The 71343-nt window shown below is 43.0% G+C and overlaps 4 protein-coding genes, 1 long non-coding RNA gene and 4 pseudogenes across 6 annotated transcripts; 6 read left to right on the top strand and 3 right to left on the bottom strand.

Annotated features, from left to right (window-relative positions):
- The first annotated feature begins 3328 nt into the window (after nt 1-3328).
- LOC130191036 (E3 ubiquitin-protein ligase TRIM39-like) lies at nt 3329-5792 on the top strand (annotated as a pseudogene).
- Nucleotides 5793-7276: 1484 nt separating this feature from the next.
- Nucleotides 7277-9639, bottom strand: LOC130191048 (BTB/POZ domain-containing protein 3-like; annotated as a pseudogene).
- Nucleotides 9640-10909: 1270 nt separating this feature from the next.
- LOC130191063 (3-ketoacyl-CoA thiolase, peroxisomal-like) lies at nt 10910-16596 on the bottom strand. 2 transcript variants are annotated; one of them, XM_056410730.1, is made up of 10 exons: nt 16559-16596; nt 16313-16370; nt 16132-16211; nt 15110-15152; nt 14913-15011; nt 14661-14735; nt 13470-13660; nt 13207-13386; nt 12713-12768; nt 10910-12288 (listed from the first exon to the last, which is right to left on the bottom strand). In XM_056410730.1, the coding sequence occupies exons 2-10, from the start codon at nt 16336-16338 to the stop codon at nt 12268-12270; spliced, it is 771 nt and encodes a 256-aa protein (XP_056266705.1). In that variant the 5' UTR covers nt 16339-16370; nt 16559-16596; the 3' UTR covers nt 10910-12267. The 2 variants fall into 2 exon arrangements, with proteins under 2 accessions (XP_056266705.1, XP_056266704.1); XM_056410729.1 differs by lacking the exon at nt 10910-12288 and having other exon boundaries at nt 12634-12768.
- Nucleotides 16597-34009: 17413 nt separating this feature from the next.
- On the top strand, nt 34010-34701 carry LOC130191017 (E3 ubiquitin-protein ligase TRIM69-like). Its single transcript, XM_056410687.1, is given in 2 exon segments — nt 34010-34197; nt 34199-34701. Coding segments are annotated over 2 exon segments (597 nt in total). The 3' UTR covers nt 34608-34701.
- A 1192-nt stretch (nt 34702-35893) lies between these two features.
- On the top strand, nt 35894-37783 carry LOC130191045 (E3 ubiquitin-protein ligase TRIM39-like). Its single transcript, XM_056410707.1, has one exon. The coding sequence runs from the start codon at nt 36030-36032 to the stop codon at nt 37671-37673; it is 1644 nt and encodes a 547-aa protein (XP_056266682.1). The 5' UTR covers nt 35894-36029; the 3' UTR covers nt 37674-37783.
- Nucleotides 37784-39488: 1705 nt separating this feature from the next.
- Nucleotides 39489-42084, bottom strand: LOC130191072 (BTB/POZ domain-containing protein 3-like). The gene is made up of 3 exons (XM_056410743.1): nt 41536-42084; nt 40761-40851; nt 39489-40358 (listed from the first exon to the last, which is right to left on the bottom strand). Exons 1-3 carry the CDS (start codon nt 41727-41729, stop codon nt 40251-40253), a joined length of 393 nt encoding a protein of 130 aa, XP_056266718.1. The 5' UTR covers nt 41730-42084; the 3' UTR covers nt 39489-40250.
- Nucleotides 42085-42561: 477 nt separating this feature from the next.
- On the top strand, nt 42562-44033 carry LOC130191088 (uncharacterized). Its single transcript, XR_008831110.1, has 3 exons — nt 42562-42643; nt 42946-43097; nt 43941-44033. It is a non-coding gene; the product is annotated as an uncharacterized LOC130191088 (long non-coding RNA).
- Nucleotides 44034-50940: 6907 nt separating this feature from the next.
- Nucleotides 50941-52671, top strand: LOC130191055 (E3 ubiquitin-protein ligase TRIM39-like; annotated as a pseudogene).
- Nucleotides 52672-53711: 1040 nt separating this feature from the next.
- LOC130191043 (E3 ubiquitin-protein ligase TRIM39-like) lies at nt 53712-55811 on the top strand (annotated as a pseudogene).
- Nucleotides 55812-71343: the final 15532 nt, after the last annotated feature.

Raw genomic sequence — 71343 nt, 5'->3', positions numbered from 1 at the left:
ACACAGTCTAAAACTAGGGTGCTTGGCACTTTTTCAGCATTATGAATACATTTCTATAATATGTTAGTATATATCTATTTATTTATATACACACAAACCCTGAAAAGCAGGTTGTTTTATATTTACTTGATCTGTAAAAATAATTGACAGTGAAAAATTGAGAACTCATGAGCAAGAACAGCCGATGTGGTGACGCTATCACAGGCTAGCTGTCTCCAATCGCAGAAAGACCAGCCCTGCTGGTTCCTCGGAGTCTGACTCTCAAGACCAGACTCCAAAAGAACACAAGTCTGTACTCTGTGTACTTTGAATTGAGAAACGGCTATTGTCACTGTAAATAACCGTTAAAAGGTAATTGTTTCGTGTTGATTGCCTTTCTTTTGTATCTGCTTTTGCCTTGGTTTATGTATGCCTTTGTTATTGTTTGAATGATTTTGTATAGCATGTTTTAACTTACTCTCCTCTCAGAGCTTAAATCGCACTTTTTATTTTGACCTGAACTCATCCTGTCTGATGATGGGAAGCAAGTGACATGGTGATGTGACGAGAATCTCCCAGACAACCCAGAGAGATTTTCTCATTATAATTTGTCTTCGCGGCGTCTCCTCGGGCAGATTTTACTTTAAGGTTGAGGTTAGAGGGAAGCCTAAATGGAATTTAGGAGTGGCCAGAGAGTCGGTCAACAGGAAGGGACCAATCAAAATGACACCCGAATATGGCTACTGGAGCATATGGCTGAGAAATGGAAACGAGTACAAAGCTCTTGACTCACCGTCAGTCCGTCTCTTTCTGAAGTCTGTCCCTCAGAAGGTGGGGGTGTTTGTGGACTATGAAGAGGGTCGTGTCTCCTTCTATGACGTAGAAGCTGCAGCTCTCATCCACTCCTTTGCCGGCTGCTCCTTCAAGGAGAAACTCCTCCCATTCTTCAGCCCCTGTCGGAATGATGGCGGTCACAACTCCTCCCCTCTGATCATCCGTCCCGTCACTCAAACTGCCTGATCTTTTTTTCATGATCAGTGAAGAGGCGTCAGCGTAAACATAAACATATTAAATTGATCTCATAGGCACACAAAGTATATATATAGATATACATATATATCTATATATATACATATGTATGTATGTGTATATGTATGTATATATATATTAGTGCTGTGAAAAATAACGCGTTAACTCAGTTAATTCAATTACAGGTTTAACTAGTTTTGTTTTTTTTACGCATTTAACGCATGCGCAGAATGAGCTTCCAATCCGTCTGTTGTTGGTCGTCGGGACGAAAAAAAAGTCACTTGCAAAATGAGCTTCCAATCCACCACTTCAATCTGAACTCTGTCCGCTCTCATGCAGACGGTCTGTTCATCGGTAATGATCCTTCCGCAGGTTCACCTCGAAACCTTGTGACGACTTTTACTTCCTGTAGATCAGGGTCTCAACACGTCGATCGCGACCTGCCAGTCGATCTAGTGTTGGTAGATCGCATGACATTAAAGAGATTGGCCCGCCCCTGGCATGTTCTCTATAGCACGCCTTTGTTCTTTTATTAAACTAAACGTCTGTTGTTGATCGATCTCCACAGCAGCATGTCATTTTCTTCGCGTTGCGTTAACACTTATCGATCTCCGTCTCGCGCCACAGAGCTCCGTGCGCGCGCATCGAGACCGCAAAAAAAGTCACTTGTCAATCTGTCCACCTGTCCGTGTCCGGGCGGTGAGGTTTCAGCTTTGCAGCGGTGTCCCTGTCCCTTTCATCACGGCCCAGTTCATGAAGAAAACCCACAGTCAGTTTGCCTCAGCAGCTGCTAGAGGAAGACTAGAGGCCTTTAGATTGTATCATGGTGGGAGTTCATGGTTGACAAACAAGAGAAACATGTTCTGTTTAGCCCTCCTGTTACCTTTTACATTTACTAACATATTTTACCTCGGGGTCAATTTGACCCAGCAATTAAAACCTCAGAAAATTATTAGAATTAATATTGCTTCCCAAGTTTAAGTGTGAGGTACTTTATGTTTGTTTGTTGACTACCTAAATAGCCCTTTAAATAAATAAAAAAGTTGATATTTCTGATATGTTTGATACAGTGAAAAACAGCCTGGGGTCAAATTGACCCCAAAGAACACCGACATTAAATATTGAATGGGGTCAAATTGACCCGAAGGTAACAGGAGGGTTAAACATTCTGTTTAGGATGAAGATGTATTAATGTTCCATATGGAAGAAAACTGCGAAATAACTGCTGAGTTGCAGCACCATTGTATAGAAGAATGTATAAATGTATATATCCGTCTTTTGTCATAAATCTCTATGTTCTCACAAAATATACCGAGAATATCGGTAATATGTGATTAATCATGATTAATCCACAAAAACCTATGATTAATCCGATTAAAAATGTTAATCGTTTCACAGCCCTAATATATATGTATGTGTATATATATATATGTATAAATATATATATGTATAAATATGTATGTGTATATACATATATATATTTGCTTACCGGTGTTTACTCAACTGTGCAGTGATGAATAATGTTGCCTGTCGAATGTATATTACTGGGCTTTGGATATAATTGCACTGATTTATTTGGGTTTGCATTTTGTTGGCTTTCTCTTTTTCTTTCATTATTTTCTTGTGAATGTTTTCATGAAGCACTGTGGATGGCGGTTCAGTCCGTGTTTGAGGACTATAATTACCAGATTACGTTGGTTTTAAAAGGTTTCCGAACAAGTCCATGACAGATTGTTTTATACAAGCGACTCAGTCCTCAGCCTCATTCCTAAAACACAGAACACGTTGATATTCATGTCTGTGACTAAATCAGGTCCTTCAAAGTGAATGAAAACATATTTTGTAATGAATGCAATGACTGTAAAGTATCACTGCAGTAAAATCATGTGCAGAGGAAGAAACTGTTTGTTGAAGTGTTTATTTTATAGCTGGAGTCTTGTCCATTAAATCCCCAAAGGTGTGTTTCCCTCCTGTGACCACTAGGTGTCAGCAGAGCACACCTCAGAGTGAGGAGCGTTTGTGAAAGGCTTTAACAGACTGCACATATTCAACTTCCTCTGATTCAGCAACACGTAGAGATAAGAAGTAACGTTACATGAGGAGGTTAGAGCTTCACAGAGAGCTGAGCTGTGGACTCAGTGAGATTGTTGCAGAGCTGCATTGGACCGGAAAGTGACACAAACTTATTTATTGTTTGCGTGTGGGACTGACTTATTTAGGTGAAAAGGGTTCCGGTGGCTGCAGGAAAAGGAAGATTAAAAACACACAATAGTTTCCCAACAGAGATTAAACTGCCACATGTCTGTAACTCCAGTCAAGTCTCAACCTGGAGGAGGAAACACCACCTCCCAAACAGAGCTGCTGGAGGAGGCGGGGCTTCTACGTCACACTCCTGAAGTGAAACTTACTGTTTGTCGGAGCGACAGTGAGACACGTCTCTGTGTTTCTGTCCAGATAAATATTAAATATTACACTTTGCTCGTCTTCTCAACAGCTGACCCACAAACTGGTGAGTGACAGCTGATGATGTTTACTGTGTTTCACTAACTGGTGTTAAAACTCAACTCTAATCAAACAGGAAGTTAAACTCTTCATTTCCTCATGGTCAGATTGCCTTAAGTGAAGTCTGACAAGGAGTAAAGTCAAATTAAACCAAATCTCTATGAATAATGATGTATTTAAATCGTTTTTAGTGACACTTTGACTTGTGTTCTCTGTGTGTAGAGATGGCTGCTGCCAGCAATCAGCTGTCTGAAGATCAGTTCCTGTGCTCCGTCTGTCTGGATGTGTTCACTGATCCAGTCACAACACCATGTGGACACAACTTCTGCAAAAAGTGCATCACTGAACACTGGAATGTGAGTGACCGGTGCCAGTGTCCCATGTGCCAAGAGGTTTTCACCACCAGACCAGATCTGAGGGTCAACACCTTCATCTGTGAGATGGTTTCTCAGTTCAGACAGTCGACTCAGCAGGAAGCCAGCAGCAGCAGCAGCTCAGAGCAACAAGAGTCCAGACCAGGAGAAGTTCCCTGTGACGTCTGCACTGGAACCAAACTGAAGGCCCTGAAGTCCTGCCTGGTGTGTCTGGCCTCCTACTGTGAGACTCACCTGGAGCCTCACCTGACAATGTCAGGCCTGAAGAGACATCAGCTGATGGACCCTGTGGAGAACCTGGAAGACAGGATGTGTCTGAAGCACGATAAACCTCTGGAGCTGTTCTGTAGGACCGACCAGACGTGTCTGCATGCTCTGCACTGTGTTGGACCACAAGATGCACAATGTTGTTCCTCTGAAACAAGAATGTGAAGGAAAGAAGGTGGAGCTGCAGAAGACAGAGGCTGAAACTCAGGAGATGATCCAGAAGAGACGCCTGAAGATTCAGGAGGTCCAACACAACGTGAAGCTCAGTGAGGAAGATGCAGACCGAGAGAAAGCAGAAGGTGTTCAGGTCTTCACTGGTCTGAAGGAGTCTGTGGAGAGGAAACTGAACGAGCTCATCAATACAATAGAAGAGAAGCAGAGAAGCACCAAGAAACAGGCTGAAGACGCCATCAGAGAGATGAAACAGGAGATCTCTGATCTGATGAAGAGGAGCACTGAGGTGGAGAAGCTCTCCCTCTCTGAAGACCACCTCCACCTCCTCCAGAGTGTCCAGTCCCTCAACATCCACCATCCACCACCCACCAAGGACTGGTCTCAGGTCAGTGTCCCTCGAGCATCACATGAGGGGACTGTGAGGAGAGCTGTGTCTCAGCTGGAGGAGACGCTCAGGAACATGATGAAGACGCTGGTTGAAGTGAAGATGAAGAAGCTGGTTCCTGAAACTGAGCTGAAGAGGGTCCAGAAGTTTGCAGTGGACGTGACTCTTGATCCTGAAACAGCTCATCATGACCTCATCCTGTCTGATGACGGGAAACAAGTGAAACTTGCTCAGGTACAGCAGCCACGTCTCCCCGACAATCCACAGAGGTTCTCTCTGTCTCTGTGTTTTAGGAACACAGAAGTTCTCTTCAGGAAAACTTTATTATGAGGTTCAAGTTAAACAAAAGACTGACTGGTTTTTAGGAGTGGTCAGAGAGTCGGTCAACAGGAAGGGAGTCATCTCACTGAGTCCTCAGAACGGTTACTGGACTATATGGTTGAGAAATGGAAACGAGTATATAGCTCTTGATGATCCTCCAGTTGTTCTCCCCCTGAGGTCTGTCCCTCAGAAGGTGGGGGTGTTTGTGGACTATGAGGAGGGTCTGGTCTCCTTCTATGACGTAGAAGCTGCAGCTCTCATCTACTCCTTTACTGGCTGCTCCTTCAAGGAGAAACTCCTCCCATTCTTCTTTCCTGGTAGTTATAATGGTGGTAAAAACTCTGCTCCTCTGATCATCTCTCCTGTTGGAGTAAACTAATCACTCTCTTTGGTTATCGTAATGATTTTCTTCATTGAAGAGAATAAATGTACATATCTTGTCTTAATATCATGCAGTTGAACTTGACATCTTACTGTTTACTGTGGTGATTGATTTACACGTCATTATTAAATGTATCCCGTTACATATAAACACATTAATCTCTTAAACTCTGCATCATGACACATTATATGTAGAATTTCAATTCAAATCTTTGTTAAATCTAAGACATTTATTTATTATTTTATCTCTCCTGTTGGAGTAAACTAATCATTTCCCTCACTTCCTTCAAGGGAAACTATTTAGACTCAACCCTGTGTGGGTTAATGGAATTTTAAATCTGGATGAATACATCGTGCTTATTAATAAAATGTACATGATGTATGCTTTTTTTATCGGTACATTTGATTTTCTGATTAATATGAATATCAAACAATTATTATTATTTAATAGTATTATAAATACTGTATAAAACTCAACCTCTAATTTCCAAACGTCATCCTCAATAATCACCGACTCAATCCTGGATCAGGAAACGGAGACATCCAAAAATATGCTTCTTCAATATAGAATCATATAAAAACTGTTTATTTAATTCTTCCCCTCCACTTTGAAAGAGAAGAAGAAGAGATCACAGAACTATTTACACGTCTGCAACATGGAGGAGACAAGAACAAGGATGTGGTACAAGCACCAGGTCACGTCTTTCACAATAAAAGCACAGGAATCCTTGACCATTCTTTAAATACACACTAAAAAATAAAAATAATAAAGTGTAGAGTTATGAATGAAATCCTTCAGACAGAAAACGGAAGAAGTCGGGAGTGAGATTAAGTTCTCGTGTTACAAATATTTTAAAAAAAGGTTATTTATTCGTTTTATAATCCGGAATTCAGAGCTCGTCCGTTGCCTCATGCGCTCTCAACATGGCGGCGCGTTGTCGTCTGCTCAGGTAGACGTCGCCCCACGGGGTCTTTACGGTGATGCTCCGAGTGTCACGGAGGAACAACAACAACAGTAAACACCTGCACAGGTGAAAACAGAAGCAGTGCTTCGTTTTGCGTCAGTTTTTTAAAAAGTTGACGTCTCGGTAACGTTCTCAAAGTCGGATCGTCGTGAGAGAAAAAGTCAGATGAGCGACATTTAAACGTTTTTAACGTGAAACTGACGGAGCCAGAACAACCTGCCCCGCGCCGCGCATCGGAAAACACCGAGAAGTGTTTTTTAAGTGTCGTCGGGGTCAAGCAGGAAAGTGAGGAAGAGACTCGTCTTCTTCAACTCCCGTACGAACCGTTTGAACACGCTCTGACCTCTGGGATTAATAATAATAATATCAACAAAGTAAACAGATTAATCATTCGGAACATTGAGCGTGACAAAAGGACAGACAGTGACAGATTCAGACCCCGCCTCCTCACACGAGGTCAGCCAATCAGCACAAAGCAATGCAGAGATTGGTGTGTGTGTGTGTGTGTGTGTGTGTGTGTGTCTTTGTGGGATTATGATCATAATGTACCATCACACCATGAATAAATGTGCAGTTACACGTGACTCTCCCTTCCTTCTCTGGGCGTCTTCGGTCAGGAATGCTTTGTTCCAATATGACATTTTCACTTTGAGTTCTCGGGTATCTGACACACGGCTTTAGCCGAGACACGGAGCGTCCTGCCCGGGCGTCTCATCCAATCACCGCCGTGTTGACCCGACCTCGACAACCGCTGTAAACAAACAACAACAGAGGCGTGAAGGAACGGGAGCTTCCAGACTTCTTCACGCTCCCATCAAACCGTCTCCAGAGGCTCAGCGGGGCAAAGTCGCGAGTCCCTCCCTCCTCGGAGAATCGTCGCCTTCAAAATAAAAGCCCGCTCAGGCGTAGAAGACCAGCTCGGGGATCTGGCCCCCCTGCACCCCGGTGCCGTTGGTGCTGTCCGAGGAGCACTGGAACTGGAAGGTCACCTTGCCGCACTGCACCTCCGTCACGCCCTCCTGGCCGAAGTAGCTCAGCTCGTTGCGTCCAGCACCGCTGGCGGTGTAGAAGGTGTCGGGCTCGATCTGCACCGGGTAGTCGAACGACACCGCGAAGGTGCTGCTGGAGCCGTCCGAGAAGTACTCGATGACCCGCTGGGCCACGGACACGCCCTGGCGCTTCAGCTCGATCTCGGCGCCGTACTCGGCCGAGCCGCAGCTGGAGCCGTGGAGGCCGAAGCCGGCTACGAAGACGCGCCGGTCCGCCGCGAACTGGATGCTGTCGCAGCGGCCGCGGTACCGCCACTGGTTGCTGCGGTAGGCGCAGGACTGGAAGCGGCGCCAGGCCCCGGCGCGGCTCGGTGCCGAACAGCAGCGCGGGCTTGTTGGCGGCGGCGTGCCACAGGAAGATGGCGTTGGTCTCGGCGAGCGTGAGCACGCCGGACTGCGCCGCCCCGTCGGCGAAGTCCTCCAGCGCCATGGCGGGCACGCGGATCGGGTAGACGGCCTTCCCCAGCGCCAGGCGCCGGTTCTCCACGGTCGGCGCCAGGTCCCGCCGCTGGCACTCGGCCTCGGCCCAGCTCAGCGCCGCCTCCAACACCGCCGTCTCCTTGGCGTTGAGCGTCTCGCGCCGCAGGATGCTCTCCAGCGTCTGCGCGTCGATGTCGCAGAAGCCCTCGGAGCGCAGCGCCAGCTCGGCCTGCGCGTCGATCACCTCCCAGCAGCGCTGCGTCAGGTCGGGCTCCTCCAACAGGCAGCTCTGGGACAGCAGCACGCAGGCGTTCCTGGCGCTCAGGCTGGTCTCCAGGAAGCCGACGCAGGCCCGGGCCAGGTGGGGCACCGTGTACTTTGTGGCGGCGTAGAGGGTGGCGAGCACGGTGTCGGCGCACAGGTCGATCTCGTCGCAGTAGATGTACCTGAGGGGGGGGGAGGACGCACACCGACTGACCCAGAGGGCGGACCTACTTCAGCATGGCCAGGAACGAGGGGGCTCCACGTCGGGGATCCGGATCTCCTCCTGATCCTCCGCCAGCTCGCCATAAAACATGGCGTGGAACACGGAGCTGCCGACGGCCAGGACGTACTGACGGAGCAGAGCAACGACACCAGATCACCTCGGACTCACACACAGGGCGGGATTATCAAAGGTGACGAGTTCATCAGGTTGTAACCGTCTAAAGTCGGGATGTTGTCCAGTGTTCAGCGGTTCCAGTCAAACGTAAATAGACATGATTCTCTTCTTCTTCTCGAGGGTCTCACCTTGTGCCCCGGGACCCGCTCCGTGCCGGGCGGCCCGACCACAAAGTGAACGTCTGCCATCGTCTCGTTGTTGAACATGACTGAATTCCTACAGGAAACACAACATGTTGTCTTAAAATATGAAAACTAAGAAGTTATATTGAATATTCCATGTGATGGGAGACGGTCAGATCCTTTACTCGAGTCTAGAAATCCACCATTCCAAGCTACAAGTATTATCAGAGAAATGTACAGGGTTCTGACACATTGTGACCGATGGATTTCCAGGACTTTAAACCAAATGTCCATGACTGAACTAAAATCTCAGTATAAACATGAAAACTGTTGAAAATGTTGCGTATTGAGAGCTATCGCCGGCTTATATTTTGAGCGTCTTTCTTTAAAAAATATATTAATTATTTCAAACGCGGCGTAAATGAACACGTGATTATAACAAATTTCCATGACTTTTCCAAAACTTTTGTGATTTAATTTTTTTCCAGGACTTTTCCAGGCCTGGAAATGACCATTTTAAAACTCCATGACTTTTCCAGGTTTTCCATGACCGTACGAACCCTGAATGTACTTAAAGTATTGGAAGTAAAAGTTGCATTATTGTGTTTTATCTAGGAGGAAAAAAGTATCTTCAGTTAAAACATTTAAATAAAAAGATGGAATATCCACAACTCCTCATGAAATGAACTCAAAGTGATGCTCTGCATATGTAATCCTCGCTTCCGGTGTCAGACCCACCTCTCCCGGATGGTGGGGAACAGGCCCTGCCAGCTGCTGCCGCCCTGCGCCGCGGTGCTCGTGTTGTTCGTGAGGTTCTGCTGCTGGTGCTGCTGGATGGAGGAGGAGGAGGAGGAGGAGGAAGAGGAGGTGCTGCTGCTCGCTGAGGCGGAGGTGACCAGCTTCTTGGTGGGAAACAGCTCTGCAGCCATTATCTTCCAGTCAGACTGCCGGCCGGGTCATGGCAGCTCCGGGTCCCGGACTCACCTGCCGCCGCTGCCGGTACCGGTCGAGTCTGGAGGGAACACCCGAGAAACGCGCTTTGAATTCGGACACCGAGAAGAGCCACACGGCGGCGGGCTCAGCTCACTCTGACGTGCACGCCAACGCTCGTGCAAACTATCAACGTTTTATTAAAAACAAAGAGACAGTTGAAGCACACAAGTCCACTTAAAAGACACACTTTGTTTTCTTTATAAAGTTTGTCACTATTCCTTTACAGTAACTTTGGTTTAAGCGGTTCAATCTGACAGCTGACACGTCTCTATTGTCTCTGTGTCCTGCAGAGAGGACATTAATCAGCTTTAATACATTACATAACTATTCCTGCCGGCTGTACATGAAACATGGTTTGTCTTCATGAACATCTTCAGGGTTCTACTGTTTCACTTCCGCTTCCTGCAGCTTTACTGTGTTTCATAAGAGCTGCAGGTAAGAGGCGGAGCCACCCTGAAGAGGAGAGCTGCTGCGTCACACTCAGGAAACGAGAGTTAAAGTAACATTATGTAACAATTGTACCTTAAAATAACAGCTTGAAAAAAATTGTGCCGCTACAATGACTTTTAAGATGGCGATTTGCGGCTCCGCCATCGGGGGTCTGTGGGGAAATAACTCCGCTATGTAGGATTCTGGAGCCGCCCGCTCCGGGGCGGATGTACTTCGACCTGCTTTCTGGCAGTGATTACGCAATGTCAATCACAGTGTGGCACCGTGCTGCTGGTCGAGGGGGCGTGCCTGTGATTGGCGGAGTAGAGGGGAGGCGGGGTTAAGCTGTCGGAAAAGGGGAGTTAAGGGTGGTTGACGGGAACCGTTGTTGTTGACGTTCGAGCTGCTGAGAGGAGCAGCTGTCTGTGTCGGTGGATGCCCAATAAAGGAGGATTAATAACGTCGTCCCGTCTCCGTGTCATCAGTGCCATAACGTCCGAGACGTTACAGTATATAGGCTGAAAACGCAATCGGTATTAATAATAAAATAACTATATAAGAATAAAACTATGCAGTCATATTTATGTAAAATCTTTGAATATTCTTAGCTTATCGGTTGACATCATTTCTTGGTTTCTGACTTCGTCTGGTCATCAATACAAGTGTATGCGAGGCTGCATCTATCGTAACTGGGTATTTACGACACTGAAGTAAACGTTACATACAGTGCATCCGGAAAGTATTCACAGCGCTTCATTTTTTCCACATTTTGTTTTGTTACAGCCTTATTCCAAAATGGATTAAATTCATTATTTTCCTCAACATTCTACACACAAAAACCCAGAATGACAAAGTGAAAACAGTTTTTTGCAAATTTATTAAAAATAAAGAAGGAAAACATAACATGTACATAAGTATTCACAGCCTTTGCTCAATACTTTGTTGAAGCACCTTTGGCAGCAATTACAGCCTCAAGTCTTCTTGGGTCTGATTCCACAAGCGTGGCACACCTGTTTCTGGGCAGTTTCTCCCATTCTTCTTTGCAGAACCTCTCAAGTTCCATCAGGTTGGATGGGGAGCGTCGGTGCACAGCCATTTTCAGATCTCTCCAGAGATGTTCAATCGGGTTCAAGTCGGGGCTCTGGCTGGGCCACTCCAGGACCTTCACAGAGTCGTCCCAAAGCCACTCCTTTGTTATCATGGCTGTGTGCTTCGGGTCGTTGTCCTGTTGGAAGATGAACCGTCGCCCCTGAGGTCCAGAGCGCTTTGGAGCATGTTTTCATCCAGGATGTCTCTGTACGTTGCTGCATTCATCTTTCCCTCAATCCTGACTCGTCTCCCAGTTCCTCCCGCTGAAAAACATCCCCACAGCATGATGCTGCCACCACCGTGCTTCACTGTAGGGATGGTGTTGGCCAGGTGATGAGCAGTGCCTGGTTTCCTCCAGACATGACGCTTGGCATTCAGGCCAAAGAGTTCAATCTTTGTTTCATCAGACCAGAGAATTTGGTTTCCATGGTCTGAGAGTCCTTCAGGTGCTTTTTACTGAGGAGTGGCTTCCGTCTGGCCACTCGACCAAACAGGCCTGATTTGTGGAGTGCTGCAGAGATGGTTGTCCTTCTGGAAGGTTCTCCTCTCTTCATAGAACAACGCTGGAGCTCTGTCAGAGTGACCATCGGGTTCCTGGTCACCTCCCTGACTAAGGCCCTTCTCCCCCGATCGCTCAGTCTGGCTGGGCGGCTCTAGGAAGAGTCCTGGTGGTTCCAAACTTCTTCCATGTCCGGATGATGGAGGCCACTGGGCTCATTGGGACTTTCAATGCTGCAGAAATCTTTCTGTACCCTTCGCCAGATCTGTGCCTCGATACAATTCTGTCTCGGAGGTCGATAGATAATTCCTTGAACTTCATGGCTTGGTTTATGCTCTGATATGCACTGTCAACTGTGATGCCTTATATAGACAGGTGTGTGCCTTTCTCAATCATGTCCAATCAACTGAATTTAGCACAAGTGGACTCCAATCAAACATCTCAAGGATGATCGGTGGAAACAGGACCTGAGCTACATGTTGAGTGTCATGGCAAAGGCTGTGAATACTTATGTACATGTTATGTTTTCGTTCTTTATTTTTAACAGACTTGCAAAAATTTGCAAAAAACAGGTTTCACTTTGTCATTATGGGTTGTTGTGTGTAGAATGTTGAGGAAAATAATGAATTTAATCCATTTTGGAATAAGGCTGTAACATAACAAAATGTGGAAAAAGTGAAGCGCTGTGAATACTTTCCGGATGCACTGTATATACATTTAATAATTTCATATTACATAATGTATATATATATATATAGAAACATATTAATTTATGTATACATATATCAGTGAGCAAATTATCCTTTTTCCCAATTAATTAATTAACTATTTGTGACAGTCATGCCAAGTTACAAAAGTTCAGATTTTTACAGATTATGTCATTTCTAAGTTTCTTTTCCATCTTCACTTACAGGGAGTTTAAACTTGGCTTTACAGATCCACTAAGTGGGTTTAGGGTTAAGTTGACCCTTAAAAAGAAGCAAGTGTCGCGATATATATTATAAATATACTTTATTCATAAAAGTGACGGATCTCCTTCAAGCAGCAGCGTCGGCGTGGAGGCGTGAACTCACCTGGCTGGCGAAGGCCTCGTTGATTTCAAACACGTCGATATCGGCCACCGTGAGTCCTGGAGGAGGAACGCGTCTCCATCAGCTTTCACAAGCATTAAATACTCATCACTATATTTACTAGCGTTACAACAGAACATCCACTTGGAGAACTTCTGATTTCAGACCTTTTAAATATAACATAGCGGTGGAAGAAGTCAGATCTATTTCTTGAATAAAAGTAAAACTACTTCCTACATTTAAAATGTACCAAAAGTACTGGTGTGGAATGACCTGCTTTAGAATATATTATGTATTTATATATATATATATATATACACACACACACATTAAAACATTTTTTTAATCTAATGACAATATTTTTTATTATTGTCCAATTGTCAAAAATCGAGTGATTTAAGTATCAAATAAATCAAGTGCAGTAAAAAAATACAATATTTCCCTCTGAGAAATATAAAGTAGTATAAAAGTACTGAAGACGAGTACTTCAGTCTTACCCGCTTGCTCCAGAGCTGCAGGGATGGCGACCGCCGGTCCGATCCCCATCAGGTCCGGGGGGACCCCCACCACCGCGCTGGCCCTCAGGACTCCCAGGACCGGCAGACCCAGAGCCTCGACCGCAGCCCGGCGTCCAATCAGCACGGCCGCTGCCCCGTCGCTCACCTGGCTGGAGTTACCTGAGACAGAACCGTGGGGCGGGTTTGAGTCACGGCAGCTGAGAGGGGGAATCGGACTCACTCAGACCCGACGGCCGACCGACCTGCCGTGGTGGTGCCGTCCGGTTTGAAGGCCGGCCTCAGCTTGCTCAGTCCCGCCACAGTCGTCCCCGCCCGGACCCCCTCGTCCCTGGAGACCGTCACCACGCGCTCGCTGCCCTCGGCGTCCTGGACCCGCGTGGTGACCGGAACGATCTCCCGCTCGAACAGACCCAAGCTCTGCGCACGGGCCGCTCTGTGGGGGGGGGGGCGTTTAGAAATATCCACCATAATATTTATATATTATTCATTTATATATATTTATTATATAAATATTTTATATATAATATATACACATATATAATATATATATATATATAATTTAAATTATAAATATGTATATAAATATATAAATAAAATAATCTATTCATAAATACATATATAAATACATATAAATATATTTAAATATAGTTATATATTAATTAATTTATATATATACACTACCGTTCAAAAGTTTGGGATCACCCAGACAATTTCGTGTCTTCCATGAAAAATCACACTTTTATTTATCAAATGAATATAAAATATATTCAAGACATTGACAAGGTTAGAAATAATGATTAATATTTGAAATATTAATTTTGTTCTACAAACTTCAAGCTCAAAGGAAGGCCAGTTGTATAGCTTATATCACCAGCATAACTGTTTTCAGCTGTGCTAACATAATTGCACGGGTTTTCTAATCAGACATTAGTCTTCTAAGGCGATTAGCAAACACAATGTACCATTAGAACACTGGAGTGATAGTTGCTGTAAATGGGCCTCTATACACCTCTGGAGATATTTCATTAGAAACCAGACGTTTCCACCTAGAATAGTCATTTACCACATTAACAATGTAGAGAGTGTATTTCTGATTAATTTAATGTTATCTTTATTGAAAAAACAGTGCTTTTCTTTGAAAAATAAAGTCATTTCTAAGTGATCCCAAACTTTTGAACGGTAGTGCATCTCATTTTTATATAATATAAATAAGATATATACATTATATAAATAAATACAATATATATATACACAGACAAATATATATATATATACATTAAATATATATATATATAAATAACAAAAAATATATATATACAAATATAATCTATAAATACTTACTAAAAAGAATATATATATAAAAATTGTTTTACTTTTGCTACATTTTCCTGATACTACTGTTAGTTGTAAAAAAATAACGTTCTCTTGCTCACTTTTGCTGCGAGCTGACGGCGTCCTGCTTTTCTCTGGAGACCCCGAATCTCTCTGCGATGTTCTCTGAGGTGATGCTGCACAAACAAACAAACAACATGAGGAGCGTACATATTGTTGTTTTATCTATTTAAATAAAACGGGAACTCTGCACTTTAACTGCTTCACTTCAAATTTTAAATTGGCATCACAGTCCGAATGTTAATGGTGCTCAGCTGGAGCCTTCAGGGGGGGGGGGGGGTCTGAGGCCTCACCCCATCGGGATCATGCAGTCTCTGGCTCTGTCGACCTCCGTCAGCCTGGAGCTCAAATCTCCTGGATTCCCCATCTCACCCAGAGACATGCTCTCCACACTGAGAGGGAGAGGGAGAGAGATATTCTGGTAAAGAGAAGAAAAAACCACATGCTTTGATTTGAATCATTCTGTATTTCACCGACAAATGAAACGTACCCACAGGCGAGGCCGAGGTCAATGGATCCGCTCCTGATGGCTCCTACACACACACACACGTATGTATGTATATATATTCAAATATATATATATATAAACATATTGATATATATATATATTCAAATATATGAATAATATATATATATAATAAATAATATATATAATGAATTAATATATCTAATATATATACACATATATACAGGACTGTCTCAGAAAATTAGAATATTGTGATGAAGTTCTTTATTTTCTGTAATGCAATTCAAAAAACAAAAATGTCATGCATTCTGGATTCATTACAAATCAACTGAAATATTGCAAGCCTTTTATTCTTTTAATATTGCTGATTATGGCTTACAGCTTAAGAAAACTCAAATATCCTATCTCTAAATATTAGAATATCATGAAAAAGTATACTAGTAGGGTATTAAACAAATCACTTGAATTGTCTAATTAACTCGAAACACCTGCAAGGGTTTCCTGAGCCTTGACAAACACTCAGCTGTTATAAATCTTTTTTTTTACTTGGTCTGAGGAAATATTAAAATTTTATGAGATAGGATTTTAGAGTTTTCTTAAGCTGTAAAAAATAATCAGCAATATTAAAAGAATAAAAGGCTTGCAATATTTCAGTTGATTTGTAATGAATGCATGACATTTTTGTTTTTTTAATTGCATTACAGAAAATAAAGAACTTCATCACAATATTCTAATTTTCTGAGACAGTCCTGTATATATACACACACACACACATATATATATAAATTCTATATAAATAATATATATAATGAATTAATATATCTAATATATATACACATATATATATATACACACACACACACATATATATATATATATAAATTCTATATAAATAATATATATATGTTTACATATATATTAATACATAAAAAATATGTATAAACATATATATATATATAATGTATATATAATAAATATTTATAAATAATATATATACAATAAATAAATGATATATATATATATATCTGTGATGTGAGAGCTTGTACCTGCGATGTTGAACACAGCCTGCAGGCCGGAGGAACATTGCCGGTTGACGGTGTAACACGGCACCGTGTCCGGAAACCCGCTGAAACGAAGACAGAGCTGTGAGACACGCCGGGACGGAGGAGGACGAGCGCGTGAGTCAGTGATGATGATGAAGAAGAGGAGGAGGAGGAGGAGTCTGACCTGAGGAAGTGAGCCACCCTGGCCATCACAGCACCGGCTCCGGGCTGCAGCACGTTACCTGCAGACAGCAATACACAACCAAAATATCAAAAACACACCAGCAATAACAAGTACACAAAAGTACACAAGAGTACACGCAAGTACACAAGAGTACACATAAGTAAACAAGAGTACACGCAAATACACGCAAGTACACTAGAGTACACACAAGTACATCAAATATTAAAATAGTATTTCGGTTTCCACCGACACAAACGTCTCCCAGCCGGTCGGGAGGAAGGCTAACGTCCATGAGCACGCGCGCATCACGGCGCTCAGCAGCTCGTCAGGCGTCGTGTCCTGCAGACAAGCAGCAGGGCTCGTTAACCCCAAAGTCAGAGGTCAGAGGTCAGGGGAGGAGTTAGAGTACAGGGAGTATTCGTAGCTTCATGGAGTTAAAGTACAATAAGTATTCTCAGCATTTAAAGTACAATAAGTTTTCTCAGCTTCATGTAGTTAAGTACAATAAGTATTTTCAGATGTATGAAGTTAAAGTACATTACGTATTCGTAACTTCATGACGTGAATCCACTAATAATGAAATGTAAATATGATCACTGTGAAACCAAAATGAGAAAAAGGACAATTATGATCATTATAAATGAGAAAAAAAGGAAAATACGCATGTCATTATTATCCCTTTCACAATGAATCGGACCAGAGTCACGGCGACCAGACGCTGAGGGTGGGAAACGGCTCATCAGTTGGTTTTGTGAACGCATGAAATATGAAATATGGACTTCATAAACATCTCGGCGTGTTTGCGTGCGATGAACCGAAGACGAGGTCGGACTCACCGAGAGTCCTGGCTGCCCGATGACACCTTGAGTGCCGGTGGGGCCTTGCGGGCCCTGAGAGTGGAGAGAGAGAGAGAAACAATCAGACGAGGTCAGGTCGGCTGTGGTTACCGTGGCGACCGGGCCGCCTCGGCTCCAGACTCACCCCTTCCCCTTTGTCTCCTTTGCTGCCCTTCTGCCCGGACTCGCCTTGCTCGCCCTGTGGAGAGAGGACGCTGGATGATTCACCGCAGCACAAACACACTCCAACACACACACACACACACAAACACACACTCTCTCTGTCGCAGCCAGCTCACCTTATCCCCGTCGTCTCCTGGAGGGCCTGTGGGGCCCGACGCCCCGAGCAGCCCCACGGGACCCTGTTCTCCATCGTGACCCGCTGGTCCCACCGGACCCTTATCTCCCTGGACACACACACACACACACACACATTAAACTGGTGTTTATTCTGCATTAGAGCTGAATACACACATACACACACATGCATGCACACATACACACATTGAACTGGTGTTTATTCTGCATTAGAGCTGAATACACACACACAGACGCACACACACAAACACACACATACACACACACAGACACACACACACAAACACACACATACACACACACACAGTCTAAACCAGGGGTGCTCACACTTTTTCAGCATGCGAGCTACTTATAATATGTTATATATATATCTATTTATATTTATTTATTTATATACACACAAACCCTGAAAAAGCAGGGTTGTCATATTTTGTTTGACTGTAAAAAATAATTGACAGTGAAAAATTGGAGTAAACTCATGAGCAAGAACAGCTGATGTGGTGACGTCATCAAGTTAGCTGCTGTTCCAATCGCAGAAAGACGTCCTCCCGTCCTCCCGTCCTCCCGTCCTTCGGAGTCTGGACTCCCAAGACCAGACTCCAAAAGAACACAAGTCTGTACTCTGTGTACTTTGAATTGAGAAACGGCTATTGTCACTGTAAATAACCCTTAAAAGGTGCATTGTTTCGTGTTGATTGCCTTCTTTTGTATCTGCTTTATTGGTTTTGATGTATGCCTTTTATATTGTTTGAATGATTTTGTATATGTTTTAATCTACTTCCTCTTAGAGCTAAATCGCACTTTTATTTTGATATTCAACTTCTCTGATTCAGCAACACGTAGAGATAAGAAGTACGTTACATGAGGAGGTTCTTCACACTGAGCTGTGGACACAGTGAGATTGTTGCAGAGCTGCATTGGACTAAAGTGACACAAACTTATTCTTTGCGTGTGGGACTGACTTATTTAGGTGAAAAGGGTTCCTGGCTGCAGGAAAGGAAGATTAAAAACACACAATAGTTTCCCAACAGAGATTAAACTGTCATGTCTAACTCCAGTCAAGTCTCAACCTGGAGGAAACACCACCTCCCAAACAGAGCTGCTGGAGGAGGCGCTCTACGTCATCCTGGAGTGACTTACTGTTGTCAGCGACAGTGAACACGTCTCTGTCCAGATAAATATTAAATATTACACTTTGCTCGTCTTCTCAACAGCTGATGATGTTTACTGTGTTTCACTAACTGGTGTTAAAACTCCACTCTAATCAAACAGGAAGTTAAACTCTTCATTTCCTCATGGTCAGATTGCCTTAAGTGAAGTCTGACAAGGAGTAAAGTCAAATTAAACCAAATCTCTATGAATAATGATGTATTTAAATCGTTTTTAGTGACACTTTGACTTGTGTTCTCTGTGAGATGGCTGCTGCCAGCAATCAGCTGTCTGAAGATCAGTTCCTGTGCTCCGTCTGTCTGGATGTGTTCACTGATCCAGTCAGCACGTCATGTGGACACAACTACTGCAAAATCTGCATCACTAAACACTGGAATGTGAGTGACAGGTGCCAGTGTCCCATGTGCCAAGGTTTTCACCACCAGACCAGATCTGAGGTCAACACCTTCATCCGTGAGATGGTTTCTCAGTTCAGACAGTCGACTCAGCAGAAAGCCAGAAGCAAACGCTCAAAGCAACAAGAGTCCAGACCAGGAGAAGTTCCCTGTGACGTCTGCACTGGAACCAAACTGAAGGCCCTGAAGTCCTGCCTGGTGTGTCTGGCCTCCTGTGAGACTCACCTGGAGCCTCACCTGACAGCTTCAGGCCTAAAGAGACATCAGCTGATGGACCCTGTGGAGAACCTGGAAGACAGGATGTGTCTGAAGCGATAAACCTCTGGAGCTGTTCTGTAGGACCGACCAGGCGTGTGTCTGCATGCTCTGCACTGTGTTGGACCACAAGATGCACAATGTTGTTCCTCTGAAACAAGAATGTGAAGGAAAGAAGGTGGAGCTGCAGAAGACAGAGGCTGAAACTCAGGAGATGATCCAGAAGAGCCTGAAGATTCAGGAGGTCCAACACAACGTGAAGCTCAGTGAGGAAGATGCAGACCGAGAGAAAGCAGAAGGTGTTCAGGTCTTCACTGGTCTGAAGGAGTCTGTGGAGAGAAACTGAAGGAGCTCATCACTACGATAGAAGAGAAGCAGAGAAGCACCAAGAAACAGGCTGAAGACGCCATCAGAGAGATGGAACAGGAGATCTCTGATCTGATGAAGAGGAGCACTGAGGTGGAAGCTCCCTCTCTGAAGACCACCTCCACCTCCTCCAGAGTGTCCAGTCCCTCAACATCCACCATCCACCACCCACCAAGGACTGGTCTCAGGTCAGTGTTCCTCCAGCATCACATGAGGGGACTGTGAGGAGAGCTGTGTCTCAGCTGGAGGAGACGCTCAGTAACATGATGAAGACGCTGGTTGAAGTGAAGATGAAGAGGGTCCAGAAGTTTGCAGTGGACGTGACTCTTGATCCTGAAACAGCTCATCATGACCTCATCCTGTCTGATGACGGGAAACAAGTGAAACCTGCTCAGGTACAGCAGCCACGTCTCCCCGACAATCCACAGAGGTTCTCTCAGTCTCTGTGTTTTAGGAACACAGAAGTTCTCTTCAGAAAAACTTTATTAGGTTCAAGTTAAAACAAAAGACTGAATGGATTTAGGAGTGACCAGAGAGTCGGTCAACAGGAAGGACATCTCACAGTCCTCAGAACGGTTACTGGACTATATGGTTGAAATGGAAAGAGTACAAACTGGTGATGGTCCTTCAGTTGTTCTCTCCCAGTCTGGGCCTCAGAAGGTGGGGTGTTTGTGGACTATGAGGAGGGTCTGGTCTCCTGCTCTGACGTAGAAGCTGCAGCTCGCATCTACTCCGTGACTGGCTGCGCCTCCAAGGAGAAACTCCTCCCATTCTTCATCCTGGTCGTTATCTTGATGGTATAAACTCTGCTCCTCTGATCATCTCTCCTGTTGGAGTAAACTAATCACTCTCACGTCCTTCAAGGAAAATATTTCTCAACCCTGTGTGGTCTATGTTCTCACCTCATCTCCACCTCATCTTCTCCTCCTCCTGTCTTCCACCTCATCTCTCCACCTCGTCTCCTTGTCTTCTCCACCTCATCTCCTTCTCGTCTTCTCCATGTCTCCTCATGTCTTCTCCACCTCATCTTCTCCACTTCATCTTCTCCACCTCATCTCCTCCACCTGTCTTCCACCTCATCTCCTCCATGTTTATGTTTCTATAAGTCTTACCTCATCTTACCTCATCTCCTTCATCTCTCCATGTCTCCTCCAGTTTTCATCAACTTCATCTCCTATCATCTTATCATCTTATATCTTTATTCTCATGTTTTGTTTTTCATCTTTTCATCTTCTATATCTTATATCTTATTCATCTTTTCATCTTATGTCTCCTCAGTCCTCCATATTCATCTTAGTTCTAACTGTAATACAGATATTACATGTGTTTAGGTCTCCATCAATAATTGTCGTCTGTCTGGAATGATCTCCAGGGTTTCAGCAAACTAAATCAGAAATACAACAAAGGAAATATCTTTCGATGTGCTTTGTGTTTGTTTTCTATCTGATGGCAGTGTAGACAACATATTCATTCAGAGTCCTCAAGTTCATTGGGAGTAATACATATTACATGCTATAGTGTCTCCAGAATGAGTTGTATATGATACTGAACATATCACGTTAAACAAAAGGAAAAAATGTCAACAGGTTAAAACTTCAAAATAAAGTTGTTGATAACCATAAACGTGTAATTCGGTGATGCAGAAACTTGAATTGTTAGATGTCTTCCCCACTGATTCTTAACTTTTTGTTCACCGTTATTTGGCCTGAAACGCTGCGCCAAGCGCCCCGACAGTGACCCGTGGCGAGCAGCGACAATGGATGACGGATATTTGTATTGACATCGACCTCGGGAAAACTTTAGTTTGACTGAACTTTGTAAAATGTTCAACTGCAAAGTTTTGACAATCATCAAACTTATTAAACACCAATAAAAGTTCCAAGTAAACGTAGTACGTCTGACTTCTTGTAACATGTATTGTTAAATATGGTTGTTAATGTGTGAATGGAATTTTAAAATCTGGATGAATACATCGTGCTTCTTAATAAAAATGTGAAATAATGTATAACTTTTTTATAGGTACATTTGATTTTCTTGGATTAATATGAATATAAAACTATTATTAAATAGTTTTATAAATACTGTATAAAACTCAACCTTTAATTTCCAAACGTCATCCCTCAATAATCACCCCGACTCAATCTGGGATCTAGGGAAACGGAGACATCCAATGATATGCTTCTTCAATATAGAATCATAAAAACTGTTTATTTAATTCTTCCCTTCCACTTTGAAGAGAAGAAGAAGAAATCACAGAGACTATTTACACGTCTGCAACATGGAGGAGACAAGAACAGGAGTGTGGTACAAGAAAGCACCAGGTCACGTCTTTCACAATAAAAGCACAGGAATCCTGACCATTCTTTAAATACACATTAAAAAATAAAACACAATAAAGTGTAGAGTTATGAATGAAATCCTTCAGACAAAAAGACGGAAGAAGTCGGGAGTGGGACGGAAGTTCTCGTGTTACATATAAAATAAAAAGGTTATTTATTCGTCTTATAATCCGAATTCCAGAGCTCAAATCCGTTGCTCTCATGTGACGTCTCAACATGTTGACGCGTTGTGCGTCTGCTCAGGTAGAGCAAGTGCGCTTACAGGGGTCTTTACGGGTGATACTCCGAGTGTCACGGAGGAACAACAACAACAACAACAACAGTAAACACTCTGCACAGGTGAAAACAGAAGCAGGTAAAAGCCCGTTTTGGCGTCTGTTTAAAAAAAGTTGACGTCGGGGAACGTTTTCAAAGTCGGATCGTCGTGGAGAGAAAAAGTCAGATGAGCGACATTTAAAGCGTTTTTAAGCATTGCCAACTGACGGAGCTAGAACAACCTGCAGCACATGTGATCATGAAAACACAGTCGAAGTGTTTTTTAAACGTAGTCGAGGTCAAGCAGGGAACTGAGGAAGAGACTCGTGTTCTTCCAACTCCCCGTGACGCAACCCGTTTGAACACGCTCTGACCTCTTCTGGGATTAAATAATACTATTAATAATATCAACAAAGTAAACAGATTAATCTATTAGGGAACATTGAGCGTGACAAAGGGACAGACAGTGACAGATTCAGACCCCGCTGCTCCCTGGCACACGAGGTCGGATCAGCCAATCAGCACAAAGCAATGCAGAGATTGGTGTGTGTGTGTGTGTGTGTGTCTTTGTGGGATTATGATCATAATGTACCATCACACCATGAATAAATGTGCAGTTACGTGACTCTCCCTTCCTTCTCTAGGCGTCTCCGGTCCAGAATGCTTTGTTCAATATGACATTTCACTTTGAGTTCTCGGATATCGGCCTGCGGCTTTAGCGAGACAAGGAGGAGTCCTGCCTGGGCGTCTCATCCAATCACCGCCCGTGTTGACCCGACCTCGACAACGCTGTAAACAAACAACAACAGAGACGTGAAGGAGCAGGAGCTTCGAACTTCTTCACGCTCCCATCAAACCGTCTCCAGAGGCTCCGGCGGGCACTGCCGGCGGGAACCCAGCGGGCAAACCAGCGACACCAGATCACCGGACTCACACAGGCGGGATTATCAGGTGTGATTCATCAGGTTGTAACCGTCTAAAAGTCAGGATGTTGTCCAGTGTTTACAACGGTTCCAGTCAAGCGTAAATAGACATGATTCTCTTCTTCTTCTCGGGGTCTCACCTTGGCCGGGACCATCCGTGCCCATGGTGACCGACCTAAGTGAGCGTCTGCCAATACGTCTCGTTGTTGAACATGAGCTGAATTCCTACAGGAAACACAACATGTTGTCTTAAAATGTAAAACTAAGTTATATTGATGTTCCATGTGATGGGAGAGCGGTCAGATCCTTTACTCGAGTCTAAAATCCACCATTCAAGCTACAAGTATTATCAGAGAGAAATGTAGAGTTCCTGACACATTGTGACCGATGGATTTCAGGACTTTAAACCAAATGTCCAGCAGCTGGACAAAATCAGTATAAACATGAAAACTGTTGAAAATGTTGCGTATTGAGAGCTATAGCCGACTTATTAACTAAGGATGGTTAGTAGAATAATTCATAGGAATTAATAAAAGTGTATATTAAATTATATATTTGACGTCTTTCTTTAAAAAATATATTAATTATTTCAAGCAGTAAATGAACACGTAGTTATAATAAATTTCCATATTTTCCAAAACTTTTGTGATTTGAGCCTGGAAATGACCATTAAACTCATAACTTTTCAGGTTTTCCATGACGACACGAACCTGAATGTACTTTAAAGTATTGGAAGTAAAAGTTGCATTATTATGTTTTTGTCTCGGAGAAAAAAGTATCTTCAGTTAAATAAAGCAAAAGATGGAATATCACAACTCTCATGAAATGAACTCAAGTGATGTCTGTATAATCTCGCTTCGACTTTGGACACCTCTCTCCCGGATGGTGGGGAACAGGCCTACCAGCTGCTGCCGCCCTGCGCGCGGTGCTCGTGTTGTTGTTCGTGAGGTTCTGCTGCTGGTGCTGCGGATGGAGGAGGAGGAGGAGGAGGAAAAAGGAAGAGGAGGTGCTGCTGCTTCGCTGGTGGAGGTGACCAGCTTCTTGGAAGCAGCTCTGCAGCATTATCTTCCAGTCAGACTGCCGGCGGGTCGCAGCTCCGGGCCCCGGACTCACCTGCGCCCTTCCGGTACGGTGTTACCCCTACTGGTTTTCAACTGGTTTCCCTTGTCGCGTGTGTTGTATTCTCTTCACATCTGCAGGCTCTGTCGCTCACCAGATTCGTCACATTTCACAAACAACATATTGCTGATCTTTAAGCCTCCGTTCATATCCATTCAATTCCACGATTGTATAAGTGGTGCATCACAGCCAGTAGGAATACATTTAATAAAAAATAAATAAAAAGATACCTTGACCTGGTTCGATCTCTGTCACATAAATGAAACCTCTAGCCGCGCAGTCTGTCGCTGCGCCACCAGATATTAGTTTCAGCAAGTAATTGATATATTCAACCATTCGTCATCTTTTTTTTTTTTTTGTTTCATGGGAACAGTTTGGCGGAGGGATCTGAAACTGGTGACAACATTGGGATATTTACACTTTGAGCATGTTTGGCGATGCTTGTTGTAGCAACATACGTACCGACAACAGCAGGTGGCTTTGACGAGTATATAATGGCGATGGTACATGAACAGAGATTGAAACATTACGAACACTGAACAACAGGAAGAATGGAATACTAGTAATGTTCCATCGACAAAACTGTGGCTATTGCTATTGAGATCACATCTATTTAGATTGTCATGGCACCTCACACTCTGGTTCATGTTCTTCTGTGCTTCTTCTAACTGGCCTCCTTTGCCAACTTCCTCTGCACAGCATACAGATGTCTTCCTGTTTCTACATCACAACTGTGCTGCCATTCCTTCATAATGTTTCTTTTGATAATTGTTTTCTTCTGCTTTGCTGTGTAAATGTCCGTCTTGTGCTGCCTTTCTAGCTTGTGTTGCTAGTGTATCTGCTCTTTCGTTTCCTTGCACCCCTGTGTGCTGGTACCCACAAATGCTTTGACAATACCCATATTCTTTAGACGGAACAGTGTTTCATATATTTCATTAATTAAATCCCCTGCTCTGTGATGAATGATTGTAATGAGGATATTTGAACTAGGTCTGAACAGACAATGACCTTTTTCCGAACCTCCTCTCACTGCAGTGCTGTTAAGATGGCCGTCTCCACTGTGACACAGACAGATGCTCAGGTTCTCTTCTTAACTTCATATCTTAAGACGGTGACTGCAAACCCAGTTCTCCCTGTCAGGGTCTTTTGATCCATGTAAATGCTGGAATAAATGATAAGTATGTCTCAGTCTATCCTCCACCATTCCTGCATATTATTATTGTCTTTAATGCTTGGGCTTTGTCTAAAAATAAAGATCAACTGACACTGAGGAAAGAGCCATGGTGGTGTAATTAGCATTGCAGTGAATGTGATCTGATCCAATGACATATCTTTGCTAATTTTCACTGCTCCACAAAAACACTCCTGCTTGGCCCTCTCTTTCCCAACATGGCAGAAGCACTTTTTGTTGGATGATTTCTCCAGAATGCCCTTGCAGGTTGGCCCAGTAATTTATAGTTAGAGCTTGTCTCAAATGCAGCGGCATCTCACCCATCTCCACCTGCAGAGCAGACCTGGTCTTAAAGCACCACACAGTCTCAGAGCTTGGGATTGCACACTTCCAGCTTCTTTAGTGACGTTTTGCAGCTGATCCAAATACGACACAGCCGTAGTCAGGACCTGACCTCATCAGAGCGATATCAAATTTTTTAATCGGCCTGCTCTCCCCATTCTGACCCTGTTAGACACCTCATTACATTTAGAATCGTTTACATTTCTTACTATCCTCTGAATCTGCTCATTCCATGTTAATTTATCATCGAGCCACACCAAGGAACCGAAAACTCTCACTTGTTCAATTTTTGTCCGTACATCTTTATCTGAGCATCAACTCCTCTTTCCTAGTAAACATGATTGTTTTAGTTTTACAGAAAATTTGAATCCCCATGAATAGACCATCTTTCTACCACTTTCACAGCCTCTTGTACTTTACCTTTAATGATTTATGTTCTTCCCCTCTTCCACAGTGCTCCATCATGAAATAGAATCGCCAATATCACCCTGGACTTGAAGGAAAACATCATTGATCATGATGGAGAACAGTATGGGACTAATGACACCACCCTGAGGTGTATTCTCAACCAGGTATCGTCTAGATAGTGCTGAATTCTGACTTGAATAAACCTGTCATAAAAATCTTTAATCCAATTATGTTCTCCCCCTATTCCTATCATATTTAATTTTATCAATAACCCTTCCTCAAACCATATCATAAGTTTCCACATCAAAGAACACGCCATCACTGACTCTTTCACCTGGGCCTTCCTGATTTCTGTTTCTAAACAAATAATTGGGTCCATAGTTCCTCTACCTTTGAAATCCACTTTGATGTGGTGATATCATTCCCTGGACTCATATAAAATCCTAATCTATCTGTAATCATTCTTTCCATTATTTTACCTATGGGATGTTAACTATTCAATTCAATTCAGTTTATTTGTATAGCCCAATTTCAAATTACAAATTTGTCTCAGTGCTTACAATCTGTACATAGACATCCCTGAAAACCTCACATACCAGGAAAAACTCCCAAATAACCCTTCAGGGGAAAAAGGAAGAAACCTGGAGAGCAACAGAGGATCCTCTCCTAGGATGGACAGATGCAATAGATGTAATGTGTACAGAGGACAGATTTAGGTTAAAATACATTCAATGAATATGACAGAGTGTATGAATAGTTCATAGTAGGCATATTCCACGATGGAGACCTCCGATCCATCAGGCAGATGGCGGTAGGAGGTCATCTCAAAGGACAGTGGCGTGGTCATGAGCAGAATTCCACGACAGCATCCATCAGGCAGATGATCTATGCCGTCTCATAGGGTCCGATGACCCCATGAGGCGTAAAAGTCAAAAAACCAGAAAGCAGAGTTAGTATGATTGAAGATGAAATTCATCCTTAAGGAGAGAGAAAAAGGAGATGTACTCAGTGCATCCTACGTCCCCGGCAGCTATAAGCCTATAGCAGCATATCAAGGGCTGGACCAGGGCAAACCTGATTCAGCCCTAACTATCTCTGTCAAAGAGGAAGGTCTTAAGTCTACTCTTGAGGTGACTTGTCTGCCTCCCGGACTGAAATTAAGCTGGTTCCATAAAGGGGCTTGATAACTGAGGCTCTGGCTCCCATTCTACTTTTGACTCTAGGAACTACAAGTAGTCCGCATTTAGTGAGTAGCTCTCTAGTGGGCAATATATGCGACAAGCTCCTTAAGATATGATGGAGCATCACCAATCAAGGCTTTGTAGGTTAAGAAGAATTTTAAAGTGATTCTTGATTTTACTGGGAGCCAGTGCAGAGCAGCTAGTGCAGGAGTGATGTGATCTCTTTCTTAGTTTTAGTGAGAACACGAGCTGCAGCATTCTGGATCAACTGGAGGGACCTAAGAGATTTATTAGAGCAGCCTGCTAATAAGGAGTTGCAGTAATCCAGTCTCGAAATGTGAATCACGTGAACCAATTTTTCTGCCTGTTTTTATATTTTATTTTACTCTTGTGTGTTTAGTTTATTGGTGCTGCTATCGTGACGATACACATTTCCCCTGGGGATTAATAAAGTATATATCTATCATCTATCTATATTAGCCCGCTTAAATGGTGCCATATTTAAAAGATACAAGATTATAAGTCATCAAAACTTAGTTTCTCTTTTCTTTGTTGTCGTATTTCGCTTTTAAGAGAAAAATTCTACCGTGCAATATTATCTTTTCACTGACAAACACCACGCAGGTGACTCACGGCATCGGCTCCTCATTCGCCTCAAGCCCTTTATCTATTGTACACAGTTTATAAAGAACACGCCTCCATCGACAGAAGTCACATAGTTGACCTCACCTGTGGCCTCACGACACCAGTAATTTATAGTTCGGAGTTTGCGTCTCAAAATGCAGCGGCATCTCACCATCTCCACTCTGCCAGAGCAGCCACCTGGTCTTAAAGCACTACAACAGTCTCAGAGCTGGGATCGCAACACTTCCAGCACTTGAACTTCTTCAGGTGACGCTTTTGCCCAGCTGATCCAAATCGACACATTTGGCCGTAGTCATGGACCGACCTCATCAGAGCGATATCAAGAAATTAATCAGAGCCCTGCTGGCCTCCCATTCTGACCCTGTTAGACACCTCATTTACATTTAGAATCGTTTTGTTTTTTACTATCCTCTGAATCTGCTCATTCCATGTTAATTTATCCTTGATCGAGCCACACACCAAGGAACCGAAAACTCTCACTTGCTTCAATTTTTGTCCGTCAGACATCTCGATCTGAGCATCAACTCTCTTTTCCTAGTAAACATGATTGTTTTAGTTTTTCCCCCACAGAAAATTTGAATCCCCATGAATAAGAGACCATCTTTCACGCACACTTTCACAGCCTCTTGTACTTCCACCTTTAATGTGATTTATGTTCTTCCCCTCTTCCACAGTGCTCCATCATCAGCAAATAGAGATCGTGCCAATATCACCCCTGGACTTGAAGGAACACATCATTGATCGCGATGGAGAACAGTTATGGGACTAATGACACCACTCTGAGGTGTCCCATTCTCTACCAGCTATCGTCAAGATAGTGCTGCCTTTAATTCTGACTTGAATAAACCTGTTCATTAAAAAATCTTTAATCCAATTATATGTTCTCCCCCCTATTCCTATCATATTTTATTAAATCAATAACCCTTCCCTCCACACCATATCATAAGCTCTTTCCACATCAAAGAACACCGCCATCACTGACTCTTTGTTCACCTGGGCCTTCCCTGACTTCTGTTTCTAAACCAATAGTTGGGGTCCATAGTACCTCTACCTTTCTGAAATCCCACTTTGATGAGGTGATATCATTCCCCTGGACTATATAAAATCCTAATCTATCTGTAATCATTCTTTCCATTATTCTACCTCCATGGGATGTTAATGTTAAGGGTCTGTAACTCATTGGGTTTGATGAGTCTTACCTGGTTTCCTGATTGGGATAATCACAGCTAACTTTCCAAGACCTAGGTAGTGTCCTCACTTGCCAAACCTTATTATGAAAAAAATAACAATTTTCATCATTGCTATACTGCTACCAAATGCTTAAGCATTATATAACAAATGTCATCCTTTCCTGGTGATGGCAAGTCCTCTTTCTATTGCTCTTTTCAGTTCCTCTAGGGCAGGGGTGTCCAAACTTTTTGCAACTAGGGCCAATTGTGATAAAGTAAAGATGCCCGGGGGCCAATAGTTCCTTTAGACATTTTTTAAACCACAAAAGTTACATGAAAATACACTGTTATAAAACAATTTATTTTTACTGTCACAATTACTTTTATTTTTTAAATGACAATGTAACCACATATAATATAACCAAGTCTGCCTTTCATTCAGTCAGATAACAATGAAAAAGCTGAATATAGAATACCTTACATTTCTATGAGTTACATAACGTTGCAATTAACCTGGTTTATACTTGAATACCTTTAAAGATAATATCAATAAAGTGCAACCTGTGAAATTAAACAAAATAAGATCAAATATTTTGGCATAAAGAGTTTCCTGAGTGTTAGTGACACTGCATATCTTTTCAAAATAACAATAACGTGCAACCTTTGAAAACAAAACAAGTGCAGATATGTCTGAGTCATTACGTTTTTTCTAAGTGTGTGATAAAATGAGGCTTTCCACTTCACCTCTTTTTAAACACGGGGTTGCAGGCTTGATATACACATCTCCATAAAGCTCAATGTTGAGCTCTTGTTTCGAAGGGCAACAGCTGGAACGCTGAGGAGGTAACACCTGGCAAGTCTCCAAGAATCTCTATACAGCCTGTCATGCAATGCGCAGCGTAGAATCGGTTAACGTAACGTAACGCATAATATTATTTACACTTAAAGTCGCAAGTGACAGTCATTTCGCTTCTTTATTTATTAATGACTTAGTTTCATGTCCGTGTAGTTTGTAATATGTGAAGTTCTCAAACAAGGTCTTGAAATAAAAGAATCTGCATTTCTCGCGCAGCTCTACCTGGTCTCTTGAACCCGAACAGAGAGCGACTTGAGACGTGTCTTCACCACCGTGGGAACGCAGAGGTGTCGGTTTGCTGTTCCTGCGACATATTGGACGCTCTCTGCGGGCTGGTTGAGCGCGCTCACCTGTATGTGCGCACCTGTCTGTGCGTGGGCAGATAGTGAGCTCCGCCATGATACCGAGAGCCAGGAGAAGTGTGAACGCCACCACGTAGAGACAGAAATGACATGCCGCTGTGTCGATACGATCAATAATATACGACCGTTTAGTTGAATAAAACAACCTGACATTAATTATGTTGTAATCTGGCGCTATAGAGAACATGTCAGTGGGGCGGACCCCAACCCTGTTCTCATGGGAGAAACACTAGTAATTCCCACCGCCCTGAACGGCGGCCCTCAGTCAACTTTTTCTCCTTTCTTTTGCCGTCGCCATGGCAAATAGGTTTGGAGAAGGGTTCACGCCACGGATGCAGAGCCAGATACATTAGAAAGGAGGAATTACGTCTTTCAAGTTTTTATGATTTATTTATTCTGACAGATCTGGCAGGCCAGAAATAACACATGATATGACCGATGTCGCGGGCCGTATGAAATCTGACCGCGGGCCGGACTTTGGACACCCCTGATTTAAGTGTACCTGAGGAGAAGTTGTAACTGTGCAATTTAGACAAAAGAATACTATGATTTACAGTGTCAAATGCCTTCTTGAGATCAAGATACACAACTCCAACAACACCCCTTTGTCCAGTAGAATTTTGATTTTTTCAGTGAAGAAACAGGTGGCCGCCTCTAGTGGAATGATTGGCTCTAAAGCCGAATTGCATTGGATGAAGGGCAAAGGGACTGTTTTTCAAATGGCAGATCATTTGCTCAGCTACCAACTTTTCTGCAACCTTTGATATTGTAGGCAGGATACTGATTGGTCTGTAATTAGAGGTAGCAAAGCGATCTCCTTCTTTGAATACTGGAATAACAGCAGCCGACTTCCAAACACTGGGAAACATGTTTTGAGAGATTGAGAGGTTGATGATATTGTTGATGGATTTATTAGCGTTTGGTAAGAGTTTTGAGCATAACGCATCCATACCAAATGTATCTTTAGTTTTGGATGGTTTAAGAGAACTGAATATTCTTGTGACGTCTGAATGAGTGACATTTCTTATGATGAAAGTTGGCTCCAATGTATTTATTGTACAGACAGGTCTAATCTCAGGGGAGAAACATTTAGCAATGGTAGCAACAGAATCAATGAAATAGTGATTGAAAGCTTTTGCTATTTCAACTGGATTATTTGACAGTTTACCATTAATGTTAAGTTCTTGCAGCTTCCTTACTTTGTTGGGATGTCCCATTAGCTTGTGTAACTGATCCCAGACCATTTTAGTTTTACCTCTCGCTTTTTCTATTGCAGTCAGGAAGAAATCTGCCTTAGCCTTTCTTAATTTCATTACCACTCTGTTCCTTAGCATAGCAAAATGTTGTCTGTCATGGCTCGATTTATTTTTAATTGCAGTTTTTAAGGCAGAACTCGTTCTTTCATTATTTTTAATATATCATCATTCATCCAAGGAACAGAGTGTTTGATATGTTTGTGCCTAAATTTGCAATTGAAATCCTTCATGTTCTCTAATTTATCTGAGAATGTTTTACTGTCTTCCTCGATGTCTATTCCCAACAGTAGATCATCCCAATCAATAAGTTGAAGAGTATGATGAAAGATATCTAGATTTCTTTTGGGGATTCTAAAGGATTCATCCTCCCTGACCAAAGGCCTAAACCGCTTGCTGGTTAGTTTCCTGGCTACTAGAGTTAGATTGTGGTCAGAAAGTCCAGTTACCATGTTGAGAGTTTTAGAACTCTATCAGGCCTATTACTAAATATTAAATCAATTTGGGTCCTGGAAGAATTGGTTAGTCTTGTGGGCCCACTGACCATCTGAACAAGGTCAAAGTCATCAGTTATCCTTTTAAGATTCTTTCTAGATGATTCTTCCTCCCAGTTTATGTTAAAATCACCCATAATAATGACCTCTTTACTAAAATTATATTCTTTAAAAGTTTCAAATTCCTCATAGAAACTGTTTTTGGAAGAGGGAGGCCGATAAATTACAATAAGCGAAAAAAGACATTTGTGGTGATAAAATTATATGAAGACCTATACATTCCAAGTCTTACAGACAGACCACTGATTTCATTACACTGGATATGATCTCTCACATAGATCATGACACCACCACCCTTTGATCCTACCCCTATCTCTCCTGTACATGCTTGAACCTGGTATAATGTTATTGCTGCTGATGGAGCATTTTATGGAGCTAGGTCTCAGACAGACAAAGAAAGTCTAAATTGAATCAAGCAAAAGATGATGGACTTGTGATATGTTAGTCATCAGTGTTGCAGAGCTTTGTTGTCAGAGCTGTTCTTTAACTCACTTTGGACTTATTCTGGTGCTGCTTTTAAAAGAGAGGAGCGCAGTAGGTTGAGTCTGTCGGCAACGACTTTGATCTTGGTTTCTTATGTCAAAGTCCACTGTGTCAAATGCAGCAGGAAAGGTCTAGAAGAATAAGGACAGAGGAGAGAGAGGTTGCTCTAGCGGTTTGGTAGAAGGTGGAAAGTTATCAAATGATCACACTTGTTTCCTCTTTTCCAACAAATAATTATTTTCTTCCACAATGTGTGTAGACATGGCTGCTTCAAAATATCTGCTGTCTGAAGATCAGTTCCTGTGCTCCGTCTGTCTGGATGTGTTCACTGATCCAGTCACAACACCATGTGGACACAACTTCTGCAAAAAGTGCATCACTGAACACTGGAATGTGAGTGACAGGTGCCAGTGTCCCATGTGCCAAGAGGTTTTCACCACCAGACCAGATCTGAGGGTCAACACCTTCATGTCTGAGATGGTTTCTCAGTTCAGACAGTCGACTCAGCAGAAAGCCAGAAGCTCAGAGCAACAAGAGTCCAGACCAGGAGAAGTTCCCTGTGACGTCTGCACTGGAACCAAACTGAAGGCCCTGAAGTCCTGCCTGGTGTGTCTGGCCTCCCTACTGTGAGACTCACCTGGAGCCTCACCTGACAGCTTCACGCCTGAAGAGACATCAGCTGATGGACCCTGTGGAGAACCTGGAAGACAGGATGTGTCTGAAGCACGATAAACCTCTGGAGCTGTTCTGTAGGACCGACCAGACGTGTGTCTGCATGCTCTGCACTGTGTTGGACCACAAGATGCACAATGTTGTTCCTCTGAAACAAGAATGTGAAGGAAAGAAGGTCGAGCTGCAGAAGACAGAGGCTGAAACTCAGGAGATGATCCAGAAGAGACGCCTGAAGATTCAGGTGTTTAAACACTCGGTGAAGCGATCAAGGAAAATGCCCACTTGGAGGTCGTTGTTGGTGTTCACCGCCTGAAGCAGTCCGCTGACCGAGGCCTGAACGAGCTCATCAGAACGATAGAAGAGCAGCAGAGAAGGCCACAGAAGCAGGCTGAAGTTTTTGATCAGAGAGCTGGAACAGGAGATCGTCCAGCTGAAGAAGAGAAGCTGAATTGCTGCAGGTCACGCTGTCTCAAGACCACGTCCGACTGACTCTTCAAAGCTTCCCCAACTGAAAGATTCTCCGCCACCAAGGACTGGACGAGGTCAGCGCCCATCACCGACATACGAGGGGGCCGTGGCAGAGCTTTGCTTCAGACGAAGAATCAGCTCAGCAGAGACATGTGCCATGCAGAAGATGTTCGCTGAGGCCGAGATGAAGAGGGTCCAGAAGTTTGCCCTGGACGTGACTCTTGATCCTAAAACAGCTCATCCTGAACTCATCCTGTCTGATGACGGGAAGCAAGTGAAACATGGTGATGTGACGAGGAATCTCCCAGACAACCCAGAGAGATTTTCTCATTATAATTTCGTGTTTCATGCAGAGGCGCCTCTCGGGCAGATTTTACTTTGAGGTTGAGGTTAGAGGGAAGCCTAAATGGAATTTAGGAGTTGCCAGAGAGTCGGTCAACAGGAAGGGACCAATCAAAATGACACCAGAAGATGGCAAGTGGGGCATATGGCTGAGAAATGGAAACGAGTACAAAGCTCTTGACGAACCGTCAGTCCGTCTCTTTCTGCAGTCTGGGCCTCAGAAGGTGGGGGTGTTTGTGGACTATGAGGAGGGTCGGGTCTCCTTCTATGACGTAGAAGCTGCAGCTCTCATCCACTCCTTTGACGGCTGCTCCTTCAAGGAGAAACTCCTCTCGTTCTTCTGCCCCTGTCGGAATGATGGCGGTCACAACTCCTCCCCTCTGATCATCCGTCCCGTCACTCAAACTGCCTGATCTTTTATTTATGATCAGTGAAGAGTCGTCAGCGTAAACATAAACATATTAAATTGATCTAATAGGCACACAAAGTATATATATAGATACACATATATATATCTATATATATATATATATACATATGTATGTATGTGTATATGTATATATATGTATGTGTATATATATATGTATAAATATGTATGTGTATATACATATATATATATATATTTGCTTACCGGTGTTTACTCAACTGTGCAGTGATGAATAATGTTGCTTGTAGAATGTATATTACTGGGCTTTGGATATAATTGCACTGATTTATTTGGGTTTGCATTTTGTTGGCTTTCTCTTTTTCTTTCATTATTTTCTTGTGAATGTTTTCATGAAGCACTGTGGATGGCGTGTTCAGTCCGTGTTTGAGGACCATAATTACCAGATTACGTTGGTTTTAAAAGGTTTCCGAACAAGTCCATGACAGATTGTTTTATACAAGCGACTCAGTCCTCAGCCTCATTCCTAAAACACAGAACACGTTGATATTCATGTCTGTGACTAAATCAGGTCCTTCAAAGTGAATGAAAACATATTTTGTAATGAATGCAATGACTGTAAAGCATCACTGCAGTAAAATCATGTGCAGAGGAAGAAACTGTTTGTTGAAGTATTTATTTTATAGCTGGAGTCTTGTCCATTAAATCCCCAAAGGTGCGTTTCCCTCCTGTGACCACTAGGTGTCAGCAGAGCACACCTCAGAGTGAGCAGCGTTTGTGAAAGGCTTTAACAGACTGCACATATTCAACTTCCTCTGATTCAGCAACACGTAGAGATAAGAAGTATCGTTACATGAGGAGGTTAGAGCTTCACAGAGAGCTGAGCTGTGGACTCAGTGAGATTGTTGCAGAGCTGCATTGGACCGTAAAGTGACACAAACTTATTTCTTGTTTGCGTGTGGGACTGACTTATTTAGGTGAAAAGGGTTCCGGTGGCTGCAGGAAAAGGAAGATTAAAAACACACAATAGTTTCCCAACAGAGATTAAACTGTCACATGTCTGTAACTCCAGTCAAGTCTCAACCTGGAGGAGGAAACACCACCTCCCAAACAGAGCTGCTGGAGGAGGCGGGGCTTCTACGTCACACTCCTGGAGTGAAACTTACTGTTTGTCGGAGCGACAGTGAGACACGTCTCTGTCCAGATAAATATTAAATATTACACTTTGCTCGTCTTCTCAACAGCTGATGATGTTTACTGTGTTTCACTAACTGGTGTTAAAACTCCACTCTAATCAAACAGGAAGTTAAACTCTTCATTTCCTCATGGTCAGATTGCCTTAAGTGAAGTCTGACAAGGAGTAAAGTCAAATTAAACCAAATCTCTATGAATAATGATGTATTTAAATCGTTTTTAGTGACACTTTGACTTGTGTTCTCTGTGTGTAGAGATGGCTGCTGCCAGCAATCAGCTGTCTGAAGATCAGTTCCTGTGCTCCGTCTGTCTGGATGTGTTCACTGATCCAGTCACAACACCATGTGGACACAACTTCTGCAAAAAGTGCATCACTGAACACTGGAATGTGAGTGACAGGTGCCAGTGTCCCATGTGCCAAGAGGTTTTCACCACCAGACCAGATCTGAGGGTCAATACCTTCATCTGTGAGATGGTTTCTCAGTTCAGACAGTCGACTCAGCAGAAAGCCAGAAGCTCAGAGCAACAAGAGTCCAGACCAGGAGAAGTTCCCTGTGACGTCTGCACTGGAACCAAACTGAAGGCCCTGAAGTCCTGCCTGGTGTGTCTGGCCTCCTACTGTGAGACTCACCTGGAGCCTCACCTGACAGCTTCAGGCCTGAAGAGACATCAGCTGATGGACCCTGTGGAGAACCTGGAAGACAGGATGTGTCTGAAGCACGATAAACCTCTGGAGCTGTTCTGTAGGACCGACCAGACGTGTGTCTGCATGCTCTGCACTGTGTTGGACCACAAGATGCACAATGTTGTTCCTCTGAAACAAGAATGTGAAGGAAAGAAGGTGGAGCTGCAGAAGACAGAGGCTGAAACTCAGGAGATGATCCAGAAGAGACGCCTGAAGATTCAGGAGGTCCAACACAACGTGAAGCTCAGTGAGGAAGATGCAGACCGAGAGAAAGCAGAAGGTGTTCAGGTCTTCACTGGTCTGAAGGAGTCTGTGGAGAGAAAACTGAAGGAGCTCATCACTACGATAGAAGAGAAGCAGAGAAGCACCAAGAAACAGGCTGAAGACGCCATCAGAGAGATGGAACAGGAGATCTCTGATCTGATGAAGAGGAGCACTGAGGTGGAGAAGCTCTCCCTCTCTGAAGACCACCTCCACCTCCTCCAGAGTGTCCAGTCCCTCAACATCCACCATCCACCACCCACCAAGGACTGGTCTCAGGTCAGTGTTCCTCCAGCATCACATGAGGGGACTGTGAGGAGAGCTGTGTCTCAGCTGGAGGAGACGCTCAGCAACATGATGAAGACGCTGGTTGAAGTGAAGATGAAGAGGGCCCAGAAGTTTGCAGTGGACGTGACTCTTGATCCTGAAACAGCTCATCATGACCTCATCCTGTCTGGTGACGGGAAACAAGTGAAACCTGCTCAGGTACAGCAGCCACGTCTCCCCGACAATCCACAGAGGTTCTCTCTTTGTCTCTATGTTTTAGGAACACAGAAGTTCTCTTCAGAAAAACTTTATTACGAGGTTCAAGTTAAACAAAAGACTGAATGGATTTTAGGAGTGGCCAGAGAGTCGGCCAACAGGAAGGGACTCATCTCACTGAGTCCTCAGAACGGTTACTGGACTATATGGTTGTCAAATGGAAATGAGTACAGAGCTGGTGATGGTCCTTCAGTTGTTCTCTCCCTGAAGTCTGGGCCTCAGAAGGTGGGGGTGTTTGTGGACTATGAGGAGGGTCTGGTCTCCTTCTATGACGTAGAAGCTGCAGCTCTCATCTACTCCTTTACTGGCTGCTCCTTCAAGGAGAAGCTCCTCCCATTCTTCAGTCCTGGTCGTTATCTTGATGGTATAAACTCTGCTCCTCTGATCATCTCTCCTGTTGGAGTAAACTAATCACTCTCTCACTTCTTTCAAGGGAAAATATTCACAGCCTCAACCCTGTGTGGTCTACACCTCGTTTCCTCCACCTCATCTCCTCCACCTCATCTTCTCCTCCTCCTCGTCTCCTCCACCTCATCTCCTCCACCTCGTCTCCTCCACCTCGTCTTCTCCACCTCATCTCCTCCTGCTCGTCTTCTCCACCTCGTCTCCTCCACCTCGTCTTCTCCACCTCGTCTTCTCCACCTCATCTTCTCCACCTCATCTCCTCCACCTCGTCTCCTCCACCTCGTCTCCTCCACCTCGTCTCCTCCACCTCGTCTTCTCCACCTCGTCTCCTCCACCTCATCTCCTCCACCTCATCTCTCCACTCACCTCATCTCCCACCTCATCTCCTCCACCTCATCTCCACCTCTTCCCACTTCATCTCCTCCTCATCTCCTCCACGCCCCTCATCTCCTCCCTCTCATCTTTCCCACTTCATCTCCTCCACCTCATCTCCCCCACCTCCACCTCATCTTCCCATCATCTCCTCCACTCATCTCCTCCACCTCGTCTCTCCACCTGCCTCCTCCACCTCGCCTCCACCTGCCTCCAATTCATCTCCTCCACCTCGCCTTCTAACTGTAGGGATGCACAGATATCAGACATGCAGCCTCGCTCCCTAGGTTTCTCCATCAACTTTTCTCTGAGAGGTTGTCGGCTGTCTGTCTGGAATGATCTGTCAGGGTTTCCAGGAGAAACTAAATAGAAATACAACACAAATATCTTTATTCTTTTGTATTTGTTTTTCTATCTGATGGGCAGCTGCAGACAACATATTCATTCAGAGTCCTCAGGATTCATTTAGGAGTAATACATATTACATGTTTATAGTGTCTCCAGAATAAACTTTGTCTCCTTGTGATACTGAACATAACAAGTTAAACAAAGGAGAAATGATGTCAACGGAGTTTAAAACTTCAAAATAAAGTTGTTGTTATCGCAAAGCATTGTGGGATTCCAGGCGATGCAGAAACTTAAATTGTTGAATGTCTTTACCTGATTCTTAACTGTTTGTTCACGTTATTTGGCCTGAAACGCGAAGGCCACGCCCACAGTGACCCGTGGCGAGCAGCGATTGGCCGGATGGCGTGTGACATCGGCCTCGGGAAAACTTAGTTTGACTGAACTTTGTAAAATGTTCAACTGCAAAGTTTTTACAATCATCAAACTTGCCAAACACCAATAAAAAGTTCAAGTGAAACGTGGTCGTCTGACTTCTTGTATGTATTGTTAAATATGGTTGTTAATGTGTGAATGGAATTTTAAATCTGGATGAATACATCGTGCTTATTAATAAAATGTACATGATGTATGCTTTTTTTATAGGTACATTACATTTTCTGATTAATATGAATATCAAACAATTATTAATATTAAATAGTATTATAAATACTGTATAAAGCTCAACCTTTAATTTCCAAACGTCATCCTCAATCATCACCGACTCAATCCTGGATCAGGAAACAGAGACATCCAAAAATATGCTTCTTCAATATAGAATCATATAAAAACTTTATTTAATTCTTCCCCTCCACTTTGAAAGAGAAGAAGAGATCACAGAACTATTTACACGTCTGCAACATGGAGGAGACAAGAACAAGGATGTGGTACAAGCACCAGGTCACGTCTTTCACAATAAAAGCACAGGAATCCTTGACCATTCTTTAAATACACATTAAAAAAAAATAATAAAGTGTAGAGTTATGAATGAAATCCTTCAGACAAAAGACGGAAGAAGTCGGGAGTGAGATTAAGCTCTCGTGTTACACATAAAATAAAAAAAGGTTATTTATTCGTCTTATAATCCGGAATTCAGAGCTCGTCCGTTGCCTCCGCGCGGCTCTCAACATGGCGGCGCGTTGTCGTCTGCTCAGGTAGACGTCGCCCCACGGGGTCTTTACGGTGATGCTCCGAGTGTCACGGAGGAACAACAACAACAACAACAGTAAACACCTGCACAGGTGAAAACAGAAGCAGGTGCTTCGTTTTGCGTCTGTTTTTTTAAAAGTTGACGTCTCGGGAACGTTTTCAAAGTCGGATCGTCGTGAGAGAAAAAGTCAGATGAGCGACATTTAAACGTTTTTAACGTAAAACTGACGGAGCCAGAACAACCTGCCCCGCGCCGCGCATCGGAAAACATCGAGAAGTGTTTTTTAAACGTCGTCGGGGTCAAGCAGGAAAGTGAGGAAGAGACTCGTCTTCTTCAACTCCCGTACGAACCGTTTGAACACGCTCTGACCTCTGGGATTAATAATAATATCAACAAAGTAAACAGATTAATCATGAGGAACATTGAGCGTGACAAAAGGACAGACAGTGACAGATTCAGACCCCGCCTCCTCACACGAGGTCGGATCAGCCAATCAGCACAAAGCAATGCAGAGATTGGTGTGTGTGTGTGTGTGTGTGTGTGTGTGTGTGTGTGTCTTTGTGGGATTATGATCATAATGTACCATCACACCATGAATAAATGTGCAGTTACACGTGACTCTCCCTTCCTTCTCTGGGCGTCTTCGGTCAGGAATGCTTTGTTCCAATATGACATTTTCACTTTGAGTTCTCGGGTATCTGACACACGGCTTTAGCCGAGACACGGAGCGTCCTGCCCGGGCGTCTCATCCAATCACCGACGTGTTGACCCGACCTCGACAACCGCTGTAAACAAACAACAACAGAGGCGTGAAGGAACGGGAGCTTCCAGACTTCTTCACGCTCCCATCAAACCGTCTCCAGAGGCTCAGCGGGGCAAAGTCGCGAGTCCCTCCCTCCTCGGAGAATCGTCTTCGCCCCTTCAAAATAAAAGGGATCCAGGATCTCACCAGATCCTCCGCCAGCTCGCCATAAAACATGGCATGCGGCCAGAGCCGCCGGCCAGGACGTACTGACGGAGCAGAGCAACGACACGAGATCACCTCGGACTCACACACAGGGCGGGATTATCAAAGGTGACGAGTTCATCAGGTTGTAACCGTCTAAAGTTGGGATGTTGTCCAGTGTTCAGCGGTTCCAGTCAAACGTAAATAGACATGATTCTCTTCTTCTTCTCGAGGGTCTCACCTTGTGCCCCGGGACCCGCTCCGTGCCGCCGGGCGGCCCGACCACAAAGTGAACGTCTGCCATCGTCTCGTTGTTGAACATGACTGAATTCCTACAGGAAACACAACATGTTGTCTTAAAATATGAAAACTAAGAAGTTATATTGAATATTCCATGTGATGGGAGACGGTCAGATCCTTTACTCGTCTAAAAATCCACCATTCCAAGCATTATCAGAGAAATGTACAGGGTTCTGACACATTGTGACCGATGGATTTCCAGGACTTTAAACCAAATGTCCATGACTGAACTAAAATCTCAGTATAAACATGAAAACTGTTGAAAATGTTGCGTATTGAGAGCTATCGCCGGCTTATTAACTAAGGATGGGTTAAATGCAGAGAACTAATTTCCCCATGGGAATTAATAAAAGTGTATATTAATTATATTTTGAGCGTCTTTCTTTAAAAAATATATTAATTATTTCAAACGCGGCGTAAATGAACACGTGATTATAACAAATTTCCATGACTTTTCCAAAACTTTTGTGATTACAGGCCTGGAAATGACCATTTAAAACTCCATGACTTTTCCAGGTTTTCCATGACCGTACGAACCCTGAATGTACTTTAAAGTATTGGAAGTAAAAGTTGCATTATTGTGTTTTATCTCGGAGGAAAAAAGTATCTTCAGTTAGAAAATAAAAATAAAAAGATGGAATATCCACAACTCCTCATGAAATGAACTCAAAGTGATGCTCTGCATATGTAATCCTCGCTTCCGGCTTCAGACCCACCTCTCCCGGATGGTGGGGAACAGGCCCTGCCAGCTGCTGCCGCCCTGCGCCGCGGTGCTCGTGTTGTTGTTCGTGAGGTTCTGCTGCTGGTGCTGCTGGATGGAGGAGGAGGAGGAGGAGGAGGAAGAGGAGGTGCTGCTGCTCGCTGAGGCGGAGGTGACCAGCTTCTTGGTGGGAAACAGCTCTGCAGCCATTATCTTCCAGTCAGACTGCCGGCCGGGTCATGGCAGCTCCGGGCCCCGGACTCACCTGCCGCCGCTTCCGGTACCGGTGTTACACCCCTACTGGTTTTCAAACCTACTGGTTTCCCTACGCGTGCGTGTGTTGTGTTCTCTTCACATCTGCAGCGGGGCTCTGTCTCGCTCACCAGATTCGTCACACATTCACAAACATATTGCTGGAGATCTTCAAGCCTCCGTTCATATCCATTTCGGCGATTACGATTGTATAAGTGAGCAGTGCATCACAGCCACGTAGGAAGAAATACATTTAATAAAAAATAAAAATAAAAAGATCGCCCGACCTGGTTTCGATCTCTGTCACGCAAAATGAAACTGCACTCTAAGCCGCGCAGTCTGTGCTGCGCCACCAGATATTAGTTTCAACTCAAGTAATTGATATATTCAACCATTACGTTACATCTTTTGTTTCATGGAACAGTTTGGCGGAGGGGATCTGAAACAACTGGTTACCTTGTTAGGATATTTACACTTTGAAACATGTTTAGCGATGCTTGTTCGCAACAGCCACACAATACCGACAACAACTAATTGACTTTCGTGACGAGTATATAATGACGATGGTACTGTGAACAGAGATTAGAAACATTGCGAACACTGAACAACAGGAAGAATGGAATACTAGTAATGTTCCATCGACAAAACAATGTAGAACATATTGCTGGAGCTCTTGAAGCCACATGTCACATCTATTTACGATTGTACAAGTGAGCACTACACATCACACATGAAGAAACACATATGGTTACTATGTGTTCTTCTGCGGTGCTTCTTCTAACTGGCCTCCCTTTGCCAACTTCCCTCTGCACAGCATACAGATGTCTTCCTGTTTCCCCTACATCACAACTATGCTGCCATTCCTTCATAATGTTTCTTTTGATAATTGTTTTAACTTCTGCTTTGCTGTGTAAATGTCCGTCTTGTGCTGCCTTTCTAACGCTTGTGTTGCTAGTGTATCTGCTCTTTCGTTTCCTTGCACCCCCCTGTGTGCTGGTACCCACATAAATGCTACGACAATACCCATATTCTTTAGACGGAACAGTGTTTCATATATTTCATTAATTAAATCCTGCCTGCTCTGTGATGTAAATGATTGTAATGAGGATGTTGCTGAACTAGAGTCTGAACAGACAATGACTTTTTCGACCCGAACCTCCTCTACCCACTGCAGTGCTGTTAAGATGGCCAACGTCTCCACTGTAGACACAGACAGATGCTCTGAGGTTCTCTTCTTAACTTCATATCTTAAGGACGGTGACTGCAAACCCAGTTCTCCCTGTCAGGGTCTTTTGATCCGTCTGTAAATGCTGGAATAAATGATAAGTATGTCGTCTCCAGTCTATCCTCCACCATTCCTGCCATGTTATTATTGTCTTTAACTGCTTGGGCTTTGTCTAAAAAATAAAGATCAACTGACACTGAGGGAAAGAGCCATGGTGGTGTAATTGAAAGCGGTATTGCAGGGGTGAATGTGATCTGATCCAATGACATATCTTTAGCTAATTTTCCACTGCTCCATGCGAAACACTCCTGCTTGGCCCCGTCTCTTTCCCAACATGGCAGAAGCACTTTTTTGGTTGGATGATTATCTCCAGAATGCCCTTGCAGGTTGGCCCAGTAATTTATAGTTAGGAGCTTGCGTCTCAAATGCAGCGGCATCTCACCCATCTCCACCTGCAGAGCAGCCACCTGGTCTTAAAGGCACCACAACACAGTTTCAGAGCTTGGGATTGCAACACTTCCAGCTTCTTTAGTGAAGTTTTTGCCGCTGATCCAAATACGACACAGCCGTAGTCAAGGACTGACCTCATCAGAGCGATATAAATGTTTTAATCGCAGCCCTGTTGGTTCCCATTCTGAACCTGTTAGACACCTCATTACATTTAGAATCGTTTTACATTTCTTGACTATCCTCTGAATCTGCTCATTCCATGTTAATTTATCATCGAGCCACACACCAAGGAACCGAAAAACTCTCACTTGTTCAATTTTTTGTCCGTACATCTTTATCTGAGCATCAACTCCTCTTTTCCTCGTAAACATGATTGTTTTAGTTTTCCCCACAGAAAATTTGAATCCCCATGAATACGACCATCTTTCTACCACTTTCACAGCCTCTTGTACTTTACCTTTAATGTGATTTATGTTCTTCCCCCTCTTCCACAGTGCTCCATCATCAGCAAATAGAGATCGACCAATATCACCCTGGACTTGAAGGAAAACATCATTGATCATGATGGAGAACAGTATGGGACTAATGACACCACCCTGTGGTGTACCATTCTCAACCAGGTATCGTCTAGATAGTGCTGCCCCAATTCTGACTTGAATAAACCTGTTCCTTAAAAAATCTTTAATCCAATTATATGTTCTCCCCCCTATTCCTCTCATATTTAATTTTATCAATAACCCTTCCCTCCAAACCATATCATAAGCCTTTTCCACATCAAAGAACACAGCCATCACTGACTCCTTATTCACCTGGGCCTTCCTGATTTCTGTTTCTAAACAAATAATTGGGTCCATAGTTCCTCTACCTTTCCGAAATCCACTTTGATGTGGTGATATCATTCCCCTGGACTCCATATAAAATCCTAATCTATCTGTAATCATTCTTTCCATTATTTTACCTATATGGGATGTTAGTGCTATTCAATTCAATTCAGTTTATTTGTATAGCCCAATTTCACAAATTACAAATTTGTCTCGGAGTGCTTTACAATCTGTACATAGACATCCCTGCCCCAAAACCTCACATGACCAGGAAAACTCCCAAATAACCTTCTAGGGGAAAAAGGAAGAAACCTGGAGGAGAGCAACAGAGGAGGATCCCTCTCCTAGGATGGACAGATGCAATAGATGTAATGTGTACAGAAGGACAGATTTAGAGTTAAAATACATTCAATGAATATGACAGAGTGTATGAATAGTTCATAGTAGGCATATTCCACGATGGAGACCTCCATCCATCAGGCAGATGGCGGTGGGGAGGAGGGGGAGGGGCGGAGTCTCAACAGGACAGTGGCGTAGCTCATGAGCAGGAACCACGAGACCCAGACGATCCATCAGGCAGATAGATCTATGCCGTCTCATAGGGTCCGATGACCCCATGAGACGAAAGTCAAAAGGACTCCGGGAGAAAGCAGAGTTAGTAACGTGTGATTGAGAGATGAAAATTCATCCTTAAGAGAGAGAAAAAGGAGATAGGTACTCAGTGCATCCTAAACGTCCCCGGCAGCTATGCTTCATAGCAGCATATCAAGGGCTGGACCAGGGCAAACCTGATTCAGCCCTAACTATAAGCTCTGTCAAAGAGGAAGGTCTTAAGTCTACTCTCAAAACTGAGGTGACTGTGTCTGCCTCCCGGACTGAAATTGGCTGGTTCCTTAAGAGAGGAGCTTGATAACTAGAGGCTCTGGCTCCCATTCTACTTTTTTAAGACTCTAGGAACCAAGGCAGTCCGCATTTATGAGCGTAGCTCTAGTGGGCAATATGGTACGACAAGCTCCTTAAGATATGATGGAGCATCACCAATCAAGGCTTTGTAGGTTAAGAAAGAATTTTAAAAGTGATTCTTGATTTTACTGGAGCCAGTGCAGAGCAGCTGTGCAGGAGTGATGTGATCTCTTTCTTAGTTTTAGTGAGAACACGAGCTGCAGCATCTGGATCAACTGAGGGACCTAAGAGATTTATTAGAGCAGCCTGCTAATAAGGAGTTGCAGTAATCCAGTCTCAAGTGTGAATCACGTGAACCAATTTTTCTGTAAACCGTGCTCTCCAGGTACACCTGGTGACCCTGGGTGACCTCGATCGCCCATGGGACCGGATTCACCAGATTTGCCCTGAAACACACAAACACACAAACACACACACACACAGGTCGTCGGGTTAGTCGTAACATAGAGAGATGAAGTCCCTCATGTCCCCTATAGACACATATTCATTTTATTTTATATTTTACTTTGTATACTCCTATATCTTTCATCCCTGTTTTTTATATTTTATTTTTTATTCTTGTGTGTTTAGTTTATTGGTGCTGCTACTGTGACGACACATTTCCCCTTGGGGATTAATAAAGTATATATCTATCTATCTATCTATATTAGCCCGTTTAAATGGTGCCATATTTAAAAGATACATTTATAAGTCAATAAAATCCTAGTTTCTCTTTTCTTTGTTGTCGTATCATTTCGCTTTTTAAGAGAAAATTCTACTTTCTTAACGTGCAATATTATCTTTTCACTCGACAAACACCACGGTGTGACTCCACGGCATCGGCTCCTCATTCGTCTCTCGCTCCTTTATCTATTGTACACAGTTTATAAAGAACACGTCTCCATCGACAGAAGTCACATAGTTGACCTCACCTGTGGCCCCACGACACCAGTAATTTATAGTTAGGAGCTTGCGTCTCAAATGCAGCGGCATCTCACCCATCTCCACCTGCAGAGCAGCCACCTGGTCTTAAAGCACCACAACAGTCTCAGAGCTCGGGATCGCAACACTTCCAGCTTCTTCAGGGACGTTTTTGCAGCTGATCCAAATACGACACAGCCGTAGTCAAGGACCGACCTCATCAGAGCGATATCAAGATTTGTAATCGCAGCCCTGCTGGCTCCCCATTCTGACCCTGTTAGACACCTCATTACATTTAGAATCGTTTTACATTTCTTTACTATCCTCTGAATCTGCTCATTCCATGTTAATTTATCATCGAGCCACACACCAAGGAACCGAAAAACTCTCACTTGTTCAATTATTTGTCCGTACATCTTTATCTGAGCATCAACTCCTCTTTTCCTAGTAAACATGATTGTTTTAGTTTTCCCCACAGAAAATTTGAATCCCCATGAATAAGACCATCTTTCTACCACTTTCACAGCCTCTTGTACTTTACCTTTAATGTGATTTATGTTCTTCCCCCTCTTCCACAGTGCTCCATCATCAGCAAATAGAGATCGGCCAATATCACCCTGGACTTGAAGGAACACATCATTGATCATGATGGAGAACAGTATGGGACTAATGACACCACCCTGAGGTGTCCCATTCTCTACCAGGTATCGTCTAGATAGTGCCCCAATTCTGACTTGAATAAACCTGTTCATTAAAAAATCTTTAATCCAATTATATGTTCTCCCCCCTATTCCTATCATATTTAATTTGATCAATAACCCTTCCCTCCAAACCATATCATAAGCCTTTTCCACATCAAAGAACACCGCCATCACTGACTCCTTGTTCACCTGGGCCTTCCTGACTTCTGTTTCTAAACCAATAATTGGGTCCATAGTACCTCTACCTTTCTGAAATCCACTTTGATGAGGTGATATCATTCCCCTGGACTCCATATAAAATCCTAATCTATCTGTAATCATTCTTTCCATTATTTTACCTCCATGGGATGTTAATGCTATGGGTCTGTAATTCATTGGGTTTGATGAGTCTTTACCTGGTTTCCTGATTGGGATAATCACAGCTTCTCTCCAAGACCTAGGTAGTGTCCCCACTTGCCAAACCTTATTATAAAAAAATAACAATTTCATCATTGCTATACTACCTAAATGCTTAAGCATTATATAACAAATGTCATCCTTTCCTGGTGATGTAAGTCCTCCTCTTTCTATTGCTCTTTTCAGTTCCTCTAGGGCAGGGGTGTCCAAACTTTTTGCAACTAGGGCCAATTGTGATAAAGTAAAGATGCCTGGGGGCCAATAGTTCCTTTAGACATTTTTTAAACCACAAAAGTTACATGAAAATACACTGTTATAAAACAATTTATTTTTACTGTCATTTACTTTTATTTTTTAAATGACAATGTAACCACATATAATATAACCAAGTCTGCCTTTCATTCAGTCAGATAACAATGAAAAAGCTGTATCTAGAATACCTTACATTTCTATGAGTTACATAACGTTGCAATCAACCTGTTTTGCACTGAATACCTTTTCAAGATAATATCAATAAAGTGCAACCTGTGAAAGATGAAACAAAATAAGATCAAATATTTGGGCATAAAGAGTTTACTGAGTGTTAGTGACACTGCATATCTTTTCAAAATAACAATAACGTGCAACCTTTGAAAAACAAAACAAGTGCAGATATGTCTGAGTCATTACGTTTTTTCTATGTGTGATAAAATGAGCTTTCCACTTCACCTCTTTTTAAAACGGGGTTGCAGGCTTGATATGGCCACTCTCCATAAAGCTCAATGTTGAGCTCTTGTTTTGAAGGGCAACAGCTGGAACGCTGAGAGGTAACACCTGGCAAGTCTCCAAGAATCTCGTCTGTCGCGAATGCGCAGCGTAACCGGTTAACGTCGTAAAATACACATTTACACGAAAGTCGGCGACAGTCATTTCGCTCTTTATTTATTAATGACTTAGTTTCATGTCCGTGTAGTTTGTAATATGTGAAGTTCTCAAACAAGGTCTTGAAATAAAAGAATCTGCATTTCCCCTCGCGCCCCACCTGGTCTCTTGAACCCGGAGCAGAGAGCGACTCTGAGACGACGTGTCTTCACCACCGTGGGAACGCAGAGGTGTCGGTTTGCTGTTCCCGCGACATATTGGACGCTCTCTGCCGGCTGGTTGGAGCGCGCTCACCTGTATGTGCGCACCTGTCTGTGCGCATGGGGGCGGAGCTCCGCCGCGATACCGAGAGCCAGGAGAAGTGTGAACGCCACCACGTAGAGACAGAAATGACATGCCGCTGTGTCGATACGATCAATAATATACGACCGTTTAGTTGAATAAAACAACCTGACATTACTTATGTTGTAATCTGGCGCTATAGAGAACATGTCAGTGGGGCGGACCCCCACCCTGTTCTCATGGTATGGGAAACACTAGTAATTCCCACCGCTCCTGAAAGCGGCGGCCCTCAGTCAACTTTTCTCCTTTCTTTTGCCGTCGCCATGGCAAATAGGTTTGGAGAAGGGTTCACGCCACGGATGCAGAGCCAGATACATTAGAAAGGAGGAATTACGTCTTTCAAGTTTTTATGATTTATTTATTCTGACAGATCTGGCAGGCCAGAAATAACACATGATATGACCGATGTCGCGGGCCGTATGAAATCTGACCGCGGGCCGGACTTTGGACACCCCTGATTTAAGTGTACCTGAGGAGAAGTTGTAACTGTGCAATTTAGACAAAAGAATACTATGATTTACAGTGTCAAATGCCTTCTTGAGATCAAGATACACAACTCCAACAACACCCCCTTTGTCCAGTAGAATTTTGATTTTTTTCAGTGAAGAAACAGGTGGCCGTCTCAGTGGAATAATTGGCTCTAAAGCCGAATTGCATTGGATGAAGGGCAAAGGGACTGTTTTTCATATGGCAGATCATTTGCTCAGCTACCAACTTTTCTGCAACCTTTGATATTGTAGGCAGGATACTGATTGGTCTGTAATTAGAGGTAGAAAGGCGATCTCCTTCTTTGAATACTGGAATAACAGCAGCCGACTTCCAAACACTGGGAAACATGTTTTGAGAGATTGAGAGGTTGATGATATTGCTGATGGGATTTATTAGCGTTTTGGTAAGAGTTTTGAGCATAACGGCATCCATACCAAATGTATCTTTAGTTTTGGATGGTTTAAGAGAACTGATTATTCTTGTGACGACTGAATGAGTGACATTTCTTATGATGAAAGTTGGCTCCAATGTATTTACTGTACAGACAGGTCTAATCTCAGGGGAGAAACATTTAGCAATGGTAGCAACAGAATCAATGAAATAGTGATTGAAAGCTTTTGCTATTTCAACTGGATTATTTGACAGTTTACCATTAATGTTAAGTTCTTGCAGCTTCCTTACTTTGTTGGGATGTCCCATTAGCTTGTGTAACTGATCCCAGACCATTTTAGTTTTACCTCTCGCTTTTTCTATTGCAGTCAGGAAGAAATCTGCCTTAGCCTTTCTTAATTTCATTACCACTCTGTTCCTTAGCATAGCAAAATGTTGTCTGTCATGGCTCGATTTATTTTTAATTGCAGTTTTTAAGGCAGAATCCCGTTCTTTCATTATTTTTAATATATCATCATTCATCCAAGGAACAGAGTGTTTGATATGTTTGTGCCTAAATTTGCAATTGAAATCCTTCATAGTGTTCTCTAATTTATCTGAGAATGTTTTACTGTCTTCCTCGATGTCTATTCCCAACAGTAGATCATCCCAATCAATAAGTTGAAGAGTATGATGAAAGATATCTAGATTTCTTTTGGGGATTCTAAAGGATTCATCCTCCCTGACCAAAGGCCTAAACCGCTTGCTGGTTAGTTTCCTGGCTACCAGAGTTAGATTGTGGTCAGAAAGTCCAGTTACCATGTTGAGAGTTTTTAGAACTCTATCAGGCCTATTACTAAATATTAAATCAATTTGGGTCCTGGAAGAATTGGTTAGTCTTGTGGGCCCACTGACCATCTGAACAAGGTCAAAGTCATCAGTTATCCTTTTAAGATTCTTTCTAGATGATTCTTCCTCCCAGTTTATGTTAAAATCACCCATAATAATGACCTCTTTACTAAAATTACATTCTTTTAAAAGTTTCTCAAATTCCTCATAGAAACTGTTTTTGGAAGAGGGAGGCCGATAAATTACAATAAGCGAAAAAGACATTTGTGGTGATAAAATTATATGAAGACCTATACATTCCAAGTCTTTACAGACAGACCACTGGATTTCATTACACTGGATATGATCTCTCACATAGATCATGACACCACCACCCTTTGATCCTACCCTATCTCTCCTGTACATGTTGGAACCTGGCACGGTTATTGCTGCTGATGGAGCATTTTTATGGAGCCAGGTCTCAGATAGACAAAGAAAGTCTAAATTGGAATCAAGCAAAAGATGATGGACTTGTGATATGTTAGTCATCAGTAAGCAGAGCTTTGTTGTCAGAGCTGTTCTTTAACTCACTTTGGACTTATTCTGTGCTGCTTTGCAAGAGGAGCGAGGTTGAGTCTGTCGGCACGACTTTGATCTTGGTTTCTTATGTCAAAGTCCACTGTGTCAAATGCAGCAGAAAGGTCTAGAAGAATAAGGACAGAGGAGAGAGAGGCTGCTCTAGCGGTTTGGTAGAAGGGTGGAAAGTTATCAAATGATCACACTTGTTTCCTTTTCCAACAAATAATTATTTTCTTTCCACAATGTGTGTAGACATGGCTGCTTCAAAATATCTGCTGTCTGAAGATCAGTTCCGGTGCTCCATCTGTCTGGATGTGTTCACTGATCCAGTCACAACACCATGTGGACACAACTTCTGCAAAAAGTGCATCACTGAACACTGGAATGTGAGTGACAGGTGCCAGTGTCCCATGTGCCAAGAGGTTTTCACCACCAGACCAGATCTGAGGGTCAACACCTTCATGTCTGAGATGGTTTCTCAGTTCAGACAGTCGACTCAGCAGAAAGCCAGAAGCTCAGAGCAACAAGAGTCCAGACCAGGAGAAGTTCCCTGTGACGTCTGCACTGGAACCAAACTGAAGGCCCTGAAGTCCTGCCTGGTGTGTCTGGCCTCCTACTGTGAGACTCACCTGGAGCCTCACCTGACAGCTTCACGCCTGAAGAGACATCAGCTGATGGACCCTGTGGAGAACCTGGAAGACAGGATGTGTCTGAAGCACGATAAACCTCTGGAGCTGTTCTGTAGGACCGACCAGACGTGTGTCTGCATGCTCTGCACTGTGTTGGACCACAAGATGCACAATGTTGTTCCTCTGAAACAAGAATGTGAAGGAAAGAAGGTCGAGCTGCAGAAGACAGAGGCTGAAACTCAGGAGATGATCCAGAAGAGACGACTGAAGATTCAGGTGTTTAAACACTCGGTGAAGCGCATCAAGGAAAATGCCCACTTGGAGGTCGTTGTTCGGGTGTTCACCGCCCTGAAGCAGTCCGTTGACCGAGGCCTGAACGAGCTCATCAGAACGATAGAAGAGCAGCAGAGAACCACACAGAAGCAGGCGGAAGCTTTGATCAGAGAGCTGGAACAGGAGATCGTCCAGCTGAAGAAGAGAAGCGCCGAGGTGCTGCAGGTCACGCTGTCTCAAGACCACGTCCGACTCCTTCAAAGCTTCCCCAACCTGAAAGATGCTCCGCCCACCAAGGACTGGACGGAGGTCAGCGTCCATCACCGACATACGAGGGGGCCGTGGCGAGAGCTTTGCTTCAGACGAAGAATCAGCTCAGCAGAGACATGCAGAAGATGTTCGCTGAGGCCGAGATGAAGAGGGTCCAGAAGTTTGCCCTGGACGTGACTCTTGATCCTAAAACAGCTCATCCTGAACTCATCCTGTCTGATGACGGGAAGCAAGTGAAACATGGTGATGTGACGAGGAATCTCCCAGACAACCCAGAGAGATTTTCTCATTATAATTTCGTTTTTGCGAAGCAGAGCGTCTCCTCGGGCAGATTTTACTTTGAGGTTGAGGTTAGAGGGAAGCCTAAATGGAATTTAGGAGTGGCCAGAGAGTCGGTCAACAGGAAGGGACCAATCAAAATGACACCCGAATATGGCTACTGGAGCATATGGCTGAGAAATGGAAACGAGTACAAAGCTCTTGACGCACCGTCAGTCCGTCTCTTTCTGCAGTCTGGGCCTCAGAAGGTGGGGGTGTTTGTGGACTATGAGGAGGGTCTGGTCTCCTTCTATGACGTAGAAGCTGCAGCTCTCATCTACTCCTTTACTGGCTGCTCCTTCAAGGAGAAACTCCTCCCATTCTTCAGCCCCTGTCGGAATGATGGCGGTCACAACTCCTCCCCTCTGATCATCCGTCCCGTCACTCAAACTGCCTGATCTTTTATTCATGATCAGTGAAGAGTCGTCAGCGTAAACATAAACATATTAAATTGATCTCATAGGCACACAAAGTATATATATAGATATACATATATATGTATATATATACATATATGTACATATGTATGTATGTGTATATGTATGTATATATATATGTATGTGTATATATATATGTATAAATATGTATGTGTATATACATATATATATATATATATTTGCTTACCGGTGTTTACTCAACTGTGCAGTGATGAATAATGTTGCTTGTAGAATGTATATTACTGGGCTTTGGATATAATTGCACTGATTTATTTGGGTTTGCATTTTGTTGGCTTTCTCTTTTTCTTTCATTATTTTCTTGTGAATGTTTTCATGAAGCACTGTGGATGGCGGTTCAGTCCGTGTTTGAGGACTATAATTACCAGATTACGTTGGTTTTAAAAGGTTTCCGAACAAGTCCATGACAGATTGTTTTATACAAGCGACTCAGTCCTCAGCCTCATTCCTAAAACACAGAACACGTTGATATTCATGTCTGTGACTAAATCAGGTCCTTCAAAGTGAATGAAAACATATTTTGTAATGAATGCAATGACTGTAAAGTATCACTGCAGTAAAATCATGTGCAGAGGAAGAAACTGTTTGTTGAAGTGTTTATTTTATAGCTGGAGTCTTGTCCATTAAATCCCCAAAGGTGCGTTTCCCTCCTGTGACCACTAGGTGTCAGCAGAGCACACCTCAGAGTGAGGAGCGTTTGTGAAAGGCTTTAACAGACTGCACATATTCAACTTCCTCTGATTCAGCAACACGTAGAGATAAGAAGTAACGTTACATGAGGAGGTTAGAGCTTCACAGAGAGCTGAGCTGTGGACACACAGTGAGATTGTTGCAGAGCTGCATTGGACCGTAAAGTGACACAAACTTATTTCTTGTTTGCGTGTGGGACTGACTTATTTAGGTGAAAAGGGTTCCGGTGGCTGCAGGAAAAGGAAGATTAAAAACACACAATAGTTTCCCAACAGAGATTAAACTGCCACATGTCTGTAACTCCAGTCAAGTCTCAACCTGGAGGAGGAAACACCACCTCCCAAACAGAGCTGCTGGAGGAGGCGGGGCTTCTACGTCACACTCCTGGAGTGAAACTTACTGTTTGTCGGAGCGACAGTGAGACACGTCTCTGTGTTTCTGTCCAGATAAATATTAAATATTACACTTTGCTCGTCTTCTCAACAGCTGACCCACAAACTGGTGAGTGACAGCTGATGATGTTTACTGTGTTTCACTAACTGGTGTTAAAACTCCACTCTAATCAAACAGGAAGTTAAACTCTTCATTTCCTCATGGTCAGATTGCCTTAAGTGAAGTCTGACAAGGAGTAAAGTCAAATTAAACCAAATCTCTATGAATAATGATGTATTTAAATCGTTTTTAGTGACACTTTGACTTGTGTTCTCTGTGTGTAGAGATGGCTGCTGCCAGCAATCAGCTGTCTGAAGATCAGTTCCTGTGCTCCGTCTGTCTGGATGTGTTCACTGATCCAGTCACAACACCATGTGGACACAACTTCTGCAAAAAGTGCATCACTGAACACTGGAATGTGAGTGACAGGTGCCAGTGTCCCATGTGCCAAGAGGTTTTCACCACCAGACCAGATCTGAGGGTCAACACCTTCATCTCTGAGATGGTTTCTCAGTTCAGACAGTCGACTCAGCAGAAAGCCAGCAGCAGCAGCTCAGAGCAACAAGAGTCCAGACCAGGAGAAGTTCCCTGTGACGTCTGCACTGGAACCAAACTGAAGGCCCTGAAGTCCTGCCTGGTGTGTCTGGCCTCCTACTGTGAGACTCACCTGGAGCCTCACCTGACAGCTTCACGCCTGAAGAGACATCAGCTGATGGACCCTGTGGAGAACCTGGAAGACAGGATGTGTCTGAAGCACGATAAACCTCTGGAGCTGTTCTGTAGGACCGACCAGACGTGTGTCTGCATGCTCTGCACTGTGTTGGACCACAAGATGCACAATGTTGTTCCTCTGAAACAAGAATGTGAAGGAAAGAAGGTGGAGCTGCAGAAGACAGAGGCTGAAACTCAGGAGATGATCCAGAAGAGACGCCTGAAGATTCAGGAGGTCCAACACAACGTGAAGCTCAGTGAGGAAGATGCAGACCGAGAGAAAGCAGAAGGTGTTCAGGTCTTCACTGGTCTGAAGGAGTCTGTGGAGAGGAAACTGAAGGAGCTCATCACTACGATAGAAGAGAAGCAGAGAAGCACCAAGAAACAGGCTGAAGACGCCATCAGAGAGATGGAACAGGAGATCTCTGATCTGATGAAGAGGAGCACTGAGGTGGAGAAGCTCTACCTCTCTGAAGACCACCTCCACCTCCTCCAGAGTGTCCAGTCCTCAACATCCACCATCCACCACCCACCAAGGACTGGTCTCAGGTCAGTGTTCCTCCAGCATCACATGAGGGGACTGTGAGGAGAGCTGTGTCTCAGCTGGAGGAGACGCTCAGTAACATGATGAAGACGCTGGTTGAAGTTGAGATGAAGAGGGTCCAGAAGTTTGCAGTGGACGTGACTCTTGATCCTGAAACAGCTCATCATGACCTCATCCTGTCTGATGACGGGAAACAAGTGAAACCTGCTCAGGTACAGCAGCCACGTCTCCCCGACAATCCACAGAGGTTCTCTCTTGTCTCTGTGTTTTAGGAACACAGAAGTTCTCTTCAGAAAAACTTTATTACGAGGTTCAAGTTAAACAAAAGACTGAATGGATTTTAGGAGTGACCAGAGAGTCGGTCAACAGGAAGGGACACATCACACTGAGTCCTCAGAACGGTTACTGGACTATATGGTTGATAAATGGAAACAAGTATGAAGCTCTTGCTGGTCCTCCAGTTGTTCTCTCCCTGAAGTCTGGGCCTCAGAAGGTGGGGGTGTTTGTGGACTATGAGGAGGGTCTGGTCTCCTTCTATGACGTAGAAGCTGCAGCTCTCATCTACTCCTTTACTGGCTGCTCCTTCAAGGAGAAACTCCTCCCATTCTTCTATCCTGGTCATTATTATGATGGTATAAACTCTGCTCCTCTGATCATCTCTCCTGTTGGAGTAAACTAATCACTTCTCTCACGTCCTTCAAGGGAAAATATTTAAACTCAACCCTGTGTGGTCTACACCTCATCTTCTCCACCTCATCTCCTCCACCTCATCTTCTCCACCTCATCTCCTCCACCTCATCTTCTCCACCTCATCTTCATCTCCTCCACCTCATCTTCTCCACCTCATCTTCTCCACTTCATCTTCTCCTCCACCTCATCTCCTCCACCTCATCTTCTCCACCTCATCTTCTCCACTTCATCTTCTCCACCTCATCTCCTCCACCTCATCTTCTCCACCTCATCTCCTCATCTCCTCCACCTCATCTCCTCCACCTCGTCTTCTAACTGTAGGGATGCACAGATACTCGTACACATGCAGCCTCGTTCCCTCGAGGTTTTCTCCATCAACTTTTCTCTGAGGTTGTCGGCTGTCTGTCTGGAATGATCTGTCAGGGTTTCCAGCAGAAACTAAATAGAAATACAACAAAAATATCTTTATTCTTTTGTATTTGTTTTTCTATCTGATGGGCAGCTGCAGACAACATATTCATTCAGAGTCCTCAGGATTCATTTAGGAGTAATACATATTACATGTTTATAGTGTCTCCAGAATAAAGTTTGTCTCCTTGTGATACTGAACATAACAAGTTAAACAAAGGAGAAAAGATGTCAACGGAGTTTAAAACTTCATTTAAAAAGGGGTTTAATTGATGACTCGTCATTTTGTTTTGTGAAAACTGGTGAGATGACTCAAGAGTCCAAGACATCTGTAAATATAGGATTGTTGAGTTAAAACTGCAAAATAAAGTTGTTGTTGTTATCGCAAAGCATTGTGGGATTCCAGGCGATGCAGAAACTTGAATTGTTGAATGTCTTGACCTGATTCTTAACTTTTTGTTCACGTTGTTTGGCCTGAAACGCGAAGGCCACGCCCACAGTGACCCGTGGCGAGCAGCGATTGGCCGGATGACGTGTGACATCGGCCTCGGGAAAACTTAGTTTGACTGAACTTTGTAAAATGTTCAACTGCAAAGTTTTTACAATCATCAAACTTGCCAAACACCAATAAAAAGTTCAAGTGAAACGTGGTCGTCTGACTTCTTGTATGTATTGTTAAATATGGTTGTTAATGTGTGAATGGAATTTTAAATCTGGATGAATACATCGTGCTTCTTAATAAAATGTACATAATGTATGCTTTTTTATAGGTACATTTGATTTTCTCATTAATATGAATATAAAACAATTATTATTATTAAATAGTATTTTAAATACTGTATAAAACTTAACCTTTAATTTCCAAACGTCATCCTCAATCATCACCGACTCAATCCTGGATCAGGAAACAGAGACATCCAAAAATATGCTTCTTCAATATAGAATCATATAAAAACTGTTTATTTAATTCTTCCCCTCCACTTTGAAAGAGAAGAAGAAGAGATCACAGAACTATTTACACGTCTGCAACATGGAGGAGACAAGAACAAGGATGTGGTACAAGCACCAGGTCACGTCTTTCACAATAAAAGCACAGGAATCCTTGACCATTCTTTAAATACACATTAAAAAATAAAAATAATAAAGTGTAGAGTTATGAATGAAATCCTTCAGACAAAAGACGGAAGAAGTCGGGAGTGGGATTAAGCTCTCGTGTTACAAATATATTTAAAAAAAGGTTATTTATTCGTTTTATAATCCGGAATTCAGAGCTCGTCCGTTGCCTCCGCTGCTCTCAACATGGCGCGTTGTCGTCTGCTCAGGTAGACGCCCCACGGGGTCTTTACGGTGATGCTCCGAGTGTCACGGAGGAACAACAACAACAACAGTAAACACCTGCACAGGTGAAAACAGAAGCAGTGCTTCGTTTTGCGTCTGTTTTTAAAAAAAGTTGACGTCTCGGGAACGTTTTCAAAGTCAGATCGTCGTGAGAGAAAAAGTCAGATGAGCGACATTTAAACGTTTTTAACGTAAAACTGACGGAGCCAGAACAACCTGCCCCGCGCCGCGCATCGGAAAACATCGAGAAGTGTTTTTTTAGACGTCGCCGGGTCAAGCAGGAAAGTGAGGAAGAGACTGTCTTCTTCAACTCCCGCACGAACCGTTTGAACACGCTCTGACCTCTGGGATTAAGAATAATAATAATATCAACAAAGTAAACAGATTAATCATTAGGAACATTGAGCGTGACAAAAGGACAGACAGTGACAGATTCAGACCCCGCCTCCTCACACGAGGTCAGCCAATCAGCACAAAGCAATGCAGAGATTGGTGTGTGTGTGTGTGTGTGTGTCTTTGTGGGATTATGATCATAATGTACCATCACACCATGAATAAATGTGCAGTTACACGTGACTCTCCCTTCCTTCTCTGGGCGTCTTCGGTCAGGAATGCTTTGTTCCAATATGACATTTTCACTTTGAGTTCTCGGGTATCTGACACACGGCTTTAGCCGAGACACGGAGCGTCCTGTCCCGGGCCTCATCCAATCACCGCCATGTTGACCCGACCTCGACAACCGCTGTAAACAAACAACAACAGAGGCGTGAAGGAACGGGAGCTTCCAGACTTCTTCACGCTCCCATCAAACCGTCTCCAGAGGCTCAGCGGGGCAAAGTCCCTGCCGACGGCCAGGATGTACTGACCAGCTCGGAGCAGAGCAACGACACGAGATCACCTCGGACTCACACACAGGGCGGGATTATCAAAGGTGACGAGTTCATCAGGTTGTAACCGTCTAAAGTCGGGATGTTGTCCAGTGTTCAGCGGTTCCAGTCAAACGTAAATAGACATGATTCTCTTCTTCTTCTCGAGGGTCTCACCTTGTGCCCCGGGACCCGCTCCGTGCCGGGCGGCCCGACCACAAAGTGAACGTCTGCCATCGTCTCGTTGTTGAACATGACTGAATTCCTACAGGAAACACAACATGTTGTCTTAAAATATGAAAACTAAGAAATTATATTGAATATTCCATGTGATGGGAGACGGTCAGATCCTTTACTCGAGTCTAGAAATCCACCATTCCAAGCTACAAGTATTATCAGAGAAATGTACAGGGTTCTGACACATTGTGACCGATGGATTTCCAGGACTTTAAACCAAATGTCCATGACTGAACTAAAATCTCAGTATAAACATGAAAACTGTTGAAAATGTTGCGTATTGAGAGCCGCCGGCTTATACTAATTATATTTTGAGCGTCTTTCTTTAAAAAATATATTAATTATTTCAAACTGCGTGAATGAACACGTGATTATAACACATTTCCATGACTTTTCCAAAACTTTTGTGATTTCATTTTTTTCCAGGACTGGAAATGACCATTTAAAACTCCATGACTTTTCCAGGTTTTCCATGACCGTACGAACCCTGAATGTACTTAAAGTATTGGAAGTAAAAGTTGCATTATTTTGTTTTACCAAGGAGGAAAAAAGTATTTTCAGTTAGAAAATGTAAATAAAAAGATGGAATATCCACAACTCCTAATGAAATGAACTCAAAGTGATGTTCTGCATATGTAATCCTCGCCTGCAAGTCAGACCCACCTCTCCCGGATGGTGGGGAACAGGCCCGCCAGCTGCTGCCGCCCCGCGCCAAGTGGTGCTCGTGTTGTTCGTGAGGTTCTGCTGCTGGTGCTGCTGGATGGAGGAGGAGGAGGAGGAGGAGGAAGAGGAGGTGCTGCTCGCTGAGGCGGAGGTGACCAGCTTCTTGGTGGGAAACAGCTCTGCAGCCATTATCTTCCAGTCAGACTGGCCGCCGGGTCATGGCAGCTCCGGCCCGGACTCACCGTCACGCCGCCGCTGCGGTACGGTGTTACCCCTACTGGTTTCAAACCTACTGGTTTCCCTACGCGTGCGTGTGTTGTGTTCTCTTCACATCTGCGGCGGGGCTCTGTCTCGCTCTTGAACATATAAATTCACAAACACATGCTGGAATCTTCAAGCCTCCGTTCATATCCATTTCGGCGATTACGATTGTATAAGTGAGCAGTGCATCACAGCCACAGGAAGAAAAATAAAAAATTTAATTTTTAAAAATTTTAAAAAGAACATCTTGTTCCAACCCAAAAAAAACCGCAACAATTTGGGCCAGATATTAGTTTAAATTAAAGAATTGAAAATTCAACCAACAAAAAAAATCTTTTGTTTCCAAAAAAATTTTTAAACAATTCCTTTTTAATTTTAACCCCTTTAAATTTTTTAGATTTTTCCCAACCCACCACCTTAAAAAAATTGGACTTTGTTTTTTTGCTTTTTAAATGGTTTTCCAATTTCTGAAAAACAAAGAAAGGGCTTTGTTTTCCACATCCAAATTTTTCCCAAAAATGTTTCTTTTGAAATTTTTTCTTTGTTTTCTGGTAAATTCCGTCTTGGGGCTCCTTTTCTTCCTTTTGTTCTTTACTGGGCCTTTTTTCCCCTTTCCCCCTTTCTGGCCCACATAAATGCTTCCGACAATACCCAAATTTTTTCAAATGTTTCTTTTTAAATTTTTTAAACCCCCTGCTTTGTGGTAAATGTTGTTTGGGTTTTTAACCCGGTTGAACGCCTTTCCTTTTGACCCCCTTTTTTCCCACTAAAAACTTTAAATCCCCAATTCCCCTTTTGACCAAACAGTGTTTATTTTTCTTAATTAAATCCTTGGCCGGTATGGAAAATTTTGAGGGTTTTTGAACCTTGAAAAACTGGGAAAAATGATTTTGCCCGCCTTTCCCCCCCACCCGCCCCGTTTTTTCTTTAAAGTTGGGGGCCCCCAAAAAAAAGTAAGACACAGGGAAAAAGCCTGGGGTTTTTTAAACTTATTCTTAAGGACTGACCTGCAAACCCAATTTTTCCTGTCCCGGGTCCCCTTTTTTCCCCCTTTTTTAAACTGGAAAAAGATTTTTGTTAGTTATCCCCCAAATTCCCTTTCCCCGGGTTATTAAATTTTTTAAAGCTTGGTCTTTTAAAAAAAAAGGGGTTTAACTACCTGAGGAAAAAGCCATGGTTTGGTTTAATTGGGGTGAAAATTCCCGGGTGAATTTTTACTGATCCAAAAAGACAACCTTTTTTCAAAATGCCCCCAAGGGGAAAAAACCCCCCTGCTTTGGGCCCCCCTCCCTTTCCCCAACATTTAGAACTTTTTTTTTGGGTATTTTTTCCGAATCCCTTCATTCCCCGTTTAAATTTTTATTGGGGCCCCAAAGGCCAAAATCTCACCCAATTTTTTCCACCTGCGAGCACCCCTTTTCCCTTAAAAAGACCCCCAAAAAGTCCCCCGAAAAACCTCCAACCCCTTTTCCCCCGGCTTTCCCTTTAAGGGAAGTTTTTTTCCCCGGCCCCCATCCAAATAAAGCCTATCAAGGACCGGGAAAAACCTTATCAGAGGAAAAATGGGTAATGCAACCCCCCGTGGTTCCCCCTTCTAAACCCTTGTTAGAACCCCCAATTTACTTTAAACCGTTTTAAAATTTTTTTAATCCTTAATTTTTCCCCATTTCCATTTTAATTTTTTCAAAAACCCCCCCAAAACCAAAATCTAACCCTTTTCCCCAAACGCCGCCCTCCGATCCCAATTTAACCCCCTTCCCTTTTTTTGTTTTAAAAAAATAAATTGGGGTTTTTGTTTTCCCCAAAAATTGGGGAATCCCCATAATAAAACCAAACTTTTAACCCCTTTCCCCAAACCTTTGGGGGTTTACCCTTTAATTTTATTTATTTTTCCCCTTTCCAAAAAAATTTTTCTCCTTTTAAACGCAAATAGAATCCCCCCCCAAAACCCCTGGACCAAAGGAAAAAAATCCCCTTAATTTAGGGGAAAAAGGAAAGAAACCCCGGGGGACCCCCAAAGGTTCCCTAGGGTGGCTGCCCAAAAATTTGACGAAAAATTTGGGTTAAAATCTTTAAATCCCAATTATAAAAGTTTCCCCCCATATTTTAAAATTTTTTTTAAAAACCCTTCCTCCAAACCATATCATGCCTTTTCCACATCAAAGAACACAGCCATCACTGACTCCTTTTTCACCGGGGCCCTTTTGATTTCTGTTTCTAAACAAATAATTGGGTCCATAGTTCCTCTACCTTGAAATCCACTTTGATGTGGTGATATCATTTGACTATATAAAATCCTAATCTATCTGTAATCATTCTTTCCATTATTTTCCCATATGGGATGTTAGTGCTATTCAATTCAATTCAGTTTTTATAGCCCAATTTCAAATTACAAATTTGTCTCAGTGCTTTACAATCTGTACAAGACATCCCTGCCCCAAAACCTCACATACCAGGAAAAACTCCCAAATAACCCTTCGGGGAAAAAGGAAGAAACCTGGAGGGGGCAACAGAGGAGATCCTCTCCTAGGATGGACAGATGCAATAGATGTAATTTTACAGAAGGACAGATTTAGAGTTAAAATACATTCAATGAATATGACAGAGTGTATGAATAGTTCATAGTAGGCATATTCAGATGGAGACCTCCACATCCATCAGGCAGATGGCTAGGAGGATCTCAACAGGACAGTGGCGTGGGCATGAGCAGGAATTACGACCCAGCATCCATCAGGCAGATAGATCTATGCCGTCTCATAGGGTCCGATGACCCCATGAGACGAAAAATCAAAAGACTCAGAAAGCAGAGTTAGTACTGATTGAGAGATGAAATTCATCCTTAAGGGGAGAGAAAAAGGAGATAGGTACTCAGTGCATCCTAAACGTCCCCGGCAGCTATAAGCCTATAGCAGCATATCAAGGGCTGGACCAGGGCAAACCTGATTCAGCCTAACTATAACTCTGTCAAAGAGGAAGGTCTTAAGTCTACTCTTCGAGGTGACTGTGTCTGCCTCCCGGACTGAAATTGGAAGCTGGTTCCATAAAAAAGGAGCTTGATAACGAGGCTCTGGCTCCCATTCTACTTTTAAGACTCTAGGAACTACAAGTAGTCCGCATTTAGTGAGCGTAGCTCTCTAGTGGGCAATATTGCGACAAGCTCCTTAAGATATGATGGAGCATCACCAATCAAGGCTTTGTAGGTTAAAGAAGAATTTTAAAAGTGATTCTTGATTTTACTGGGAGCCAGTGCAGAGCAGCTAGTGCAGGAGTGATGTGATCTCTTTCTTAGTTTTAGTGAGAACACGAGCTGCAGCATTCTGGATCAACTGGAGGGACCTAAGAGATTTATTAGAGCAGCCTGCTAATAAGGAGTTGCAGTAATCCAGTCTCAAAGTGAATCGTGAACCAATTTTTCTGCATCTTTTGAGACAAGATTTCCTGATTTTTGAAATATTACGAGATGAAAAAATGCAGTCCTTGAGATTTGCTTCACGTGGGAGTTAAAGGACAAGTCCCCATCAAAGATAACGCCAAGAATCTTTACAGTGGTGTTGGATGCCACAATGCGTCTACAGAATCCACATCACCAGATAATTGATCTCTGAGGTGCTCAGGGCGATTAAAATTACTGGTTTTGTCTGAGTTTAACATCAAAAATTGCAGGTCATCCATGTTTTTTTGTCTTTAAGACATGCTTGAATTTTACAGATGGTTGCTCTCCTCTGGTTTTATCGATAAAAAGGTTGGGGCATCTGATAACAATAAATTTTTAAAGGGGGCCTAAAAATTGAAAAAGAGGGAAAAAAAAATTGGTCAACAAAAACCTTTGTCTCCAAAGTTTGGTTTGCCTGAAAAATACAAACGAAGATCTGATTTAAAAACCAAAATCCCGGGCCTAAATCCAATCACGTAGTCTCTGTAAAATGTCTGGTCAATTGTCAATCCTGGTTAACGAAACAGGGGGTCCTTTTTCTAAAAGGGTCATTTGTAATTTTCCCCATCCCGTTGGTGCGTGGTGTTTTCTAAATCCTGATTGAAATTTTAAAAAATTATGTGTGAAATCCCCCTGTTTGACCATTTCTCAAGGATCTTAAGGGGAAGGGGGGAAGTCTTTGTTGGCCAAACCTTGGGATCCGGGTGTTCTTCGGGGTTTAATCAGCCACCTTAAAGGGTGGACCCTTTTGAACCATTGATAAATCTAATGAGCCCCAATTAAAGGGAAAAATTTTAAGCACCTTGGAGGGGTCCAAAAACAGGTAAATTTGAGAAATTTTAAAATAATTTGGTCATTTGTGGGTTAAAATTACACCAGGGCATACGGGTTTCCCGGCCATTCCACTTGAGGACAGATTCACCAAGAGATTATTAATCTTGCCCCAATAGTTAAAATTTTTTCTTTAAAAGGGTTCATGTCATTACCACTGGGTTTATAGGAATGCTAAACTGTGACTTTGTCAGCCTGGTACACTGAAGAAAACCGGGGTTGTTTTTTTTTTTTCTATTATTGATGAAATATGCTTGGCTTTCCCTTTTATATGTTTTTTACCCGCCAAACCTTTCTTGGAAGTTGAACCCATGCTGTTTTCTCTTTTTCATTTTTGGTCATTATACCAGGAAAACCCCCTTCCTCACTGTTTTCTTCAGGGGGCTATCGGTCCAGTGTCCTCAGAGAGCCTTGGCACTGTCAACAAGATGATCAATCGGGGAGTGTTCCGGGAGTCCTGTTTTTGAGCGTTATCAATAAAATTCCCCTTTTAAAATTTTAGCTACAGCAATCAAAATTTTAAAAATTTTTAAAATACACCAGTATAAATTCAAAAGTTATGATTTTCTACAGAAAAATTCTGGGGGAAATTCAAATGCTCAATGTCCCCAAAGTAAGAACAAGAAGGGGGAAAAAGCTGTGAGTGGTTTTTCCTCTGACAGAAGCCAATCGAGTCCAACAAGGAAAAATTGGCACCAATCATTATCCATCCACATGGAAAAAATTTTCCAACTAATTTTTATGGGTTTAAAAACCAAATTTGATATAAATTTGAGAATTCTATAAATCTGAATATGGACCTGGTGGCGTACAGAATCACAAAACAATTGGGGATGTTTTTCCTTGGGTGGACTAAGCCCCAAAAGATGGGGTAATTTTTTAGGATTTTAAAAAAGGCTCGATTCAAAGATGGGGTTCCACCCCCCACCCCCCGAGGAATGTGAGTATTAAAATGACTTAGGGGGCATTCAGGCAGAATTTTCATGGCTCAATTTCAGTTAGGCAACAAAAACAATTTATTATCTGATATTAAATCATTCAGTAACCAAACTTTGATGACAGAGCAATATTTAGGAGAAAATTTAAAAGTATTTTGTTCAGGGAAAAAATTTTAACTTTTAAAATTTTGGAATTTTTTACTTTTGATTTATTTAATTGAAGTGGGGAACATTTAAAAGTCAAGGGGGGAACTGTAAGGAAGAGAAAGGGAAATAAACCCGCTTTCCTGATCTGAACCCTGGGGCATAGATTAAGTGGATCAACTTTATATTAAAATGAGGGGTTTAACATGAATTCCTCATCAAAATTTTAGAAATTAGTTGTCGAGCCCCCATTATTTCAACCCGACAGCCAAAAACATTGACAATTGTTTTTTGCAAATTTAGGAGAAAATTTCGGGGTCCCAAACCCCTTGGGAAACACACCGAACATTAATTTGAATTCCCCTCCCTTTCCCCCCCATTTCAACATGTATTGCATCCCCCCAGTTTAAAAAAAGACCCACCACCTCCCCCAGGGACCAAATTGGTCCGTGGGATTTTTAGTTTTACTTGAGGTAACCATGCTCATTTGCTGGAGGGGAAAAATGGTTCAAGGAAGTGGTTGGACACGGGTTCTTTCTTTCCGGAAAATTAAACCGCTGATTCCAAAAGCAAAGCTGCTGTACCCGGCTAAAACCTAACTACAACTTTGAGTCACCTATCAACCCTGACCGCCCCCCCTAAAAAACCACGGAGTGTTTTTAGGCAATAACTTATGAACACACTGGCAAGGGGACAAAGGGGAAGAATTTCCTGTTTAACCCAAAACTTTCCCAAGATAGTGTGTCCCCGGACTAAAAAAAAATTATTTATTCATTCTCCAATGCTTGGGTTTTATTTTCTGTAACTCTTTTTATGGTTTTACCTGGTTTCCTAGGATAATACACTTTTTCCAAGATAGGTAGTGCCCCCACTTGCCAGACCTTAAAAAAAAAAACTTTAATTGATACTACCTAAATGCTTAAGCATTATAAAAAAACATCCTTTCCTGTTGATGAAGTCCTCCTTTCTATTGCTTTTCTTCCTCAAGGTAAAGGGGCATCACTAGGACTAAGTATCTCTTTTTCCAAGAATCTGAGCTGATGGCGCCCTTTCCCGCCCCTCTTTTTTTCCCTAGGTTGTCAGCATTTCTGGGTGTTTTTGCAATCCTCTCTGCCCCCCCATCTCCCGTTTCCCCCCCTTTCAACACTGGAACTGCCACATTTTCCCTCATTCCTCTCATGCTTCTAATCATCCCCAAATCTCCCCAAAGGTGTTGCTCTTCCAATTCTTCAATTTTTGCCAGCTTTTTTTGCACTGATTCTGCCTTTCTTGTTGCTTGTATTCTATTAAAGTTTGGAAATGATGCATCTTCAATACCTTCAGAGCTTTGTTCCTTTCTTTCACTGCTCTCCCCCCTCAGTCCAAGGGACTGCCTTTCTTTCATCCTTCCTTTACTTTTAGAAATTGTTTGCTTCTTGCTTCCAGTATTGTAGATGTCATTTTGTATCAATCTCCTCAATATCTTCATTAATTTCAATTGTATCCATTTCACGCTAAATATATATTCAAAAGTTCCCACTTTGCCCTACTAAATACCCACTTAACTATTGTGTCTCTGTTTTTTCCCCTTTGTATTGACTTTAAAATTTTTTGGGAAAGTGACCCCCCACTGATGTTTCCCTCTATATCCCACTCACATACCCTGCTAAATTTCTTGATACAATAGTTAAATCTGTGCAGATGTTTTCCCCCTGTACATCTAATCTAGTCCCTCTGCCATCATTTAAACACACTAGATTATTTTTTTCAGTAACTTTTCCCATTGCTTCTCCTTTGCATCTGTTCTTACTCCCCCCAAATGTACTATGTGCATTAAAATCTCCACAGCACCACCTTGTTGCCCCCCACCCCTTCAATTTGTGCCAATCTATTCGCCTCTAATTTTTACAAGGATTATAAAATTATTTTATCTTTTTTTTGGGCCCAGATCTCCACTGTTACATCTCTAGCTCAGTTCCTATCTTTACTTCTCTAAATGTAATGTCTTCACTAATGAATGGGCATCCTCCTCCTACCCCCCCCCTATCACCCCTAACACACTTTATCCAAATATTCTAAAACCCAAATTCCTTAACCATTTTTCCCTTTATGCATATGACATCGGGTTTTAAATAGATACTTTTTCAACATATTTTTAATTCTTGTCCATTGCCAACAAACCCCTAGCATTCCATTGTGGGGAAAGCATTTTTTTAAACCTACCCTTTCCCCTTGGACTTGTTGAATACTGAGATCATTTCATTCCCCCCAGTTAATCCTCTGATATCTAAATGGTTAACTGCTGCTTTAACAAATCTGGATTCTTCCTCTTGGTTTGACCTCCATTGTAGCATTCACTACCCTGCTATGAAAGTGACTAGCTTTTTAAATCTATCATTATTTTCCCTCATTTGGCTGTCTAGGACTGCGGGGGGGTTTTTCCTTTATTTTCCCTCCGCCCCTCCACCCCCCATTCTCTTCACTGCCTCTGCATAGGTGATTTTTTTCCCACCCTCACCTGCTGTACCCTCCCCCTTTTCATCATCACACCCATAGTGCCATGTGCTCCCCCCAGTTACAACACTTTTTTTTCACATTCCCCATCGTGATTTTCCCCACCCCTTTGCACCCTCCTTCTGCCTTTTGCAGCTGTATGCCCAAAACCCTTTTGACAGTTGTAACACCTCATGGCTTTGGTATAAACTCTTCACTGTGTACCTTAGGGCCTAATGATACTTTCTGTAAGTTCTTCCTCCTCAAAATCCAGCACAACGTAATCACTGTTTTTCCCCCCCCTCGAGTCACCTGCAGCCTTGGCCCTTTTCAAAGTTCCTCCTTGGTTAATTTCCCCCATCGTGACTCCAACCAGACCCCCAAATCACTCCCCTCCAACTTTTTTTTTGGAATATGGTTTGAGCTCACTTTTGCTTATTTCCTTAATCCTGTTTTTTTGCTCTTCATTTCTACAAACAATCAATAAGTTTCCTTTTCAAAATTTTCCCCATGAGAATATCTCCAATCTGATTTTTAACACGATGGTTAGTTTCCCCGGCTCATGGCAGAAATCCTCTTCAAATCTCAAAAAATTTTCCCAACTGTCTGGATGCTGATCCTCCGCCTCCATCTCTCCCATTTGTGACTGTCTCTTCGGTTTTTTAAAACATTCCCCCTCCTGTAAATTCCCCTTAGTAGGCCTTGGCTAGTACCCAAACATTGTCACTTTCTCCCAAGTCAGAATCTCCCACTCTGGTCCAGTCACATCACAGCCCCCATCAAAATTTTTCCCATGTCCATGTTTTCATTTAAAATTTCTTTTCCAACCTCCAACTGATAGATGTCCCTTCGACAGAATCATCTGCCTGGTTCCCCCACGGGTTTTTTTTGTATTTTTCACCACCCAAACTATCGTTGCAACCAGCGGGAAAGCTGGGGAACTTTCAACACCCACCTCGCCCCCCCCAACCCTGGTTTCCCCAAGGGGCCTTTATTTTTTTTGTATTCCTTCTTCTTCTTCTTCTTCTTCCCTTTTTCATCCAAAAATTTGGTGCATTCCCGCCCCCCTCTGAGCATTCCGTTATTGACCCCAACACCAAAAAACCCCCCCAAAATAAATAAAATTATATATATATAAAAATAAATAATAAATAAAATATATAACAAACCAAAATGTAACCCTCAAACATTTCAACATCCCCTATAAAAAACCCCCTGTGTCCTTTAAGAACGTGAACAGAACTCTAATCTGTGCCCCCATGCTCAGTATTCCCCAGGGGAACTCACGCAAATTTCCCCCCAGTTTCTTCCTCATCACCTCTATGATTTTCATGCCCCACAATTAACCACCACATGCCCCAAACTCCTCTTCTCCACATCTTCACACGGGCCTGTCTGTTTTTCCCCGATCATTTCAGTGTCATGTTGAGGAACCGTACCCTTTTTTCCACTTTTTCCTGTTCCAACTTCCCCCCCTTTTGGGAAACTCCTGTGAATAAGATACAAATGTCTCCTTTCCCTCTCTGTTCCACCTATTTTGCCACATTTGGTTGCTTTTCCCAAATAATACCTTGACCTCCCCACTGATGCTAACTCTCATTTCTATGTCTCCTTTCTTTAAAGCCCTCTTTGCCAACTTTCTGCCCTCTTTCCCACTCACCCTATATGTGGAACCCACATGAATGTCACCTGACCTCCTGGTTTTTTCGTGACCGACTGAAGGACCTCGAGAATGTTTTGGGACTGCTTGAATGAAAGATCTGATTTGCTAGACTGAAGCTGCATGGACATATTAACACCGTCCTGTTTGCCTTTTCCACCCATAAGCCCCAGCACTGCCACCATCTCCACTGTGTGACCCCCGCCTATCAGATGTTCTCCTGTTGATCCCCCCTCCTTTATCTGGTATTTACCCCCAAAAGCTGTCACTCCTGTCTCAGGTTTCTTCCCTCCGAAAATCATAGTATATTCACTGTATATTTCCATATATTCAAATGCACTTTAAAAAATCTTTTTCCTTTTCTTCTTTTAAATCTAGCAGATACCAGTCTATTTGGCCCACCAGTGTCCATGGAGCCACCACCAGGTAAACCACAGAGGGGGTTATTCTGAGATCAAAACCAAAATCCTTTGCAATGTCATTTATCCGACCAAAGTTATTTTTTTGGCTCCCCATTCTCCCAGACCCCCCAAAACCCTTTGCAGGGTGAGCTTTTTGTCCCTGCAAAAGGTTTTCCATTGTTTTTCTTAAATCCACAAATTTTTCCCATTTCCACCGGGGCAGGGGTTGGGGATGTTTTTAAAAACTCCCCAAAAAATGCCTGGGCCCGAACCAATCTAATCTACCAAAAAATTTAGCTGCTGATCCATATGCCCATAATCCAACCCCCTCTTATCAAGGCCACATAAATGGTTTTAAAACTGAACAGCTGGCCCCCCCCACCACTCCCCATCTCATCACATTTATTACTTTTTTCATTTTTCCTCTCTCCTGGTGATCTGAACGGAATCAAAAAAAACCCCAGAAAAAATGTGCCCACCCCTTTTTAATTCTTTTCCCCTAAAAGCTTCATCCCATCCTTCATTTTTTCCTGGTGAAAAACCGTTTTTGTTTTTCCACTGAGAACCTGAACCCCCAAACATATCCCCACTCCACCACCTCATCGATTGCTTTTTAAATTTTCTGACCATGTTCCATGTTCCTTCCTTTCCATAATGCCCCCTCATCAGCAAACAAAGACCACCGATATCTATTGGTACCTTTTTAATATGTCATTCATCATAATGAGAAAGCGGGCTAATCACACGCCTTGAGGGGGCCCCTTTTACTAAGTCTGACTTGACCGCCTGACCCTTCCTTTTTTTTTTCCCAAAAAGAAAATCCTTTACCCAGTTATAGACTCTCCCACCAATTCCCATTTTTTTCATCTTGATGAGCAAACCTTCCTTCCACATCATGTCAATTTTCAATGTCAAAAACACTGCAAAACCCCCTTTATTATCCTTTCTAACATCAGTCTCAGCCTGATCACTGAGTCCATGGTGTTTCATTCCTAAAGCCACTCTGAAAACCCAGCATTCCTCTCTTCTCAAGGGATGAAAAATTTTTCCCATCATCCTTTCCAAATTTACACATATTTATGTTTTATATTGGTCTGTAGCTGGGGTTTTTGATGGATCTTTGCCATGTTTTTTAATTGGGGCCATGCCTCCTTCCATCCCAACTTTCCCTTTCCCCCCATACTCTGTTATAAAGGCAAGCAGCAAAAATGCCCTTTCCCAAATGCTTTAGCATGAAGCCTGATGGGCCCCAGGGGGTTTTATCCATTTGCTCTCCCCTCTCTGCCAGAGTAAAGGTTCATCAATGTTATCATGTTTTTCCCCCATAGCCACCTGGGTGCTGGTTAATTCTCTCTCTCCTTCTTTCCTTAACATCTGAAACATGAATCTTCACAAATGCTTTTTCCATTATCTCTTTTTCCTATTGAGACCCTGCCAAGTCAAAAATGGGTATTATTTTCCCCTCTCCTCCCATCCTCTTTATCATTCCCTACCTCCCACAGGAGTAGTTCTTCCTATTTTATTGCAAAAGCCCCAATCTCTTTTTGTCTTATTGTTCTTCTCACCACTGCTTTGTTTTTGTATTGAATCAAACTGATGTTGTGGGTTCTTCTGACAGTCTAAATGCTTTGTTCCTGCTTCTAACTGCCTTCCCCGTCCTCTGTCCACCAAGGAACAGTGTCTTACTTTCTGATTCTTACTCCTTTTGCTCCATTGGGTATCTAAGGTTCCCGCTTTTTCGCATGTCTCCAGAAATGTAAATCTTTGTCATTGTTCCTCAAAAGGTTTGAAACCCCCATTTTTTTGAAAGATCCATCTTGGGGTTCCCCTTTCCCGGTCTAACTTCCACTTTTCTCCTATCAAACATGATCCTGGGTAATGATCACTGGGCTGTTTTAGCCAAAACTTCCCATGTATTCCAGCCAATGCATTTAAGGGGTATCTAATGCACTTGCATGTTTTTTTCTTTTTCCCCCATCATTCA

The sequence above is a fragment of the Pseudoliparis swirei genome, unplaced genomic scaffold (genome assembly GCF_029220125.1).
Source record: "Pseudoliparis swirei isolate HS2019 ecotype Mariana Trench unplaced genomic scaffold, NWPU_hadal_v1 hadal_26, whole genome shotgun sequence".
NCBI classification, from domain to species: Eukaryota; Metazoa; Chordata; class Actinopteri; order Perciformes; family Liparidae; genus Pseudoliparis; species Pseudoliparis swirei.
Note: the sequence above shows the minus strand (reverse complement) of the source record. Positions and strands in the feature narration are given on the sequence as shown.

What these genes read in the sequence shown, in the direction of transcription:
- LOC130191045 (XM_056410707.1), top strand. Translation starts at nt 36,030, where the DNA reads ATGGCTGCTGCCAGCAATCAGCTGTCTGAAGATCAGTTCCTGTGCTCC.
- LOC130191063 (XM_056410729.1), bottom strand. Translation starts at nt 16,338, where the DNA reads ATGGCCAGGGTGGCTCACTTCCTCAG. An exon ending in GCCGTCAGCTCGCAGCAAAA is followed by an intron (nt 13,661 to 14,660) that starts GTGAGCAAGAGA and finishes CCCCCCCCACAG; the next exon opens with AGCGGCCCGTGCGCAGAGCT. An exon ending in TGCAGCTCTGGAGCAAGCGG is followed by an intron (nt 12,769 to 13,206) that starts GTAAGACTGAAG and finishes TTCCTCCTCCAG; the next exon opens with GACTCACGGTGGCCGATATC.
- LOC130191072 (XM_056410743.1), bottom strand. Translation starts at nt 41,729, where the DNA reads ATGGCTGCAGAGCTGTTTCCCACCAAGAAGCTGGTCACCTCCGCCTCA. An exon ending in TTCCCCACCATCCGGGAGAG is followed by an intron (nt 40,852 to 41,535) that starts GTGGGTCTGAAG and finishes TGTTTCCTGTAG; the next exon opens with GAATTCAGTCATGTTCAACA. An exon ending in AGCGGGTCCCGGGGCACAAG is followed by an intron (nt 40,359 to 40,760) that starts GTGAGACCCTCG and finishes GTTTGTTTACAG; the next exon opens with CGGTTGTCGAGGTCGGGTCA.